Genomic DNA, 66108 nt, shown 5'->3' on the forward strand with positions numbered 1-66108 from the left:
TTTTCATTAAATCCTTGGCCTTCCGCTTTTGCGCCCAACCATCCGCTTCTGCGGATCTCACCATTCCGCTTCTGCGGCCTCATTTTCGCCTATGCGGACCCGCTGAAGCGATACCCCGTCCGCTTTTGCGGAATTACCCCGGTCCCTCATGGACCGCTTATGCGATCTCTTAGCCGCATCTGCGGAACCGCTTCTGCGGCTCCTTTTCCGCAGATGCGGAAATACCAGAAGCCAGGTGCACCAGACCTGCAACAACATCAAGATTCTGCGTTTAACCACCCGAAATCACTCCGAGGCCCCCGGGACCTCAACCATAGCACCAACACACCCCAAGACCTTATTCAAACTTGTTCCAATCATCAAAACACTATCGTTAACATCAAAATCATCGAATTACCACAGATTCAAGCCTAAGTTAAACTAAAACTTCCGAAACTTGCATTTGATCTAAAACCCGTCCTAAACACCTCCGAATGATCTGAAACTTTGCACGCATATCCAAAATCACCTAACGGAGCTACTGCAACTGTCGGAATTCCATTCCGACCCTCGGATCAAAATCTCACCTACCATCCGGAATTCACCAAAATCCAACCTTAGCCAATTCAAGCCTAATTCTACACCGGACCTCCAAATTCAATTCCGATTGCGCTCCTAAGTCACAAATCATCCCCCGAAACTAGTCGAATCATCGGAAATCCATTCCGAGCCTTCTAACTCATAAGTCAACCTTCGGTTGACTTTTCCAAACTAACCTTCTCATAAAGAGACTTATTGTCTCATTTCTAACCGAGCTCTAACCGAATTACTTCAAATTATCCAAACACATATAATGAAACATATAGGAGCATAAAATGGGGAAAACGGGGCGGTAACTCCCGTAACGACGGGTCGGGTCGTTACAACTTCTTCGAGATTAGGCGGGATACTTACTGAGTACACGTTGTTTTTGTACTCATACTACACTTCTGTGCATTTTTGTTGCACAGGCACATGTACTTCTAAGTGGCCTACTAGGCGTAGCAGCATGGATGATACTGGGACTAGGTGAGCTGCATTACTCCAGGCGGCCCGCAACTAGTATAGTCCCTTTCAGTATATTGTATTTACTTTCTGTCCATTTGTATTCCGGACGGATGTTGTATTGTATTGTTTCTTAGAAATAGCTCATGCACTTGTGACACCGGGTTCTGGGGATGTCTATGGGTTTATTCAGAAACTTCAAAAAGTTGTTAAATGTTTCATTATTTATTCAGTGAAATTTATTATGTATTGTTTAAACGTGTAAAAGAAGTGGTTTCGGAAATATTTAAAATAAGAATTTAATTAAGTATTTTGGTTGGCTTGCCTGACAGCGGTGTACGGCGCCATCACGACCCTTAGTGGATTTTGGGTCGTGACAACATGGTATCAGAGCACTAGGTTCCCGTAGGTCTCACGAGTCATGAGCAAGTCTAGTAGAGTCTCGCGGATCGGTACGGAGACGTCTGTACTTATCTTCGGGAGGCTGCAGGACTGTTAGGAGTACTTCCCTTCTTGATTCCTCATCGTGCGATTTGATTTCTTGAGGCTCCTGTTTCCTTCCTACTCAATCCTACGCGACGCGAACCGCCTATTATAAATCGAGAATTGAAAAATTATAATGGTACTACCGAGGTGGTGCGGGATGTTTCTCCCTGCATAGTTGTCTGGACTATTATCGTTGCCTTGTGGAAGGATGTTCTGTCGTTTCAGCTCAGTAGCGGTACTTCTAGGAACTCTGAGGCTAGGCACAAGTTGCCATGATACTATGAACAATTGTTTTGCAGTATTGATATGATGGTAGGATGTTTGCCTACGTGTGGGGGCAGTGAATGACTTGAAGGGAGGTCTACCCAGTGCATAATCTAGAGATTCGGTATTTTATCCCCGGTGAGGGAGGGGCATCAAATGTGGACTGGTGGAGTAATGAGACTTGGTATTTGCGAGCATGGTGGAGTTTTTGTCTATGATGAGGTGTTGTTGTCCTAATTGAACACACTAAGTTCGTCGGTGTTATGATCTCCTACAATTCGCCTTTGAGGCAAGATATCGTGAAATGGTATTGGAGATGCGGCTGTCAGATATCGCAGGGTGCGGTGGTTTAGGATTGAATCAGTATTTCGAATGTTGATGGTTCTAGAAAGATGACCTTCGGAAAGGTTTAAAGTTAGCAGCAATTGTGGGTTCAAGTGCCACGAAGATAGATTCTAATTAAGGCAACAGCTGAGCAGCAAAGGATAAGGAAGGACATGTGGGGAGTGTCAGGCGGTGATTAAAATTTCTAGAAGGCCAGGTATAGGAAGCAAAGGTCGAGTAGTCGACTAAAGGGGTGTGTTTCGCCAAAGTGGGAGAGTTTGGAGTGATTTGGGAAATTTTAGTGATTGGTGATTTGGGCCTACAGATTGACGTGAAGTATGGGCTATTATGCGGCAGGAGATTTGATATAACGGAAATGAGCTACTTGAAATGAAGAAGGATACAACCTAACTTTGAGTTTGAAGGATGTCGCCGCGCACTTAATTGATGTCCACGAGGGATGAATGGACTTGTGCAGCTACAAAGTGAGCTGGGACTCAGGATGGGACGTTAATGTCGTGGTGATTGTGCCCCGGGTAGCAGTGTTGGAAGACGTCGGCACATAGAGTCCACATGCGGGATATCTCCAGTGAGCAGGACGGCGGTCGCATGGTTGGCGAAGCTTTTGCAAAGGGTTCTATTGGCCATACAGCAAAGAGATCGGTCGTGTGAACGTGGTTGATGATTCAGAGTATAACAAGAGGGTTTTACAAAAAGGTTCCTAGAATTTTGGCGGTTGATTGTGCAAAGTTATGCCAACAAGAGATAAAGGATCCTGGTGAATTCCAGAATTTGTGTAATAATGGCTTCAGGCTAAGTGGGAGAGTCCCACCGCCTACGATTAAGGATTTCCTGGTTAACTACTTGCGAGGTTTTTGATTATTAACATATTGATGGGTTATTTCAGCTGCAGGAAAAGAACATAAGTGGTAAATTGAGCAAGGAATTGTTAAAGGTGTACTATGGTTGGCCTTATTAGCTCATGTGCAGACTTGGGGAAGAATTCAGGACTCATGCCTTGTGTGGATGCGAATTTCCAGGAAAGTGATTATGCCGGGTGCTTCGTCGAGGGGGGTATTCATGTGTTAGAAGATTTATGGAATTGATTATATTCGGGGCCAAGTCAGAGTGGGTGGCTCTCAGCAACGGTCCTAGTAAATTCAAAGGTTAAAAATGCGGTGCCTAAGGATTTAAGCCGCAATGTGTTTAGGAATCGGGCTTGTGAAGCAGCTTATGACAAGAGGCTCAGAATGTTCTATGATGTTTTGACTTGCAGTGTAGCATTGAGAAGAAAAGGAGGAAAAGGACTTCGGATTCATAGGGGAATTATCAAAGATGTGCCAGCCGAGATGCGAATATGCGCACAAGGAAGGTATGAAATGGTTCGTGGGATTTGGGACAGCATGGTCTCGTGATTCAAGGTCACTCGGGATGAGTGCGGATGGAGTATTCTATGTGTTGGATGGAGTTATTATTATTTCTAAGGCAATCAAGGATAAATTGGAAGAAGAAGATTGATTTACCATAGTTGAATTGGCATATTGACGGCAGTGATCAGTTCCTTCAGCGCGATCAAGTTATGCAAATGAGTTGTGGCGGTACGTGTGAGGCATGTCGGCCACCATAATTGATGTTATTCAGAGGTATTCTACTGCTATGGCCTGTTATGGCGGACTCCAGAAGGGCTGTGGTAGCTTAGAACGCTACTTAGAGATAGGCACATTCTACGGTTATGAGAATTCACCTGTGTGTTGCTATGGTTCTCCTGAAGTGAGATAAGCGAACAGTTTTATATGATGAAGTGTTAATTCATTCGTAGCTACGGATCTATGATGAAAGATCGTGTTCTATCGTATGTTGGCATGTTGGGTGCAGTGAGTGGCATGGAAATTGAAGTGAGGATCAAGGTTACAGTTCGGTGTTGACGAGGATGTCACGAGCTCGGATGAGCAGGAAAGTAGTTTTGATGTTTAAGGTAATTTGGTATTGTCTTCAGCGTCACCTGAGATCGGTGTTTTGTGAAAAAGGCCTTGCATCCTGGTATGGATTCTTGAACGTTTTCTCTGCGTTAGCGCGGCCGGTGAGTTGGATGTAGAGATCTGTTATCTACTACGGAAGGTGGTGGGAGCGTGCCCATGGAAAGGTTGTATAAGTGTGGCATGTAGTCACTTGATTGGTTGAAGAGTTAAACCAAGTAGGAAGATTGTGGGAATATCGCTAATTTGAGAATTTATGCCTGGAGGGCACTCCGTTTATTGGGTTGTGGACTGTGGATGACTACTCCGGTTATGATGGTTGTTCTTACGTGTTATGAGGCAAAGGGGAGCTATTATGGACCTTTGAAAGGTTATTAGCCTAGTTTAGTGCGATCAGAATCAGCTGGAGGTCTATGGATGGATTTAAATGTGAATATGGGCCTTATATCAGGCCAGACGTGTTCATTTCAGTAATGCGCTCCTTATGGAGGAGTAGTCAGGGTGTTATTCCGTCATCAGTTATTTCATGTAATGATACATTGCGCCGTGTGAGTTGTGAGACGGCTTGGGAAATGGCTTATGTGTTGAGATTTTCGCGTAGAGATGATGTTATATGAGCAGAATGGCTCTTGAGGTTCAGATCATATATCGCGCCTCAGTTGTGCTTGAGTTTTGTAGCCTATGGCACTATATGTCTCCCCAGGGATAGTATTATGCACTTAGCGTGCTTGTGATCGATATTCGGCATCTCGTTGTAACGAGCAATTTAGCTCGATGTGTATCTCCTTATGTGAGTTTTATGTGCGGATCGGGTTGCACGCCGCAACAGTGTGATGATAATTACAGTCCCTTATATTCTATTCTATGTGTTTTGTTTCTCCATTTTCTGGGGAAGGTTCATATTAGTCGCGTGATTTGAGTAGTCCCTTCCAGAGTTCATTTTCCTTATGTATCGCGTTCGAGTTGGTAGCCTATTGGCACGTTGTGGCATCATATGAGACTTTGGTCATGTCAGGGGTGACTTGCTGCCTGAGCAGTTCGTACAGAGTAAGATAAGGTTACTGGATCTAGGATCAGTGCAACCTGATTACATGAAGTATATTAAGGAGCAAATACCATTATTTGGTTCAGAATGAGGTGATGATTCTTGTCAGGAGAATAGGCCTGATGAATTGTTGGTTCGACAGTTGGTTATGAATTTCTATACACCTCTTCCGTCTTGGCGGTATTGTAAGAGTTAGAGCAAGACCTATGTAGGTCATGAGGTGCAATGGGAGCACCAGATTCGTGGAATTTCGATTTATTCGATCAGAGAATGCTATTGTGGTCCTGTGAGTATAGTGGTGCAAGGTGTGAATTCAGCTAAGATATGCAGTCGTGTTTTGGTGTTGCGTATAGTTATTGATACGGCGAGCGTATGTTGAAATGGGCCTGGCAGAGAATTCCGGATGATAGAATTGGGCTCTAAGGCTTATTTGCTTAAGTGAACAAGGATATCTTCAGATTGACCGAGCTAGGGTGCCCAGCTGAGTAGTGGTAGCACGGGTAGGTGCACGAGGTAGTAAGCAGTGATTCCAGACAACCCCAGTAGAGTTCCTAGCACGTTCGAGGACGAACGTATGTTTAAGTGGGAGAGGATGCAACGACCCGACCGGTCGTTTTGAGCCCTAGCACGCCGTTCAGCAGTTCGAGGCCTGAGCAGCTTCAATTCAGGCATTTTGACTTGTACGCGTGGTCGGAATTAAATTTCGGGAAGTTCGGAGTTGACTTGGAGAGGAAATTCTCATTTTAGAAGCTTTGAGTTGAGAAAATTGACTAGGACTGGAATTCAGAGTAAACGACATCGGAATCGGGATCGGAAGGTTCCAGCAGGTTTGTATGATGATTTCGGACTTGGGCGTATGCCCGGATCGGGTTTTGGATGACCCGGGAGCGTTTTGGCGCCTATTTTGGAAGTTAGCATTTTGGAAGAAATTTCAAAAGTTTGGATTGCAGTGCATTTCAGTGTAATTGATGTCCGTTTGGGATTCCGAGTCTGGGAGTAGCTCCGTATGGTGATTCTGGAGTTGGAAGCGATCGGAAGTGAATTCGGATGCCCGTGGGTTATTTTGGGGTCATTTGGCTAAAGATAGAAATTTGAAGGTTTTTGAGAAGTTTGACCGGAGGTGGACTTTTTGATATCGGGGTTGGAATCCGATTTCGAAAGTTGAAATAGGTCCGTAATGTCGAATATGACTTGTGTGCAAAATTTGAGGTCAATCAGATGTGATTTGATAGGTTTAAACATCGAAAGTAGAAGTTTGAAATTCTAAAGTTCATAAAGCTTGGATTGGAGGTCGATGGTTTTAGCTTTGTTTGATATGATTTGAGGCCTCGAGCAAGTCCGTAATGTGTTTTGGGACTGGTTGGTATGATTGGTTGGGGTCCCGGGGGCCTCGGGTGGATTCCGGGTGGTTAACGGATCGAATTGGGTTTTTGGAAAAGGCTGAAGTTGCTGGTTGCTGGTATAACCGCACCTGCGAGACTAGGGCCGCAGGTGCGGAGCCGCAGAAGCGGCCAGAAGGGTCGCAGATGCGGTTTGACTGGAAGTTAAGGGACCGCAGATCATGTAGCCGCAGAAGCGGGACCGCACCTGCGGTGATCGAGTCGCAGAAGCGGAAATGGGCGGCTAGGCTGGGACCGCAGATGCGGTCATTTTGCCGCAGATGCGGGACCGCACCTGCGGAAGGAGAAGCGAAGATGCGGAAGTGGGAGGCTTGGGGAAAGACCGCAGAAGCGGCCATTGGTCCGCACCTGCGGGACCGCAGAAGCGGTCAATAGACCGTAGGTGCGAAAGGACTGGAGGCAGTGAGCTATCTTTAGAAATCGAGTTTAGGCTCATTTCCTCCCATTTTCACTTCGCGTTGGGCGATTTTGGAGCTTTTGGAAGAGAGATTTTCTCCATCTATGTCAAGGTAAGTTATTCCCACTCATTAGACGCTAAATACATGGTTTTGCTTCGGATTTGAGCATGAAAATTGGTAGAAACTTGGGATTTGAGGGAAAACCTTGAAAATTGATATTCTTGAATTTTGACCACGATTTGGATATGAAATTGAGAGTAAATTATATATTTGAGTTCGTGAGGTTATGGGTAAACTTTAACTTCGAAAAATTTCAGAATCCGGGCACGTGGGCCCGAGGGCATTTTTGTCAACTTTTCGATCGGGGTTAGGAATTGTTATTAATTGGATTGTAATGAGTAATTGAGCATATATTAATGGATTTACATAATTATTGGTTAGGTTTGGAGTACTTAGCATCGATTCAAGTCTTCGGAAGGGCGTGGAATGCCGGTTATGGATCTTCGGAGCGAGGTGAGTCTCCTTTCTAACCTTGTAAGAGGGAATTGTCCCCATAGGTGAAATAATTGGTTATGTGCTCCTATTTGTGGGGGCTACATACGCACGAGGTGACGAGAGTCCGTGAGTAGCTACTAATATGTGTAAGTTCGGGTAGTCTAGGACCCAAAAAGCATGCTATACTTGGAATAATTGCAATCTTATTGACAGTTGAATTTCTTAAATCCTATCGAATTGGTAAATAAATTTCTAAGAGGATTAAACTTTATTCCCCGTAAAATTCTTAATTTGCTGTTGAGCATGTGTTTCTATGTGTACCTGCGTCGCATGTATGGTACGTGAGCAGGGTGATTGTTTATTTAAATTTGACCGCGTCGCATGTATGATTCGCGAGCGGGGTAATAGATGCATCTATGGTTCGGGCCGCTCGACCCTCGGCAGTGCACATTTTAAATATTGTTGGATCGGGCCGTACGACCTCGGCATGAGTTGCGCATGCTTGTATTGCTTGCTTTGATATTTGTTGATACTAATATCTGCTCTCCCGATTTGAGTTAATTGTTGATTAATGGATTATGAATCCGGAGACTTTTAATAAAGAGGAACTTTTACCTGTTTAGTAATTTACTTGAATCTACTGTTATTCTTAATAAATCCGTGAGTCATCGCGTTAATAATATTATTATTGGACCTTTAGTAAGTGTCGAAGTTGCCATCTCGTCTCTACTTCTTCGAAATTAGGCGGGATACTTACTGAGTACACGTTGTTTTTGTACTCATACTACACTTCTGTGCATTTTTGTTGCACAGGCACATGTACTTCTAAGTGGCCTACTGGGCGTAGCAGCATGGATGATACTGGGACTAGGTGAGCTGCATTACTCCAGGCGGCCCGCAGCTAGTATAGTCCCTTTCAGTATATTGTATTTACTTTCTGTCCATTTGTATTCCGGACGGATGTTGTATTGGATTGTTTCTTAGAAATAGCTCATGCACTTGTGACACCGGGTTCTAGGGATGTCTATGGGTTTATTCAGAAACTTCAAAAAGTTGTTAAATGTTTCATTATTTTTTCAGTGGAATTTATTATGTATTGTTTAAACGTATAAAAGAAGTGGTTTCGGAAATATTTAAAACAAGAATTTAATTAAGTATTTTGGTTGGCTTGCCTGACAGCGGTGTCCGGCGCCATCACGACCCTTAGTGGATTTTGGGTCGTGACAAAAAGCTTCAGCTCTAGAGCTGAAGTTCACCAGTTACAAAAACAAAAACTTCAGCTCCTAAAGCTGAAGTTCACCAGTTATAAAACAAAAACTTCAGCTTTAGAGCTGAAGTTCGACAGTTACAAAACAAAAGCTTCAGCTCTAGAGCTGAAGTTCGATAGTTTCAAAACAAAAACTTCAGCTTTAGAGCTGAAATTCGACAGTTACAAAACAAAAACTTTAGCTCTAGAGCTGAAGTTCGCCAGTTACAAAACAAAAACTTCAGCTCTAGAGCTGAAGTTCACCAGTTACAAAAACAAAAACTTCAGCTCCTAAAGCTGAAGTTCACCAGTTACAAAACAAAACATTCAGCAAAAAACATGTTGTAGTTTTTACAAAAAACAAAACACAGATTCAAATCCAAAAATAATGCTGAAGTTCACAAAAAATATAACAAACTCCTATCTAAGGTATCATTGAACTATTATATACTTCACACTTTAATAGTATCATCTATTTAACTCTCGAAATTTTTAAAAATTTCGACGTCTAATCACTGAAGAATTTATAGAATTTTCATCAACAACACAAACACATGTTCAAAAAACCTAAAAACACAATCGTAAAAGTAAAACTAATGCACTTATCAAACTAAACCCTAAGAAACTATTTTATCATAAATACATGACTATCAAAACCAAAACCAGAAATTAAATAGTAAAAATTAATACTAAAATAAAACCCACAAAGTTAATGCAATGTGTCACACCTCCTTTTTACCTTACTACACCCCGTGAACGGTATAATAAAGGGAGTTTTTTCCAATTAAAGGACAATCGAAACGGGATTCGTTTTATTTAAGATTCAGAGTCGCCACTTGGGAGATTTATGGTGTCCCAAGTCACCGGTTGAATCCCGAATCGAGGAAAGGTTTGACTCTGTTTAACAGTCGCGAACCAGAAATTCGGGTAAGGAATTCTGTTAACCCGGGAGAAGGGGTTAGGCACTCCCGAGTTCCGTGGTTCTAGCATGGTCGCTCAACTACTATATTTGGCTAAAAATCTGATTTTAATACATGTCATCCTATAGTGCAATTTAAAAATAATTTACCGCTTTTAATTGAAAATTTTTTAAGAAGTTGAACGTCGTTTAAAATATGTTTCCGGATCACGTCACATGAAATGCACCCGGATCCTCGACACAATTTATTCAACGTTTTGGGATTTGGATTTGGGTCGCATGAAATGCACACCCGTATTTAGGAAGGTAAAATTACTAAAAAAACGCGCCTAAAGCGAACGTGTTATTATCTTTGCGGGAGGCCGTGAAATTCGCTAAACGGCGCGTCCCGAATTCTAAGTATTTTAATAGAAGCGTTTAAAGAGGGCCACGTGATTTATGGGTTTCATTTGGCGTAGTGCACCTCGTTTTATTTTTAAAGGCCATCCTAGAGCAAACTATTATTTTCTATTGAATTTGTCTCTAATAGGACCTAATTAATTAGTTAAGGAATCCGGGCCTTCAAACTCAAGTCCACATCTAAACAAGAGAAAAATCCCCTTAGTTCAAATGTGCTACCTAGCTCGAGAGGCCCAAATCGATTTTATGTCAAGCTATGAATTAAGCTCTTAAATCAATTCCAAAATAATGAATTTTAATAGAGTCTGGATGAGGGTCCATCAGATCGTGGGCCTGTTCAGGGGCCCAAATTGAGACTGAACTGGACTCGAGGAGTCTGTATTCAGCTATGAAGCGGATTGCAATTATCTGGGCTTTACGTTTGAGCCCAGTGTGACCAAGGGAGCAGAGTCCAGTTATGACTTTTTCAAATCCCATGGTTCAAATTATCCCAGCAAGCAAATTCAATTCAATAGGCATTGTAAATTTCAGATTCGATTCCAGTTGGACATACAGCTTAACACTTGAATTTTCAGTTTCTTTTCCTGACTTCTATACTATAGTCATAGGGGATTATTTTTTAGAACTGAAACAGATCAATTTGCCAATTCAATACATACAGCAATTAAATGGAGTAAGACTCACTGAAACATGTAAAAACCATTAACAATCTGATTTTAAACCTTATAAGCTGACTTTGAGTCTCATTTTTTACACTTATACCTGGAATGTATATGTCTAAGAAAACGTATTCATTTGCTTTTTACCTAGGAATTTAAACAGAATATTAATCCAACACCTATACTAATATGATTTCAAACTTGAACACCGAATTAATTATGTGCAAAACTTCATCAAACGTAATTCCAGCATATGCCACAAAGGCTAAACACAGACAAAATCCAAAGTATTCCTGTCCAAACAGTCCAAAGCAGTCCAGTTTTTAATTGCAAACGAGAACCTAACAAAATCCAAAGTATTCCTGTCCAAACAGTCCAAAGCAGTCCAGTTTTTAATTACAAACGAGAACCTATTGAAGTCATGGTACTATATAGAATACGAATAGGAAAATCAAACAGAGAATCCATTTATACTTCATTTCATGTCCTCAAACTTGGAAGTTTACAGGATATGTACCTGGAATTAAGACAAAATGAAGAAGAAAATGAGATCAGCGGTAGCAGTGATCAGTCAACAGCTTATGATTTGTTGCAGATCCAGAAATAGAGTCAACAAAACCCAGGAGGTATTTTAACACCAAAGCAACCAGTAAACTAACCAAAGCAACTTGAATAAACCCGAAAGAACTCGAAATTGGACCCAGGAGCACTAGAGACTCGGCTTAACAGCTAAACTTGAAATCAATCTAATATAACAGTATTTTTCGGAGCTTTTCTATTGCTTTTGCTTTTTGTTTTTGGTTTTTTCTGAAGAAACTAAAATCTAAGAGGAAATTTCGAATTGTAGGAGCTCAGATTTGAGTATTTGAATTTGAAATTCAAATTTCAGATCCTAAGACTTGCAGAAAACTTTTTTTTTTTGGGGGAATTTTAGATGCTGAAACCTTTTGGGGAATTTTTAGGTGTTCAAAACTTGCAAAAGAAGGTGAGGGGGGTGCCTTTTATAGGCAGAAAATCAAGGGGAAGCTTCTAGATTTCATTACCCATTTTCTCCCTCTTTTTATTTTCAGCTTTTATTCAATAGCCCTTAATGTTTCGACTTGCTTCTCAAGTTATTGCCCTAAACTTCTGAAATTATAACTAAGGCCCTGTTCTAGAAGAGTCTAGGGTGTTCTAGCTTAACCTACAGCATTTCTGCCCAATTCTAAATACCCAAACTACCCCTGAACTCAATTTGAAATTACTAGTCTTATCTCAATTAACCCCATCCCTCTTACCTTGGTCAAATAACCACGGTTAAGTACTCAACAAGGACTAAAGGTTCAGCTAAATCTAAACAAATCCTAAAATTGAACTAACCATTCATACCAACTAATCAGAACATGGAAATTAAATCCAACTAAGTTCAGCAATTCAAACAAAAATCAAATAACAAAATGAAGCTACTTATATCTAAGAATATGAACGAAACCAGTCAAGTTTGACGAAAGCAATTACCAACCATGGGATTCAAATCAACACAGAACCCCAAAACAAACTAACTCAAGATTGAGAACAATAATCACTGCCAAACAAATAATACCAATGAAACATGAATTAATCAGAAGACCTTTCCTTTAAAAATCAGTGAATTTCAAATAACAAGTAAAGAGGAGAAACTCACCTAGGTTTGAACCAAGAATGGATTTCGACTCGAAACCTCAAAAGGATGTGCATCTATCAAGGAATTTGAATTCTAGGGTTCTGCCGCTTCTTCGATTTGAAATTGGAGAAGATTTGGGATGATGTGAAGGCTACTGATGATGGATTCGGAACGAGAGAAGTGAGGAGGGGCCCTGATGTTAATCCGGTAAGGTTTGGGGGTGGCGCCGCCGTGGGCGGCGGAGACGGCGTTTAGGGTTTTGGACATTCGAGGAGTTCGGGTATTTTTTTAGGGAAACTGGACATGAATATGAAAAAGGGGAGGAGGAGAGGAGCATGAGGTGTAAATTTGGGGTTATTTGGAGACCGGCCGCCGCCATGAGGCGATTTCCGGCGGCGGTCTAGGGCGGAGGGAGGCGGCGTTACGAGTCTCTGATGAGAGATGAGAGAGATGAGAGGGTAAGGGGGGTCTGAGGGGGTAGGGTAGCGTTAGGACATATTTATGCCATGGGGAAATCAGTTCCTGACCGTTCGATCAAAAGAACCTAGACGGCTCAGATTTGTTCTACCGAAACGACGTCGTTTTGGTCATTTGCTGGACCAGACTGGGTAATACAATTGGGCTGGGCATTTTGGTCCGGTTTCAGGGTGAGATTGGGCTTGATTTTGGGTAGTCTGATGCCTTTTCTTGCATTTTCAATTCAATTAATGAAAATTCTTTTGTTGGTTTTCCTTTCCTTCTTTTCCCCTCTTTTTTTTTATATATATTTTCTGATTAAATGCAAGATTAAACGTAAAAGACCCAAATTAACTCTAAAATTATACTAATTGATTTCCAAATAAACTAATTCCTAATTTAAAAGCAAACTAAGACAAATTAAAAGCAAAAATGCAAAAGAACCATTTTTGTTATTTTCTTTATTTTTAAAGTAACTTAATTACTAATTAAACCTAAAATGTGAAATTAAACCCTAAATGCAAATGCCAAGTATTTTTGTATTTTTCATTAATTAAAATGCACAAACAAAATGCAAACAATTAACATAAAAGGTCACAAAATCCACAAAATTGCAAATAATGAAAAGAAATTATTTTGTTTGAAATTATGGGAGTAATTCATATAGGGCAAAAATCACGTGCTCACACAATGTACCTGTGCGTAATGTGGGAACAATAACAACGACGACTAGCAGTTGAAAAATAAAAAACAACGACGAAAATCGTTGGATTTCAGAGAAGAACAAATCAAAAAATGCGAATAACGGGAGAGAGAGACAGAGACAGTAGAGGACTAGCGTATACTTGGAGAGAAAGTACTCTTTTAATAAAGAAGGGCAAAATAGTCTTTTTAAAAGGCTATTAACAAAAAAACGGGTACGGGTGCAAACAGAAAAACAAAGCGGCTACAGGTTGAAAAGAGGCGCCCAAATAGGGCGCCCCATGCAATTTTACCTCAATAACTATTACAATTTTTTAAAATTGCCCCAAATTTTTGTATTTTATAAAAGAGCCTACCATTTATTATTTTGTAACAATGTTGCTTCGTCTTCTCGGTCATCTAATAGTGTATCATGTAGTTCATTATAGAAATGATAATTTTGTACCAAATTTATTTATGTTCAGGACTATGGTTTGCGATAATATAATGAATATTATTGATAATGGTACTGTTGGGTATTTGTGATAATTTTTAGAACTTGTGGGTATAAGTCATGTTTCATGTTTTTCCAAAATAAATTTGGGAAATATGTTTTGAAAACTGATGTCCAAACACATTTTCATCTTTAAACCAATCTTCACCCAAATCAGATTTTTCAAAATAAATTTTGGAATCTATGGTCAAACGCTAGCTTAGTAAGAGTTGGGCGGGTTGGGCTATGACCCAAATTTTTGCCCAAGTTGACCCAAACCATCTCAACCAAGTTACTTTTGGGCGGGTCAATTGACCCTCCCATTTATTGACTCAACCCATTTTGACCTGTCCAAATTCAGCTGAACCCGCCCATTTGACACCCCTACTTTTGATATACCCCTATTTTACGGGAAACTTTTTATACACCAAACTTTATCCTAACAGAAACTATGATCGTCACAGGATCGTACTAGCCTACTAGGTTGGTGAGAAACAGTTTTTGTTCAGCTAATTAATTTTAAAAAATACTTTTGAACAACAATTAGTATTTGACTAAGTTTTTAAAAAGTGTTTCTAGGTGTATTTCTCAAATTCAAAAAAGTGCTTTTGGCGAGAAGCTACTTTAATCTGCTTATCAAAAAACTGCTACTACTCAAAAGCATTTTTTTTCCTTTTAAAAACTTTGTCAAACACCTAAACGAAGCTTTTGGCCCAAAAAAAAAAAAGCACTTCTCTAGAAAGTATATTTTGTATGCAAGCCTTACTCCTACTTGAGATGGCTGAACTATAAGTCTCCCAATTTAGAAAGGCCAAATACATATACAACCCATTCAACTTGGCCCCATTTTTCATGTTGGCACTCTATCTCAACCTTGTTCCATTTTGACCCTCGAACTCTATTTTATATGTTTCATTTTGGCCCTCCAACTCTATTTCTTATGTTCCACTTTAACACAAAAATTGAAACCAGTGCAAAAAAATATAGCGCGTGTGTATACACAAATCTGAGGTGTAATAAATATCCAATTAAATGTTGCCACATGATTTTTTTCATCCATGTCAAACGGGTCAATACTAAAATACCTGAACCCGATCATATTTGAGTAAAATTAAGTCCCTTCTTATTTACACAAGAAAATGACAACACTGAAAATAAAATCCGAAAATGGTTCACTTACTTTGTTAAATTTACACCCATAAAAGCGTCGACCTGGATTTCTTGGTATCCATGATACTTTCAGTTCAACTTGAAATCCACAAGAACAAATATTCATTCCATTATGAAAAAATAATTTTCTTTGAGACATGGATTCACTTCAACTTCAAACTTAGAAGAAATAAACCCACAAAAAAATCAGAATAAATAAACGAACAATAAAATTGTAAAAGTTCGAGATTTTCTGGATGGCCAGGTATGAAATCGGTAGATGAAAACTTTGGAACTTTGAGAATGAAGATGGGGCAACAGTGGATGAAAAATACGGTCAGATTCGGATATTTTAGTATTGACCCGTTTGACATGGATGAAAAAATCAGGTGGCAACATTTAATTGGATATTTATTACACGTCAAATAGTGTATACACACGCGCTATATTTTTTGCACTGGTTTCAACTTTTGTGTTAAAGTGAAACATAAAAAATAGAGTTGGAGGGCCAAAATAGAACAAGGTTGAGATAGAGTGCCAAAATAAAAAATGGGACCAAGTTGAATGGGTTCTATATGTACTTGGCCATTTAGAAAACTTGTTAGAAGTCACATATATTAGCTTGCTTAATTTTGTGGTTTAAATTAAAAAAAAAAAAAATCTGGCACATACAGTCCATTTTGTCCATGTGGTCATTGCGTGTTTTATTTTAACTTAAATTATTTGTTTCTACCAAATAAATGACATTTTACAATATAAATGCGTAAGTAAAACTAACATGATAATAAGCATAAAAGGCATTAATTCACTCTTGAAAAAGGAACAAATATATAAAGAAAAGGCAAAATAGAGGAAAATGCCAATCTTCTTCTTATTTGGTTTGTCCACATTCTGGGAAAAAACAAAACAAAAGGTTTATATATATATCCCTTTACTATCAGAAATTATTTAAAATCGCCCGCCGTTTGAGTATTCGCCTTTAAAACCCTCATCATCTTTTGATAGCAAGGGGCAAATATACTCAAATGGAGGGCAATTTCATAGAGTCATTGCCCGAGCCACAGAATTCAGGTATGACAAGCCCAAACAAAAGGACAAATAAGCTGCAAACAGCCACTGCCTATGAGTCGCGGATTACCCCAAAAAAGACACCCTACAAACTAAGCACTGGACTGAACATACCTTACGCAAATCAACTTCATTGCTAAATTATCAGTACTCTATACTGGACTGACAGTAGACTTCGATAAAAATTTGACTCCAGTGGAAATCGAAATGGACTCTTCACAAATATTATATATGACTGTATGTCACATATATGCATTCTTCAGCATTGAAGAGATGAGTTGCAGCAAATATATTCAACAGCCAAAGCGAATGTTTATAAATTTCTGCCAAAAGATGTTCCTCAAATTTTTCACTATTTCTTGAGTGAGATACAAATTAGGAATCTGAGCCTGTAAGGCACCACAAATTGCTCTACAAAACTTTGATTCACCTTAACCGGAGAACTTGATATCTCGTACCCAACTTCTCATCCAAAATTTTCAAGACATCAATCTGTAGCACGGCTCTTTTCTCCAGGCTATACGATAAAAGGGAAGCAGAAGCCAAGATCTCTGGTTCTAATCCCAATTCGTTCATAAGAAAATCAACTTTTCCTCTTGATTGTAGCCTCTCATAGAGTTAAACAACAAGGTACATTCCGAGCCATGATAATTTGCAAACCTCTTCTCTAAAAGCAGCTCACTGATCTAACCAAAGACATAAACTCCATAAAAGAACATGTCAAGAAATGCAACAGCATTCATCACCCTATGCACTATGTCCTGAAACAACCAACAACGACAAACCCAGTGTAATCTCATAAGTGGGGTCTGGGGAGGATAGAGTGTACACTAACCTTACCCCTACCTTGTGAGGGTAGAGAGGCAGCTTCTGACCCTCGGCTCAAGGAGCACTATGTCCCAACTGAAATGATTTTTGGCAACACTAACTATATTTTTCAAAAAACCAACTGAAAAATGAAAAGCAAAAGTATACTGGACAACAAATGATAATTTTAAAAAGGTCACAGCACCCTTATGCTAAAATGTAAACCAAAACTGTTAAGGCGCCACAGTTTTCTTATGCGATTCATACAGATAAGGTATCTGATCCTTATAGGGAAGCACAAAATACTCTATAAACTTTGACTCTGTTATCATCAGAACGCGATAAAGAGTCCACTTTCTCCTCTCAAGCTTCTTTTCATCCAAAATTTTCAAGACTTGCATCCGAGGTGCCACTCTTTTTTCAAGACTATAGGCCAAAATTGCAGGATGCGAAGCCAAATAAGCAGGTTCAAAACCAAGCTCCTTCATGTAAAGATTTAATGATTTTTGAATTCTAACCTCTGATTTAGCAATGCAATACGGTAGCTTCCTAAACATCTCGAGTATATCATCATTGGACCATCCAAAACTCTTGAAAATTCCGATCTTCTTTTCCAACGAAGACTTACTTTGACTGGCTAACACTTGAAATCCACGTAGAAAACTAGGGGAGTCGGGCAGAACTCGGAAATCCTTCTCCACTATATGCAACAAATCCTTAAACCACTTAGGCTTTAGACTAATACAAGCAGGAGATCTAAGCACAAACTTTTTTATTATGACATTAGAAAAACCAAAGTTTCTCAACAACAATACATTGGTCTCCATAATATGATGAGTACCAAAAGAGAGCAACCAAGGAGCTCTCTTCATAGCCTTAACTACATCTTCGTCGCTACCCAAAATTCTCCTAAGACAATCAATGGTAGGTCTCAAATGAGTATCTAAACTTCTCATAAAAATATTTGAATCTTTAGCAATTACATTCACTAGGTCCGACCCGGATAACCCGAGATCCATAAGGCACTGGAGTTTGGGTTTTAGGGTTTTGGAAACATCACGGTATAGCAATGTGGGTGCTCTAGAAACCAATATTTTGATGTCGGTATTGTCAAAACCAGTTTGTTTCAAGAAATTGAGGACTAAATCAGGATTTTTTAGGGTTTTCTGTGAAGTTATCTTAGAAGAAGTAAAAGTTGCTTCTTTTTTGGAAAATCCTAGAGAATCAATGAGGTATTTAACCAAAAAATTGGATGCGATACGGGTTGACTTTGTTGAGTAGAGATATTGAGAGCTGCCATTGCAGCGAATTCTGGATAAAGCTTGAGCTGCTTTGCCAGTGATGAGCCTTAAACACATTTTATTTTCAGCACTACCAAAAATTCTTCTATAAAATAGTATAATCTGAATTTGGGTATAAGGGTTTTGTTAACGGAAAAATAAATAGAAAGGATAATCTTGATTTGGGTATAGTCTAAACCAGCTTATTTTTGTAAGAAGATAAGGTGAATTCAAGTGAGTTACCTTGGCGGGCCTATTGACATTGCTTCGCCATTGAAAGGAGATGGCTACTCTCACTAAACCAGGACAAATATGTAATGGGAAAACGGTCAAAAGTACTCGTAAGCATTATTTATACACTTTTTCGTAAAAACAGCACGGGCTAGTCTATTTTCGGACTGATCATTCAAAAATAGCCAACATTTACAAAGTCATTGAAAAATAGCCACTATTTTGCTGCAACACAAAAAATTCCAGCATAAATATTGGAGATCAGTATACCTGTGTATGAACTTCCAGCATATTATGATAGAACTCCAACAAGCGAAAAGTTCCAGTATAATATACTGGAGCGGTGCTCCAATCTCCAGTATATTATGCTGGACCGATATATTATACTGGAACTCCAGTATATTATACTGGAGTTCCAGTATACTTATGTTGGACTCCAGTATATTATACTAGAGTTTTTTCCGGATTTTGAACAGTGTTTTCGTTCAGATTATCTTTACACGAAAAATGGCTAAATTTCGATTATTTTTGAAACTGTGGCTATTTTTAAATGACTACTTGTAAATCTGGCTATTTTTGAATTTTTCCCTCTTCTTCCTTATACTTTCGACCCATTAATATTTTGACGTTTTAAATTGGTGCAAAAATACTCCTCCACCATGGCAATATCATCCTACATAATCTGATATTTCAATGAGATGGACATTACGTGGCATGCCACCTCACCAATCAAATTCATTTTAGCCCCTTCCATCATTTCTAATTCTACCACCACCCTCGTCACCTAATCTTTTTCGGGTTTTATTGTGATATTCTAAATTGTAAATCACATAAATTGCAAGAAAATTATTCACCCTCCATTTTACCACGTTTAATAGAAATATTTTCTTTTACTTTAATCACCGCAACTAATCTCTTCTTTAACTGAAGCACCGAAAATTATCTTTATCATCATTTTTTTCAACTCCAATAGTGGCCCAAAATCGACAAAGAAGTGATTTTGAAGTGCTAGAAATCTCGTTATTTGAATTAATGAATTTGCACTTTGATAAGTGTTTTACTATCGTATTTATATTCCAATTTTTTATTTTTTTTTTATAGCGCATCCAATTCCAAAGCAATGGCAGCAACAATGCTAAAATATTTAGCCCTTTTTCTGGAAATAAAGAGAATTTAAAAAAAGAAAATACTACTCTCTCCGTTTCAATTTATGTGAACCTGTTTGAATAGACACGGAGTTTAAGAAAAATGAAGACTTTTGGAATTTGTGGTTCTAAACAAGTCAAAAAGGAGCCCAAAGTATTTGTGTGTTATAAAAGCTTCTCATTAAAAATAAACTAGTATTAGTATCCGCGCGGACACTAATCATATCAAATATTTAAGTTATTTGGATTGTATGTAAATAATCTTAAAATTTACACTTTCTCAGTAAATATAGATAATCAATGGATATTAACTACATGAAAAAAATTAACTATTTCTTCTATTTTTCTTTTTTGATACCATTCTTGCCGGTGTCTGTCACGACCCGAATTTTCCACCCTCGGGAGTCGTGATGGCGCCTACTAATGTGAGCTAGGCAAGCCAATCCATTAACTACTTATCTCATTATCCAATTATTTCTTTTTAGCAATTATAAAGCGATAACGTGATAACAGCGGAAATTCAAATTTAAGCGGAAGACAACGATAAAATGTATGAAGACTATATCTATTACAAGTACTTAAGCCTTAACCACCCAAAACCTGGTGTCAGTGTCACAGACGGTCTAAGATTTACTACATACAAGGTCTGAAGAAAATTTCAATACAGTGTTTCTGAATATAAAGAAAATGAAACAGGAAATAAGGATAGAGGAGACGCCAGGGCCTGCGGACGCCTGCAGGTCTACCTTGGATCTCCGCGTGGACTGAAGGTAGCCTCCAACTGCGGTCCGAAGTCAACAGCACTGGGATCTGCACAAAAGAGTGCAGAGTGTAGTATCAGCACAACCGACCCCATGTGCTGGTAAGTGTCTAGCCTAACCTCGGCGAGGTAGTGACGAGGCTAGACCAGACTACCATATAAACCTGTGCAGTAATAAAATGTATAGCGGAAAGTAAAGCGGGATAAACAGTTAAAGGTGGGAAGGGGGAACATGCTTCGAGGAATAACAGGTAAAACAGAATATCTAGAGAATTATAGAGAACCAATATCCAACTACTATCAAGGATAAGGAAAACAAAGGCAGATTTCACTTTTAATTCACATTTCGTTGTAGACGTGCAACCCGATCCCATTTCTTATATCTTGTGGTAGGCGTACCACCCGCTCCCATTTTATTAAATCTCGTGGTAGGCGTACCACCCGCTCCTATTTCATTATATCTCGTGGTAGGCGTACCACCCGCTCCCATTTCATTAAATCTCGTGGTAGGCGTACCACCCGCTCCCATTTCATTATATCTCGTGGTAGGCGTACCACCCGCTCCCATTTACAAAACAACAACAACCACAAAGAATCCCGGCGAGGAAACAAGAGCAACATAATAACTTCCCGGCAAGGGTACATTAATATCTCAACAACATCCCCGCAAGGGAACTATGATATCTCAACAATATCCCGGCAAGGGAACAATAATATCTCAATAATATCCCGGCAAGGGAACAATAATATCAACCAAACATCCCGGCAAGGGAACAATGATGATAATAACATGTGAGGCACAATAAACCACAACGGAGTCATAACAATTCATAACACAAGACTCATGGGCATGCTTGACACCGACGTATAGATACTTTTCACCATGCCTATACATCGTACTCTACAATTAACATGTAGCAAATAGAGACAACTCCTAATCCCTCAAGCTAAGGTTAGACCAAACACTTACCTCGATGCCTCGAACACAATTCACGATTCAAATATAGCTTTACCCCTTGATTCCACCACCAATTCGCTCGTATATAGTCACAAGTTACTTAATTACATCAATAAATGCTAAATGAATCAATTTGGATGCATGAAAATGAATTTTCCAAAGTTTTGCCCAAAAGTCAAAAATCGCCCCCGGGCCCACATGGTCAAAACCCGAGGTTCGAACCAAAACCCGATTACCCATTCCCCCGCGAACTTAAATATATAATTTGTTTTGAAATCGGACCTCAAATCTAGGTCCAAATCCCCAATTTTTGAAAAATCTAGGTTCTACCCAAAACACCCAATTTCCCCATGAAAACCATTGATTTGAAGTTGAAATCATGTTAAAAGATGTTAAGAATTGAAGGAAGTTAGTTAAAATCGACTTACAATTGATTTGGAGAAGAAGAAATCCTTGAAAAATCGCCTAAGTGTGTTTATGTTTTGAGAGAATATGAAATGGGTTAAAAATTCGGCTAAGTATAAAAGTTGCATGTCTCAGATGTGAGAATTGCGAACAGGGGTTTGGGAATTGCGAAGCTTGGGAATTGCGAACATGGGTTTGGGAATTGCGAAGTCTGGGAATTGCGAACATGGGTTTGGGAATTGCGAAGCCTGGGAATTGCGAAGGGAGGTTGGGAAATGCGAAGCCTGTAGGCCTGCAATTCCTTAAGTCCAAAATTTCACCCCGTGGCCTATCCAAAACTCACCCGAGCCCTCGGGGCTCCAAACCAAATATACACACAACCTCAAAAATATCCTAGAGACTTATTCGTGTACTCAAATCACCAAAATAACATCATGAACATCGAATTAAACCTCAAGATCAACGAAATTTCTCAAAACTTCTTTAAACATCAAATTTGCATTTAAGGTCCGAATCACGTCAAATGAATTCCGTTTCTTACCAAACTTCACAGAATTATCTTAAATCATATATAAGACCTGTACCGGGCGCCGGAACCAAAATATGGGCCCGATACCAACATGTTCTAATCAAAATTCATTTCCAAACCTTATAAACAATTTCAGAAAATAATTTCTTTCAAAAATTCATTTCTCGGGCTTGGGACCTCGGAATTCGATTCCGGGCATACGCCCAAGTCCCATATTTTCCTACGGACCCTCCGGGACCGTCAAATCACGGGTCCAGGTCCGTTTACCCAAAACGTTGACCGAAGTCAAATTAATTCATTTTATGGTCAAAACTTATCATTTTTCATAGATTTTCACATTTAGGCTTTCCGGCTACGCGCCCGGAATGCGCACGCAAATCGAGGTGATGCTAAGAGAGGTTTTTAAGCCTCGGAACGTAGAATTTTATTTTAAAACAAGTGATGGCCTTTTGGGTCATCACACGAACTACGCTAGTTGGCTTTATCTAACCGCGCATTATGACCGCCACGTCAAGGCTTTGTTATTTCTAAACCTGCCTTTAAATCCGTTGTATTGAATTATCACATACATTACGAGTGACGTTGTTCAACAACCACCTAAATATGTATCCTTTCTCAAGCAACACATAATAAATAGGCACAGTCAATCGATGGCCATTCAATCAACTGAAATAAATACGTAGCTGAACAAATAGATAAATTCAAAGGATAAATTATATTAAAACCTAACAAGAATTCATCCTACAAAAGCTTCTATCAAAACCCTAGATAACAAATTAGCTATTCATAATAGTATGTAAAACTACAATACTAAAAGTCATAACCAATAATGAAAATAGGAAGAAGGAAGTAAAAAACTCGTAGAAGAATTCTCCGCCTTACTCCTAGTGTGTTCTTGCCTACTTAGGTTGAATCTCCGGTCTCCTTGGCCTCCTTAGGTCTAAATTATGTCAAAAGTATGTCCAACCTCTTAAAATACCGTGTTTCTATGTATATATACCAAGTAGGGTCGGGACCAAATAATTATACCTTCTCCTACGCGAAAAAGGACAATTTTTTAGGTCTGGACGCTCGCGGTCGCGGTATTTTCCCAGTGCACTGCCTCTGTCCGCGTCCAGGTCCGCGGTCGCGGTTTCGACCGCGTTTTTCACACTGTTTCGTCTGGAATGTGGAAAAACGTAAAACATGAAAGTTGTAGCTCTTTGAGTTAGCTTTCTAACCATATATTGTAGAGCCCAAATGAAGTTCTGAGCGAAAAGTTATGTTCATTTTACTAGACAGTGCGCAATATGCCTATTCGAGTCTTCGTTTGTTCTTAACTGTCAAATTTGACCCCCGAACACGATCCCGACTTAATTCCTTGGGCTTTTACTCAGATTTCAAAGCTCCAAATCACTAGAATTCATTTCATAACATCTATATAGCTCGGAATCACTCCTACAAGGCATAAAACACACAGTTAGTGCAAAACACTAGCGAGTAAAGCTCAAACTTAATTAAAGTGCAGTAAATTAGAGTGTAATAAGCGACTAAAATACGCAATTATAGCCTACCATCAGTAGACATGTGTTGGATTATTTGAATTTGTTATAACTCTTCCGCACTTTTCATCTGTTCATCTTTAATTACTTTTTATATCTGTTTGCGTTGATTGCTAATGAGTTGAAACCTTAATAGTTGACTTGCCTAGCTTTCACGAGTAGGCGTCATCACGACTCCCGAGGGTAGGAAATCTGGATCGTTACAGGAAGGTCATGAAACGGTTGGAAACAGTCGTGTTTGTATATTTCGTTTTCAATGTCTTATCCTTTAATGTATTAGGCACTTGTTTAAATTTTAAATAAACAGTAAAGTTGAAGAAAGAAAAAATGAGATAATAGATAAATACAGTTTCTGGACTATGGGAGGTGCTATGTGAGCACTATTTGTCCCTATTTTATATATCTATATAGATGTTTGGGTTGAAAGCAATTTCCTTAAAAGTCAATAAAATAACTTTCTTGATAAGAGAAGAAAAAACAATTCACAAGTGACATTCAATGCTAATTGTCTCCTATCCGCCACTAAGACCCCACAGTCTCACCCACCCCAACTTCGGCCCTACATAATCCCCCACCTTTCGGCCATCTCCGCTCGTATACTATTTGATGACTAGATTATATGTAAATACTTTTAAAATATACTTACCAAACATCAAGAGATAAATAAATAAACCTCTTATTTTTCAAAAAATTATTTTTTAGAAGAAAGTTTTCGTGCAAGATATTTTTCCTTTGTACCAAACACACTCCTAGGCCAATCTTGGAAAAATGACACAGTATAACCGCTCTCAAAATAATATCCGATAAAATGCATATTTTTTTGTATATATTTTGTATATATATACATTCTGTATGTTATATACAAAAATTATTCAAATTTTATACACTTTTTCGGCTACGAATATAAATAATTTCCAGGCTAAAAGTAAAAATACCCCAAATATTGTATATTATAGGAACAAAATGGCTCACTCCAAGTATGTAACTGAAATTTGAAGTTGAAATTTGAGGAATTTTCAGAAACCACTATTGTTTAGTGGCTAATAACTTCCTATAGCTACCATATACATAATTACTTCCTATACCTACTATTTAGTTGTTACGGTAGTGTATTCGCTGTATTCGCGCTACTGTATTGAATACAGTAGCAAAAATCACCTAAAAACAGGGATGTCCAGATGTACGCGACTATATTCGCGCCATGTATTCATGAATACAGTAACGACAATTCCTTTAAAAATAGGTCTGTCCAGCTGTCTAATAACGGAAATAGGATCAATTAGTGTGATACACTCTTAATATAACTCAATAAAATCAATTCTAACACGCCTCGTTTTCAACCCAATTAATTAGAATGATTTTTCAGACGCTAAACACAAAACACAGAGCGTTGTATATTTAGCTTGGACATAACACAATCTGCAGAGCTCAAGAGATTTAGTCAATGTTTTCGTGATATAGTTCGAGGTTTTGATTTGACCGTCATTGATAGGAATTTTTTCTGCACGGCATTGATACATGTGTTTATAGAATATTTAGTAATTCGATTTACTAGATGGTAAGCTTAACAATGCTAATTCGTCATTCTGGGAAGTGGAACAATGAAAATTGTTCTATCGATTACTCGATTGAGGGGATATTGATAGAGGAGTATGCTTCGTACAATGATTTAGTTGCTTCGTTGTATACAAAATACATCACATACAATACAGTGAATACATGAATACAGAACTCATACATGAATACATCAAAATACATTGCTTTAATTATTTTTAATGTAGGTTGATTATGAGTTCAAATACATATAAATACATGTATATATGAAATACATTATTTTAATGGTATACAAAATAAAGTATATACAAAACAGTGAATACGTGAATATCGAACTCAGACATGAATACATCAAAATACATTGATTATGATAGAACTGTTGGTGTATTTGATATTGTTATTTTATGAACTCAAATACATATAAATACATCTAAATACAAAAAGTAAAAATCACCGTACAAACTAAAATCAATGTATGCGGACTCAAATACATATAAATACATCTAAGTTTTGTATAGAAACTTGAGGAACATCAGGAACTGTTGATTTTTTCTCATCTTGACCTTGTTTTATAGGGTCATTACATATTTTTGTTCACCTTTTGGCTTCCATGGTAGCTGGTAAACCTGCAAATACAGGTTCCTCTTGAGCGATTCGCAAAATCGAAAGGCGGCTCATCAAAATTGAGTGCTTAGTGGGTATACCTCATGTAATCCTCTTCGGAGTTATTGAATCAGCCTTTGAAGACGAAATTTGAAGTTTTCTACTGAAAACCTAACAATGGTGAAAATTAAAAATAAAAGAGTGAAGAGAAAAAGAAGCGTGAACCGGCCAAAAACTTAATACTTACCACGATTTTTTGTAGCAAAAACGTTGAATTTGAGAGAGAATTGTGCTGTGTGAGAGAATCGCGCTTTAACATTAGCACAATCTTGTTGAGAGAGAGAGAAGGAAGAAGTATTTTGCTGAGATTTTGAGAGAGAATACTGAAAGAAAGAGAGAGAAAAACGGGAGTAGAGTATTTAACGCCTTAATGGTAGTATATACCACAAATATCTATTTTGCTATAAAAAAATAAAAGGTAACTATGAAAAATTATATTTTAAAATAATTTTGGTTTATAATAAATAAGGTGTATACCTCTGCCATAAAAGGTACCAGCTATAACCCACATATCTCGGTCGCTAGGCTATCTCTCGGGGACTTGTCAAAGAATAGTTTGTTTGAATATCATAGAATAATCACCAAATAATATATTAAAGTTTTTCCTTGTAATAACATAATATTGGCGTTTGTAATTTAAAGTTAATTTTAGGTATTATTGTTGAACTTTAATCACTACGTTAATAGATTATTAAATTATTTTTCACACATTAAAGTAACTAAATTTTACCCTTTTGTAACATTAAGGTAACAAAATTATTTTTGCACTACTTTTTGTTACATCAAATTTACTAAATTTTACTCTTAAAATCATAAAATTATCTTTATCACATTAAATTGAACTATATATGAACTGTTTAGGAGACAGGGGCACAAGATGACAAGCTAGACTGTTATGTTAGGACGAAGGACACATCGCACAACAAGCATGAGAGGAAATAACTCAAAAAGATAATGCTCTCATGTCTCTCTCTCTCTCTTTTAATTATTTTTAATTAAAGTATCAGAAAATCAAAAAGTTGTTGGTTTAAGGAATCAATAATAATCTTAAATAAAAATTTCAAAAAATTAAAACTTACTCATTTTATGTTAGTGCCTTGTTACATCACCTCTAAAAAGTAAATTATACTCAACCAGCTATACCTTTTCAGAGTTTCAGCTACAATTAGGAAAGAACTGTGTATGATCTAATTTTTCTTCTCTAAAATCAATGATGTATCAATTGCACAAATCATTCAAGTAGACCACTATATCACAATTCACAAACACGAAATTCAGCTAAAATTATTAAAAATAAATAAATTAATACAACCCTCACAAATGTACATAACTTTTAGTTATGACTGCCAACTTTGGCTTCGTGATCACGTATTGTCACAGAAGGAGTGATATCCTTACAGCTTCACTGACAACTAATACTCCCCATTTGAGCACAAATGAAAGAGGTAGACTTGCATGGTTAAAAAAACCATCTATTTGGTTGATATATCAGAAGATGGAGGCGCCTTGCTAGTGGCAGCAGATGAAGAACTTGTTGATGCTTCAGCATCAACAAGTTTCCGGAGTCTATCTTGAAGGACTCGAACTCGATTCTCTGTTTTACGGAGCTTTCGCCATCTATAGGCAAACCAAAGACCAAATCCCCCATATACAACTATATATGAACCCCAAACATAGGGGTAAGTTTCTGCATTCTCTTTGATCTTCTGGTACTGTTGTTGTATCTTGTCTGCCCAATTAGTATATGAGTAACTCTCCAACTGCTTGTCTGTTGCAGCTGGTTGTTGACTACCTTCACTTTTCTCCTGAGAAGTCATCGCTATCCAATGATTTACCACTTGAATCTATCAAAAACCACCACGTAGATGTTTGTTGCTTGGCTGCAGAAAAAAAGAGCATAATTTGGTTACTTTTTATTTTTGTTGATGAAGTGCACAACTTGGTTACTTGGAGCAAAAACATTATCAACTACTACAAGTACCCGAAGATTATTTGGTCTTAATTCTTAACCGTCCCTAGGAGGCACACACTGCTCTCCAATATACAGAAAAAAGAAGATTACTTCGGCATTTCACATTTGCAATTTGTATTGAGTTACTCCATAGTACTTAGTACATGCTATGATGCAAACAATTTATGGCCAAATGATCGATCTAAACTCAAAGAGACATCTTAACACCATATCCAAGATATGCTTCATCATATCTAGAAGGTTTGACCAGGATAATACTAATCTCATGCCTTCTCTATTTCAAAACATCTGTGATATTGTATACTACATTAAAAATTTCTACATAATTTCAGAGAAAAACAAATAGAACGACCATGCCTCCGTGCACACAAGACTTGACATCAAAATGCCAAATCACGATAGAATGTCAATATGTTGCATTTTCAAAAAGTGCTTGGAAAGCCAAGGACAGAACTTCATAGTAAAAAATAACAACTGATTTGGTCACTAATTGAGTAATGGAAAAATAAATACAGGGCTCAAGTTCATGGATCTTGTAAACCAAGATATCAAGCCCAGGCCAGCTAGCATAAAAGATCCAAAAGTTAAAAGTGGTTACATATTACCAACTTCAGAAAAGAATCATGTAAGCTCTTTACACGTAATGCTTCCTTGGAGAAGCTAAAGAACTAGAAGAGCAATATTGCCCTGAAGACGTCCATTGACTCATTGAGACCAAAAGAAATCCATGTAATAGACTTTCAATAATCAATGTCTGAGCCAAACTTCTCAGCCCACTCTTACTAAGTTTGATGTCTACACATTGGACGCAGGAACTGCATACAACAAGGGGAGTCCTTGCTGGAGAAAGAGCAAGAGCTTTCCAGTTGCAGGTATGATCACAAACCTAAGAACAATAGAGGAATCTAAGAAAATTAATATTATTCATCATTTAGTTCTTTTTTTGGGGGTGGGGGGATGATTGGGTAAGGGGAAGGGGACGCGGAAGGACCTGGTGAAGATCAACTTTACACCTTTAGGATACAACTGCTTTAATTGAGATTTACCACTCAAACTATGCAATTGGTTTTTTCCGTATGTATAATTGCTCTCTACATACTTTGGCCACATGACCATCTTAGATGACAACTTGGAAATTTATTAGCTTTCTTCTAATCATGTGACCTATCACAATTACATCATAAGCAGATACCGGAGAGATTCAATTGTTTTTATGCTTGATGTTGCTTTCTTGGCAGTTCAGTCCGTCTTATACAATGACATTGTAATTAATCAGGGAATATCCTTTCCTTTTGCAGGTTGAAGTTTTTCATTTAAAACAAAGATTGCAGTCACTGGAAAATCGATCTGCAACACCACGGAAACCATTCCACGTTTAGAATATATCATGATATTTTGTATATTAGTTCTGATAGGATTATGTACATATATTTTAGACTTCAAGTATTAATTATCAATATTGGCTCGTTCTTGGAAGAACTAAACACTGACTTTCCAGACTGCCTTATGCCTACGACATAGTTCACCCGATGAACTACAGATTTTGTTAGACTATCTTCAAATCACAATGTTGTATATTGACTGCAAATCCTGTAGTATTGCATATCAAGTCCTTGAACAAATATGTCAAAAAGACTCTGTTGTAAGTAAAGGACTAGCGATCTTACTAATTGGGAGATGACTAAAACTTTAAACCAATAATTAAAAGCTTATTGTCTCGAAATTGTTAGCCATTTCATGGTCTTGCAGACCAACGGAAGTAAATCAACAATTAGTTATACAAGTCCAGGATGTTGCCATGTGGTTGAGTCATCCATTCACAATATCATCACTATTTTGTGGTCTGGACACTCCATTGTGTTGAAAAAGCAATCTTTGTAAAAAATACCGAAATAAACTCTAAAACTTCATGCTTTCTAACTACTAAACGATAAATCCAATATGATGTGAAACTCTGAAAAATGCGTACCTTTAGCTGGAGTTAATTCTCTGCGAACAAACCTTGATCTTCGTGAAGAATTCTTCTAGAACTATAGAGGTCACTGAAGGGAGAAATAGCGTAAAGTTGGGCGGGGCGGGGTGGGGGTGGGGTGGGGTGGAGGAAAGGGGAGCCGTCGTAGGGTTTATGGAAGGGAGATGTTGTGCAAATACCAGAGCTCCTTGGAAGCGAATGAGAATAGAGAACTTTCTTCTACTTTGCCTTCTTTACATTTCGCCCTCTAAAGTATTGGATAGGTAAACTTTGGTGCGATTAGTTTTGTCTTACTTTTTTTTTCTTGGGAAAATTGCTTTTTTGATAAAATAATTTGGAGAAAACTCCTATTGGTTACTTATTTCAAGAATAATGTTTTGGCTTCATTTGCTCGAATCAAGCTTTGTCTTTGTAAATGGATTGCTGGTTTATGAAAAAAAATTCTTAAATGAGATGGGTTAGTTCAGAGAAAGATTTTGTTCTTACATTTTTATTTATTTATTTTTGAATATTTTAGATTAATACATGTGATATTATATGAACAAATAAAGATTAATATATTACGTGGGTGATAAACGAAGTCATGATAAATTTTTTATGTTTTGAATGAGAAAAATCCATACAACTAATTCTCTTTATTGAATTTAGAATTAAAAATAATTGATTGATTCTTATTTGTTAGTTGCTACCAGAATATATCCCATAGTCCGCCCTTCCTTGAATTACAAATAATAAAAACAAAAAAGTTCAAGAGGAAGAATGAAAAATGAGTAAGTCATTAACGATATTTGGATCCACTCAAGCAATAACGTCTTTGTTTTCAAATAAAAAAATTGGAGAAGTAAATCTATAGGGTAATTAGGAAAAAGATTCAATTAGCTGTGTGGTTGGAAGAATATAAGTGTCTTGGCAAATTGGATAAAATGATTTAAGCGCTTAATAAAATAGTAGATTCTTATGACATGTGAATAATGTTTGACTATGACATAACTTAAAAAAATACTGTGAATATAAATTAATATTTTAATACTTGTAGTCAAAGGTTAGGGTAAATTTATTTTACCACTACTTAGTGAAGTCTATTGGTTTGACACCCTTCCTATTTGGGCTGTCAATCAGATTTTCTTGCATATCTTGTTTGTCGAAAATAAAAGGGAAAAGTCTGTGGGGAGGAAAAAGTATGAAGGGACGGAAAGTGCAAATAAATAAGTTAAAGGAGCTACTTGAAATGGCCATTTATGTAATTCCGCTTGCGACGAATACAGGGAATTCAAAAAAGCGAACGGCTTCAACTCAGCTACTCTTCACAGTTGTACACTCTCAATCCTCATCAGCAATAATGGACGTTTCGATGAGCACTCTATTGGATCACGGCTTGTTCTCTTCTGCTCAAATGCTTGTATTTCACTAACTAACCCCTTAGGGTTTTTGAGATTTCACCTTTTCTCATTCTGAATTATTGTAATTTACTGCATAGGTCATCCTGATCTTTGGTTTCTTTTCTGATTGAAATTTAGGGATGTTTTCTTGTTTCGTCCTCTTCTGTAAGTCTTGAAACAAGTCCTCACCTCAAGGCTGAAAATTTGGTTTGTTTACTTTCTCCTTTTTATTAAATAAATTCGAATTTATTTTGTTTATTTACGAATTGATTTATCGATTGTTTGTAATTTTTTATGCAGGTGCTTCTCGGCGATGCTTTGTTTCGAGACAAAGAGTACAAGAGAGCTATTGTAAGATAATTTGGTTATTTTGGACTTTAGATTGATACTACATGTACTGCAATTTAATTATTGATAAAGGGTACATTTTCATTTGTATGGTACTAAGATTGATCATATAGTGTTAGTTGTTAAACTATTTGGTTCACTATTTTGCCAGCACGTGTACAAACAAGCATTGCACTGCCACAGAATAATTCCTAAGCAAAATGCAACACCCATTAGAAGTGCACTGTCAGCATCAACCAGGTCATCATCGCCAAATTCTTTCAACATTTCAACAATTAATGAGAATGAGGTATCTTGGTGTATAACTAATTCTTGGAAATGTTAAACTCATAGAAACACTACTGAGGGTCTTTTGTTGGCTTTCCTGTTTCGTATCATAATAGGTGAAGTTCAAGATTGCATCATCACATGGTGCACTCAATGAAAATAGAGCAGCTCTTCTCGAGGTCAGTCATCTTTATGACTCTTCATTATCTGGAGTGGACATAGTTTTAAAATGTTTGGTGGACACCTATTTGTGATGAAAAAGGAATTATGTCTTTTTTTTTTCTCCTTAATTTCTTTCACTGATACTACACAATTTGTAATACAGTCTCTCAGCATAACTGAATATTGACATTTACGTCCACCTATGTGTTTATACATCTAGTTTGGAGAAAATTAGTTGCAAGCATTGAGTCTTTGTTCCCCGTTATGTCACAGATGGAAGGAATCCCAAGCAAAGCAAGAAATTTGCAGATGAATCTCATGATGGGAAAACTTTACCGAAGTTCTAGACATACTCGTGCAGCCATTACATGCTATAAAGAGTGTTTAAGGTCTGTCGTGTTTTGATTTTTTAAGACAATATTATTTGCTTATGACAGTGTATACACATCTTCTTACTTATTTTTACTTCTCTAGATGTTTTTCTTAGTTTCTCCATCTTCTACCTTTTTAGTCTTTGACATTACAAGAAGAGAAAAGAAAACAATAAACTTTATTTGTTGCTCTTTCTCTTTGTAGGTAATTTTGCTTTTAGCCTTCTTTTTCCTTCTTTCTTCTGTCCTTGTTCAGTACCCAATATGAAGTGTCACAGTCATTGGTTGCATTAGCAATACACCTCAGTCTTATCCATCCTACTGTTGTTGCTTTCTGTTATTCACAGGCATTGCCCTTACATCATTGAGGCTATCATAGCTTTGGCGGAGTTGGGTGTGGCAGCTAAGGATATTATTTCATTGTTTCCACAGGTTTGTTTTACCAGATATTACCGTCCTTTCTGTAAAAGAGATGTTTGGAAAAAACTTTGCTTACAGTAAACCGCGTGATTGTTAAAGGTTTGATGGTAACAAAAGTATTTTCAATAAGAATGCCTAGCAATGCATTTCATTTATTGTTAATTTGTTAATGCCTATAGTTGCTCATCTGAAAATTTTACCTCTTATATCAAAATCCAAATGTGTAATTGGATCTTATTCATCCTTTTTGTCCCTCCTATATATTTATCTTCAAATTACGAAGATCCAAGTGTTGGGTTTGCCCATGCCATTGACAAGGCTTGAAGTTCTGGTATCGTGTGGTTAAATTAGTGAAGGGAGAAGAATGTCTCTTCTTCAGTTCTTTGATCATAACTTTCATCTAATGTAGTTGTCATAACATCAAGGCTATCTACTCCTAAGTTGAAGAGCCATTGCAGCCAGAGTCATCTACACATCTGAGTTATGCTATTGCATATCATGCCCCTGCTGCAGCATATTGTGAAACAATTACTTTTTTGCTTTAGTTGAAGTTGAATAGGGGATAATTGGCTGATTATATAGGAACACCGTATATACTACTTTGGAAGAAGGCAGTTCTCTTAGTTGTTTAATGAAAAGAACATTTGATCACCTGAGTGTTAAAATATTTTTAGACACGCCTAAGTATCAACCATTAAAATAACTTTGGTGCTGCGTAAAAAAAATGTATATGAGGAGCATAGAATGGAAGAATTATCATATTACTACGACAGGAATATACTTACTTTCATTTTGTCTTGCTTTGGATGGATTGAAGAATTGGACTTGGAGAGTATTACCCCTCTGCTTTTACTTCACCTCCTCTCTTGTTTACTGTCCAAGGAGGAGGAAGATGACTTGTAGCGCTCCATTTATGTTTCCACACCTCCAATCCCTGTGGGGTGCTCTTGCAAGAGTTAGGGACCCAGGGAGCTAATGATAAATGGTAATATGAAACCGTGTAATTCTTTTATTATCTTGCTAGAAACTGTCATTCCATGAGTGTAATCAATTAACGTGGACTTTTGGATAGAACTCATGACATGTTTTGGAGCAATCATAACACAATATTTTGCTTACTCTTGATATTGCAGACCCCAACTCGAGGTGCAAGGTCTACTTTTGATCATTTTGATTCAAGTCGTTGGTTACAGGTGAGTGAACAATGATGTGATTTAACTTTATTTCACTAAATAGACTGAGCTGTCTCTGTTTATCCGATTATATATATTTTTATTTTCTGCTGCATTTCGTGTATTACCACAACTTGTTATTGGGTTGTGGAGTTTCGTGATAGAAATTCTTTGTGTCAATTTTTTCCCCATACCAATCCGATTGCTAGTTCCTTTCCTGTTGTGCTAATGTGCGTGGAGGGATGCTGGAATCATTTCTCTTTTTTGTTTTCCAAAATACAAAATGGAAGCCAAATCGGACCAAATTGCTTTCTAGTCTAAACCCCACTGAGAATGAGGGAAGTAATGACAACCTTAGGTTTTCATATCTCGTGTTTGCTATGTGGGGTAGGAGCCCATTGCTACTGCAACAGCTCTATATAGGAGAATGACATGGGTAACCACAAATGTGCTATATCGGAAGATAGTTTGATTCATTGATAAGGATGCCATCATAATGTGACTTTGATAACCTAAGGAGACTTGCTCATGAGTTGGTAGATCAGGTGTGCCAGACTTGCCATGGTGACAACACATGGAAACTATAAACGATAGGTTTGCTACGTGGTTGAGGAAAATGAGCTTATTGAGTCAAATATGAAATTAAGCATGTACAATGGAAAAGTTGCCAATCAATGTGCATCAGAGTTTATAAAAGGAACCAAGAATGTGCCCAAGATGTCTGTTCCTTCCATATCTCTACTTATTGGAAAGATGTAGATGAAACACTATACAAAATTTAGATAGAGACAAAAGACCTTTACTTCTTCCACAAAATTTCCTTTTTCTGATAAAGAAGAAATCTTCTAGGGTCAGTTGGCTCAAGGTTCGAAACTCGATAGATAATGGGCTTGTCCCTCCACCCTTCTCCACCTAAATATCAAGCTTTTATCTGCGGCAGTATTTGAACTCGTGGCGTGTGGCCTAATCCATGCATCGTTGTGATCTTACTATTAGACCAAAGCCCTTCACGTTATGTTCTTACCATTAGACCAAAGCCCTGAAGCTCTTCAACAAAAATACCCTTATCACACATTTATAAAAAAGTTTACAACTTTTTCGATAGGCGTCTAAAAAAAATTACAATTTCAATTCCGAAATGGTCTACACACAAAAATTATAATAGCTGATAAGGTGGCTCGTTTACACCAAGTGATGCATGGAAATTTTGACAATAAAATTAAAGAATTAAGCGACTTCAATTTGAAAGTTTAAGGAAAATAACCACAAGGCCTTATGATAAGGGATAGTCAGGGAAAGGAGTGAAATGGGGAAAGTGGTAAAATCTAAGATTCTTTATTTGATTGGATTTGGTTTCCCAACTTGTGCCATTTTAATTACCAACCTTTTGGTTCAAACACCTTGTGGTTTTGCAATTATCTTTTAGTATTTAAACTTGTCAACTATAAGTGCCAATTCGCATGCACCTAAATTGGTATAATTATTTAAGATCTCGTCGGATGGTTATCTGCCAATATTCACTTTATTCCAGTCTTTTAAGCATATAATTTTCATCTATAATATCTTTCTAATGTTCATATTATTCTTTTCTTCCTGTGCAGCGTTATGTTGAAGCCCAATGTTGCATTGCTTCAAATGATTATAAAGGTGACAATCTTTTCCTAATTTTAAAAATGTGCCGGTTTGACTATTTTAGCTTATAGTTGCAGTATTACGTTGACCTTTGATACAATACTTCTGAATACTGAAGACGCCACAATAAATTTTCAAACCATCACTCTATCCACTTTTCTATTAAAGGTACAAGATGAAGCCCCAAATCATTGTGCGACCAGCGGAGCAATTTTCCTCTACTCTTCAATACTTCTAAAATGTTCTGCTGTAAGAGAAACAGTATGATATTCATAGCATGTTGAAGAAAATTCAAAATCCTGAAACAGTTACAAATGAGAAAATTTCTGTTCTTATTTTAATAGGGAGAGAATGTTAAGGTTAGGTGTTAATTTGTAAAACCAAATGTATATAATTGAGTGTCGCTAGATTCATTCAAATTAGTTGGATTGTTGCATCGCTTTCATACTTAAATTTCAAAATAAAATCTGACAAGATACTGAATGTGATCATATAGAAATTATATTGTGGAAAACCTGAAGCTATACTATAATGGGGAATTGTTATAGTGAAATAACTGACCAAACAATTTATTGGTTTTGTCAGCTTGCAGCCCTTCTTGGTCTTTGTTACTTTAATGTTATACGTCCTTGTATCTCGTTGACTCTATCTACTTGTTTATACATGTTTATGTTCTAACTGTATTAACTCTAACTAATAATTATTAATATTGCTTTATACCTTGTATGACACGTACCATCTACTTTTGACCAAACTTAGCAAATGTTCTCGGTGTTTTTAAGCATTTTAACATTTGCCCTCTAAAGAAAGTTATTCCTAAATCTTGATTGATTTTGCTATTAAAATAAATAAAAATGTTAGAAGCTAATCTTATTAATTAAAATATTAAGAATTAATAAGACATAAGGTATCAAATTTGTGGGAGTAATCTAAAAATTGCTGATGGCAGCTAACTGAATTTATGATTTTCAAATTAATAAGATACATTCTATGCTAAGAAAAGAAATTGATCAAACTAAAGACTAAACGCTAAAATTGTAGATGACCTGATCATTAATTGTTCAGTATTTAAAAATTATCCTTCCCCTTCTCGTTTGTTACTAAAGTTGGTTTGATTTTTAAGAAAACTATAGGGAAAACTGATATTTTTGAGATATATGAAGATAAAATTTATAGCGGTTATAAAAAATGTAAGAGCAGGAGTCTTGCTAATCTTCACACCTGGATAGTCTAACTTCAGGGGATCCCCTCCTGCTCAGTGACTCACTGTAAATGATTAGCAAATGAAAACAGCTTCATTGGGTCCTCTGTCCCCTAAATTTTGTATATCTGCTGTTACTTTTCTTTTTCTAGTAGCACAAAAAGAAACACATAACACATTTACCACTTGTATACTGGGAGATTTCCCACAACAATAATACTTTGTTATCTTATCAAAAAAGTCTGTTTGCCTTTGAACTGGGAAACAGGGAAAAAGTGCTATCAAAATGTCCTTTAAAAAGCCAAAAATTCGTTTCTACATGATGTTAATTTTTGTTTGATTGTTCTTATTCTGCAGGTGGTCTGGAAATTTTTGCAGAGCTTCTGCGACGATTTCCTTGTAACATACATATACTGCTTGAAGTGGCTAAGGTTAGGGAATAGTGACTATATGGAAAATCATGATTGTAAATATGCATCAAATAGTACGATGCTCCTTTTATTTATATTTTCCTTTTTACCATATGTTTGGCAGTAGGACAAATGGACAACACAATGATCATGATTAACATGTCAGAGGCTCATGATTGTATCATTTGAAATATAACAGGGTTACATGAAAGTAGTTGTTCCTTTTCTTTCTTGTGGATCAAATATTCTCTATACTGGTTATCTCCTTTCCTGGTGTCAGATTCATTTAGACAGGTGGATATAGTGAAGTATCACATACCTAGCATTATCTTTCCATGTTTTAGATTTGTCTGGTCTAATCATTTACACCTTTGCCCTGCTTTCAAGGGAATTCCTTGATGGTAATGAATGTTCTAAGTTACCCAGGAAAAATCCGGCATGAAAATTTTATATTTTTCTTCACATTCCATCTTTTGGACTGTAGAGAACTACTCTTCGTATTTGTTTCTTTTCATGGATGGTCGAATGCTCCTTTACGGAATCCTAATAAATTTCTTAGGATGAAGATAGTTTTTATCCTAAACACTTAAAGGACACAGAGTCTTACTTTTTCTCTGGCAACTTTGTTCTGAAAATAAGCAAAATGTTATCCTTATCTCTGTCTCATATTCACATTTCTGAAGGTTGAAGCCATCATTGGAAAAACTGAAGAAGCTATAACGGATTTTGAGAAGGTAAAATGGGTGCTACATCTTGATGTGATATTTTATCATTTCTGAATGTGTACGACATATAACATTGTATGGTATCTACAGGTTCGATCCATTGATCCGTATGTTATTACTTATATGGACGAGTATGCTATGCTCTTAAAGCAGAAATCTGATTATTCGAAGTTGAATAAATTAGTACATGATCTACTAAACATAGACCCGACCAGGCCTGAGGTTTTTGTGGCCTTGTCTGTCTTATGGGAAAGGAAAGACGAGAGAGGGGCTTTATCTTATGCTGAGAAGGTTAGTTTTGTTGAGTTTTAGTTTTTGAGATTGTTGTTGATGAAGCAAGCATAAACTAGTGATAATGTTGCTTTTTTGCAACCAGAGCATCCGCATTGATGAGAGGCATATACCAGGTTATATAATGAAGGTGCGCTTAGATTTGTTCTTGTGTGTAATGGAATACTTTTCAATGCCACATAGTTAGATTATTCTTTGTTTTGGCCAACATCTAGGGAAATTTATTCTTCTCGATGAATCGACCTGAAGCTGCTGTGGTTGCCTTTAGAGGAGCTCAAGAGTTGAGACCTGATCTTCGTTCTTATCAAGGTTTGTTTCAAAGGAGGGTGAAGTTTGATTGTATAGGTTGCTAGCATTCTGCTTCTTTGAATGACGCCTTTGTGTTATTCCATTCCCTTTCTTAATGAGTTTCTCTCAAATACATAGGTTTAGTACGCTCTTATTTAGCAATTTCAAAGATCAAGGAGGCACTGCATGCTGCCAGGGAGGCAATGAAGGCCATGCCACAGTCAGCAAAAGCTCTAAAATTGGTGGGTGACGTACATGCTAGTAATACTAGTGGGAGGGAAAAGGTATAATTGAGATGTCCTTCTTTCTGACCTTTTGATTTTTGAATTGAGTTCTCAGAGCTAGGTGGTTTATTTGATATTCCATATTAGCTTTTTGTAAGAGAATCATAAAGGTTTTGGTGAAATTTAAAACTAACAGAGGTAGTACATGATTCCTACTTGCATATTATTGGTTGCAAAATTTTAAAGATGTATTTATATACTGGTTCTTTCAAATTGAATTTTTTATATGATTTGACAAGATTGTTAAGGTGAGAGCTGGGAACATGCTTTTCTGATACACCTGAATTATTAAAGTATCTAGTTTACATTTCAAAAAAATATTTAAGTAACTAGTTTACGCACAGCTTGTTGCACATGGCTGTAATGGAGAACGAAAAATAAATATTTTCTTATAATTTTTGTAAAAAATCTTTGATAACAGAAATGTCAAAAAAAAAAAAAAATTTCAGCTATCTTCTAATTTACATATTTTTCAAAAATCTGCGAGGTTCATGTTTGTATAGATGATTAGGTGGCTTTGCAGATAACCATATGTTTGTGTAGGTTCTCTACTTTTGGTATACCTCTTGTATATGGGGGTTTTCCCCCACAATATTAATAAAATATTACCTTAAAAAAACATAACAATATAGGTGTATATCTTCGTAGCACTTTATTTCTTTTTCCTTTTTCTTGAAATTTTAAGTACCAACTCTTTTTACAGGCGAAGAAGTTCTATGAATCTGCACTAAGGCTGGAACCTGGTTATCTTGGAGCAGCACTAGCCTTGGCAGAACTGCATGTCATTGAAGGTCGAACTGTAGATGCTGTTACTCTCCTTGAGCGATATCTCAAGGATTGGGCTGATGACTCGTTGCATGTTAAGCTTGCCCAAGTATTTGCTGCTACAAATATGCCGCAAGATGCCTTGTCACACTACCAGGCAGCACTGAGGTAGTCCTACTTTTCCTTGAATTTTCTTGCAATCTTTTTCTGCTCGATTTTAAGGCATTAGATAATTAATCTCACACCAGCCCTTTAACTTATCTGTGCTTTAAATTCTAGAAGGGAAAAGAAATGAGAAGCAGTTTGCATGAAAGTGACATAATTCCAATTACTAAAAACAATTATTTGCTCTGCCTGTCAGGATAAATCCCCAAAATGAAGCTGCAAAGAAAGGGTTAGAGCGCCTGGAGAAGCAGCTCAAGGTTTTGTTTCCTGTTCAACGTGAAAGCATTTCCTTTATATGCTTGTCTTAACTACGAACATATGGCCCTCAGCTTTGGTCTAGGGGAAGAGTGCATCCTGTGTTGTGTGGTTAGGGCACTAACCCGAAATTTGCCGCAGACGAAAGCCTAGTATTTAAGTGGAGAAGAATTTCGAACCATGTGCCTCTGGCGCTCGGGGATTTCTCGCTTATCGAAAAGAATCTTATTAGATATATTTTCTGCTAAGCTTTGCTAGTAATTCTCCATCCACCATGGGACACCCAAATTCATTTTGGCCTTGGCATTTATTTACTTTTGTTTGCTTGATGTCATGCATATATTGAGTGTATTTACACTAGCCCTTCATTAGACAGTATTTTTGGTTCCACTGTTTTCTTAAATGAACCTATCCATCTTCCGCAGGGAGTAGATCCTGATGCTCCTGAAGAAGATGAAGAGAATGATGTCGAGGATGCTGATGCAGACCAGGAAGAGGCTGAGCTTTTATGATGAGGAACGGAAACATATTTTAAGCTCTTCTCTTGCTCTGCTGCATGTTTAGGAGAACTGGTTCAGTTGGCAAGCATCTGAATAAAAACAGCAGAAATCCACTTCACCCGGAGAAGATTCTTTGTGGCCTTTCCAAGAGCTTAATGCGAATTTCAAATAAGGTACTTGTTGCGGCTACCTCGTGTTCTACACTAAAAATTCTTCGCGAGTCAAAACTGTTCAGCTACATAGGCTCTCTTCCTTTCAGATCATATCACGGCTGCCCATATGTTGTAATCTATTGTAGTCCTTTTGTCCTATCCTCAATGTAAATTTACCCTATCAAGGAAGGTAGTACCGACAATTTTGTAGAACTCCAAAGGTTTTCAACAGATTATTTGATGTAAAACTCCGCCTACGAGAGCTTTGCAAAGCATATGTACTCCCAACATCAAATAAATGAGAAAGGTTGTAGTAGGTTAATAGCTGATGAAAAATAGTCTAATTATGATGAACCTTCTGAATACCAAAGTGGATCTGGAAACTAATTTGGGATTGGGAATTGATGGATATATCCACTTGATATAAATTACAAAAACATTATCTCTGGTCGTACATAGTGTCAAACAGGCCTCAAAATAGTGATGATGTTGTGTATAATATCATCACTATTTTGATTTGTAAAATTAATTGTCATTTACTTCCGTTGGTCTGCATACCATGAAATGGCCAACAATTTCGAGACAGTAAGCTTGTAATCATTGGTAAAGGTTTTAGCTACTTATCACTCCATTAGAACGAAACCATTTTGTCATTTCCCAATTAGGGAGATCGCTAGTCCTTTACTTAAAACAGAGTCTTGTCATATTTGTTCCAGAACTTGATATGCAATATTACAGGATTTGCAGTCAACATATAACATCGGGTGAAGTATGTCGTAGGCCATATGGCAGTCTGGAAAGTTAGTGTTTAGTTATCCAAGAACGAGCCAATAATAATAATTAATACTTGAAGTCTAAAACATATGTACATAATCCTATCAGAACTAATATACAAAATATCATGGTATATTCTAAACGTGGAATGGTTTCCGGGGTGTCGGAGATCGATTCTCCAGTGACTGCAATCTTTGTTTTAAATGAAAAACTTCAACCTGCAAAAGGAAAGGATATTCCCTGATTAATTACAATGTCATTGTATAAGACGAACTGAACTGCCAAGAAAGCAACATCAAGCATAAAAACAGTTAAATCTCTCCGGTATCTGCTTATGATGTAATTGTGATAATTCACATGATTAGAAGAAAGCTAATAAATTTCCAAGTTGTCATCTAAGATGGTCATGTGGCCAAAGTATGCAGAGAGCAATTATATATACGGATAAAACCAATTGTATAGTTTGAGTGGTAAATCTCAATTAAAGCAGATATATCCTAGAGGTGTAAAGTTGATATTCACCAATCACCAGGTCCTTCCGCATCCCTTTCCGCTTATCCAATCATCCCCCACCCCCCAAAAAAGAACTAAATGATGAATAATGTTAATTTGCTTATGATTCCTCTATCGTCTAGTCTTAAGTTTGCGATCATACCTGTAACTGGAAAGCTCTTGCTCTTTCTCCAGCAAGGACTCCCCTTGTTGTATGCAGTTCCTGCGTCCAATGAGTAGACATCAAACTTAGTAAGAGCTGGCTGAAAAGTTGGCTCAGACATGCTAGGAATGGATAAACCAATAAAACCGCTTTCGATACCTTCTGTGTATCATCCAGAACTGCCTTGAGGAAAGCCACATCATGCTCAAGCCTGACATTATCGGAGTGGACGATGTTGGATAAGCTATTAGCCTCTTCCTGAGCCAATTCAACACTAGCTAGCTTTTCTTTAAGCAACTCCACCTCCTTTACAGTGTCACCCATCTTTTTTTCCATGTCCTGTTTACTCTTCAGAGCAGAAGATAAATTTTTCTCTGTTGCTTCACGATTAGCCAAGGCAGCTGCCAGCTGTCCTTCTAGATTTTCATTCTTTCTCATTAGGGCAGAAAGTTTTGCTTCATACTGCTGACAAGCACCTGATGAAGCTGATAATCCAGATTTATAATCACTTTCTTGGAAGACAAAATCATCAGTGTCTTGAAAAAAGTTTCCACTTGCTTGTCTGTAATGATTAGGCAAATGTCCAGATTCAGTAATAGTAGACATCTCCTCTGTAACAATTTTTCCTCCACTGCTGCTTATTTTGATTCCTGTGTCAAGTTGTTTAGCTCCTTGTTCCTTCGATTTGAAGATGAATGAAACATCAGTTTGAATGAAAACACAACGTCAAATAAACTTCAGAACATCACTTGATAGAAAATACAAATCTCTCATTGTCGTATCGTATTAATTCAAAAAATTACTAGCAGCAAAATCCCCTGAATTAAAAACACCTCGCAAATGGAATTTCAATGTTCAACAGATAACATATTGCCATCAAGAGAGCTGGATATTCAGGGACTTCGGACCAAATTGACCAAAAAGTCCAAATTCTTTCCTATCTAATTCAACCACCAAGCTAGCGTTTGGCCATAGATCCCAAATTTATTTTGAAAAATCTGATTTGGGTGAAGTTTGGTTTGAAGATGAAAATGTGTTTGGACATACGTTTTCAAAACATATTTTCCAACTTTATTTTGGAAAAACATGTATATAATTCCCAAGTTTTGGGATTTTGGGATTTGGCCAAAATGTGGGCAAAATTTATGGCCAAACATTTTGAAAATAAATCCCAAATTTAATTTGGCAAAACTCATGGCCAAACGGGGCCCAAATCATCTCAATCCTAACCAGTATCCTATTTCATAGCCCTGTCCATAGAAAATCCAAATATAGAACACTTCGTTGGATAGGTCATATATACCCATCGATCTACTCAGGGCCATGAGATTGTGAAGAGTGAAATACCAGAATAGTTGCTTTAGTTTACCTGTGAAGGACTTTCATCACCTGAAGTCTTAGGTATCTTTGCACCGGCGTCTTGATCATTGGAAAATTGCTTGCGAAGTGAGACATTACCAGACACAGAACTAGGATCAACGAGTAAAGACTCTGACAACGATTTTCTGCCAGAGCCATGATTCTCAACCGCAGAGGCTAAATTCTGTCTCGCTATAGAATCCACATTAGAGGTAGAAGTACCATTAATTGGCTGAGAAGCAGGCCCAGTAGATGCCAAACGATTACCAGACAGCAAGTTCCCAGCAGCTTTACTTAAACTTGATCTGCGACCCAGTGACAATTCATTTCTTTCCATAATGAGTACCTCAACCTGTAAAAGAATGATTAGATGAGGCAAAGCAAATACTTTGTATATGAGAAATTTGATTCTACGAATATAATTATGTCAAAGCTAGCTAAAAGATTATTATAATGCAGAAGTTCTGGTTTCCATGTCACCTCATTTGATGGATCTTTCTTGAAACCACCAAAAGCCACAAGAAAATCCCTTTCCTTATGCTGCACAAGGACGAGGCTGAATCCCTGGCATTCATACAAATGTTAAAAATATACTTACACGTACCATCATGCAGCACAACCTAGAGCAAGAGCATATAATTTTGTTAAAGTACAGGTTCGACCACCAGATCGTAGGTGCACTGTTTAATATAGCACATGATGAAGTCCTTAACAACCCTTTTGCTTTAGAAAAGTTTTACATAAACAATAAAAATTGTCCTTCGGTTAAAATACTTAGTTTACATTTGAAAGCAAACCGTTTGTTTTTGCTAATAATTTAACAAAAACCAACCAACATATTCTCCTATTTTTTTTTTGGGAAACACTAACCCAAAGTCCAAACACATATTTCAAAATCATTTCCAAAACTTAGACAAAAACAGAATTGGGATTGTAGTTAGTCAGAGGCGGCTACATACTGAAGGCAGCGGGTGGAGGGGCACCCACAGCCGTCAACTCGAGGTGTATATATAGTTGAAAAGTTAAGGAAAATACAGATTTATACTTAAATCCGAACCCATTGTAAAAGAAAAGTAGTGAATGCAATGATTTTCACACATTTTGATATCCATGAGTCCAGTGGTTGCAGCTCCAGACTGCACCACTTACGTGCAGGTTCCAATCCCTCTAAAGGCCCTTCCTTCTTCTGTCTTCTCCTGCCCCACTCTTCTATCTTCTCTTGCCATAGCCTATGGACTACTCTCGAAAAACTAGGAGCTTGAGTGCTATAAAAATGGTACTTCCTTTTCTATGAATATAAGAAAACAACCTTTTTGATGAAAAAATACAAGAAAATATGTAAGTTAGCTAGTTACATATTCAATTATATTTGATACAAATTCTAATGATTGTATTTCACATATTACAAAGCATGGCAAGATCTTTTTGCTAAGGTTCGCAACATATCAAAATACTTGAGAATTTGAAAAACATTATGAGTTGATCGACGTGAAAAATCCAAACACAGCAGCAGAAGGCAAGAACATACTGTGAGTTGACTGACATAAAAGTTCATAGGCATAATGCCAAAAGGCAGAAGCATGTATTAAGATTGTGAGACAGTGAAAACTGAAATGGACCTTGTTAGTTGTGATAGAAGATGCTGGTGAAGCAACAGCAACAGACCATTCAAGTTTTAGAACATCAAATATTAGAGTCTCAGCATGTCCTGGAGGAACAAAGTATAGTTAAGTAACAAGAATGGAAACAAAGGCAAGAAGGAGAAACATAAATTGAAAAATTCAGAAAGCTTAAGTAGAAAATAGGTTCCTATTTAATGCATTTCTTTATTGAGAAGATATCCTAGAATCAAAAGGTGATGAAGCAGAAAGCTGCAGTTATTAGCTATTAAGACATACTTCTTTTCCTGCTACCACCCCCAGCAATATACCATTTAGTTCCACAGAGCACTCCACAAGAACCAGCTCTAGGTGAAGGATGGAATCCCCGTATTTTAATTCTTGACCATGCCATCTGAGGTGAACATGAAAATCTAGCATTAGAATGTTGCATACAAAAGCAATATGCATTCATTCAGGGAAAGAACAGCTGAAGATTTTATTCCACAAACCGTCTCAAAATCAAGCGTGTACAGGTCATTTAACGTCCTAGACTTTGATGATCCACCAAAAATCAGGAGTAATTTATCATCATAGAGGGCAGCCACATGGTTTGATCTTGGTGTTGGACCTGTTCCCCTGCATGCATGTGCTAGTAATCAAGAAATAGACCTGATGATGCCACCATTTTGTAGAGTTAATGGCCCAAGGAGCAGGAACATTAGTAATGATATGAATGATATATCCTTTAGCAACTCACGTGCAATGAAGCGGCAGCCATGTCAAGGATTTAAGATCAAACATATGTAGATCATTTAGCTTCCTCCTCTTTGCATCTTCACCCCCAAATAAAATCAAAACTGAGCTTGCTCTAAGAACACTATGACCACTACGCGCAACCTGTCCATTGTATTGGCCAGTTAAAAAAAAAATAGAGAAGTTGCATTGCAGGTATCCACAACAAACTGAAGTGAAATCTTTACCATTTTCCTACCATTTCCTTTTATCTTTAAGAGTAAGACAATTACCTCATGTTTAGGAGAAAGATTATAGAAGTCTACTTCACCGGACTTAGTGAGACGTGGTGCAGACTGCATAAATAACTATTACACTTTCTTTTTGATAATGGATACACTGGAGTCTGCTTTAATCGTGTTAGATATTAAACTGAGCTGAGCTATCAGTGCTATGAAGTGAATATCACAAAGTAGAAAAGAATTTGCACAATCAGATTGCACAAGAGGACATGGAACTTTACCGGAACATCTCCTTTAGCTTCCAGAAGTGACCAGCATTCAGTTTCAGTGTCAAATGCCCAGACTACAAAAGACAATTTCGAAAGAAGTATATTGTGGAAAGCACAGTTGGAATAGGTAGAAACACCGTAAAATTATAAGAAATGAACCTGAGACTTTGTCACTTGCAGGGTCAGTTTTCCCTCCAACCATAAGAATCTTTTTCCCCCATTGAACCTGGGAAATAACAGATAAAGTTTCTGATGAATAGTACTCCAACACGACATCCGTGGCATCATAAAAGGATACATCAATGAGATTAACAATAATATTCCATTATAACATCAGAACAGCAAACATCAGCCCTACCATAAAAGTGAAACATGTATTCAAGTACTGATATCAAATATCGTTGTGATCAGACATTTCAGACTATATTCATGTAGATGTTCTCCAAACACCCAATACACTCTCTCTTCCATTTTGTTTTCCCTGCTAGCTATTTAAGCTATTTCAAAAATGATTTCTTTCCTAAAATGTAAAATCAACAATTTACACACCCTCTGCATCATCCGATTATTATAATTATTCCTTTTAGAAAGTGGTATTGGGGCCAGCTTAGGCTAACCTGAACTATTCTGTCAGGCAGCCTACCACAACCCACAAACACATGTACTGGATAAACCTACTCATCAAGGTTGGAGCAGAGCAGATGGACTCACACTGCGTGTCGTAGTTGGATTCGAACCTGGGAACCCCAAGTTTGTTATTCCTATACCTCAACCACTCAAGATATCCTTTTGCAGACCACTTTCCATCTATTATCTTGACGTCTTCCTACCCAAACTCAGATATACCACCTAATCCAAACTTTCTTCTGTTAATCTCCGTGACAACCATATCAACTAAAATAGGATAGAGGAAATATCACACAGACAACATTTTAGAAAAGTGAACTTCAGTTTTTTTTACCTTTTGTCGAATTAATAGATAAATAACATTTTCACAGAGGAAGCTTTTTAAATTGCTTTAACTAGGTATTATCTAGGTCATTGTGTGTTTTCATTAGCAGGTTCTCAAAACCAACAAACTCTCGCTTGAAAGAGACATATCACCGAGACATGGTGCATCTCTATATCCATTACAGTTTCTTGACAAGTAAAATCCAAAAAGGAAGCAACAGAATAGACTAGAAGAGTTGGAGTAAAGGTTACCAAAGCATGGCCCTTGCACGCTGGGATCTTTAGAGGAAGACTAGTGGGCGAGAGGTATAGCTTTGATGAGGCTGTTGTCCAGGAAAAGCTATCAAAATTTAGCACCTGAAAAGAAAATGAATGCAAGCCACTGGTATCAAGTATGTCACCTAAGAAGCAAGTTGCACGATACTAATGATTGGGACTCGTCTCAATTACAATCTAATTATTTCCCCTTTTTCAAGGATCAACACAGCTGCTGAACTTTTTCTTGCGACTTAAATGGTCAGCGAGAAAAAAGAAGAAAAAAGAAAGGTTTCCATGATATTGAAAATCTCTCCACGAAACCAAGACAAAGAGGCTTCTTCTTACTACATTTAAGTCATATCTCTGTATATTTACGTGTTTTATTCTACACTTCTCTTCCTGGCATGTGTGTTTCCTTCAAAATCTAACTTTAAATTCAATGTATCTTCTTGTTTCCTTCAGAATCTAACTTATAAATTCAACGTTTCTTCTTTAATATTGTAATTTCTTACTTATCAACCAAAAAATGTTTGATGTTGATCTTTAGTGAAAGTTAGCCTTCGAACTCCGTAGTGAAATCGAACATTTTCTCGTTTGAATCACGAGAAAAGATCAATATTTCTGTTTAAATTTCTAGGCAGGAGTCATCAAGCTTGAGATAAGGAAACTAAAGGAACAACCATCATTTTACCTGAACATCTTCTAACAATCGGCTACCAGTTTCTCCACCGACAACCACCATCTTGTTCCCAACAACAGCTGCTGCATGCTGCTCAGTAAAAGAAAGATGTTTAAGTTCTAAAGCATCGCAATTTTAATAACATGTGATATCTATGAAAAATAGTCAGTTACATTGAAGCGAGGTGTAGGTTTTTCTCCAGCTATAGAAAGAAGCATCCAATTTTCTGAGCCACCTGAAGCACAGTTGTTAAACTCAGGTGCACCTGATGAGCATTGGCAGCTCTTTTCTTCAGAATCATTATTACTGTGTGGAACAGCTTCACCCTGTCATTCATAAAGAGCTTTAACTTCATGCTTCTCTTATGCAACAGAAAGAAAAGATATAATAGAGGTCTTACACTGGAATTGCTATAACGTTTAGGGTGCCTCATTGGACTTCTAGTTCCTTGAGGTGAGCTCAACCTAAGTAAAACAGTGACGAGCTCAGACAGATATAACTAGGATATGAACATAGGATTCTGTAACATTCTTTGCTATATTGAGGATTCATATCCTTAAGAAGTCCAGTAAGAAAAGAGATTCACGTGAGTGAGAGATGAAAAAGCCTCGAGTATCAATAGAAGGATTTTGGCAATTTAGGTACGCAAGGACTTCATATCACTGTTATAAGGTATGCAGAATGTCAAAATTGTGCCAGAGATTGCAATGGCATCTTACACATGAAAATCTGAAATGGAAGTGCAATTTGTTCAGAGAATTTATTTTAGACAACCCAAACTAGTTTGGGATTGAGGCGTATGTCAAATGAATAACACACTCAGTACCTGATCTTTTACTAATGCAATTCATAGTTTTCCAAGAAGGATCAAAGCAACATATCCTAGAAAAAGCTCATGGCCTACTTAATTAACCCATTGAAACTTAAAATAGTAGAGGTCTGCTAAACATCTCAAAACTCCCTATTTTGAGGAGAAAATCCTCAGATCTTTTGCCATTACAACTGATTCTAAACAAGAAGTCTATAGCCTAGTCCATTGTGAAAATACCTTAAACAGCAACCCGTTAAATTATTACTTAGTTCTAGAAACCAGATAAAACTAACTTTAACACGTCGATAATTTCTTAAACTAAGCGTCATACACATACTCTATGTATATTTTCACCTTATCTTGGTGTGATTAAATAGACTCTTGACTTCTAAAAAACAAAAATTCTTTTGAAATTAAAATATGCATAATCTCCGGAGTATATTACCATAAAAGCAATCCTAAACACTAAAAAGCAATCTTTCATGGAGAACTAAGCACACCAGTACACACACAAAAAAAAAAAAAAAAGAAGCACAAAAATACACACATTTTAGGTACACATATGGTTTCTAGGCATTAATAAGCATTCCATTACCTCCCGAGCTTCATTCGCCGTTTCGAGAACCCAAACATTTTGTTAAGCAACTAACACCACTTCAAATCACCCAAACCTTCAAAAAACACAAAACATAGCTACATTTTCTTAAAAAAGAAAGCTCAGTTATTGAAGCATTTAAGAAAAATATCAACATTATAACTGCATATTATACAGAAATCGAAAACTCATCTCCGAAGAAAAAAGGAAGAAAACTAGGTTTAAATATCTTTAGGATTTTTGTTCCTCTGCAAATGTATATGTACACATACCTGAATGAGTATCTATAAGTAGGTGTATAGGTACAGAAATGTGTATGTCTAGACTTCGATGAGCTGAAAGCGTATAGGTACAACTGTGGAGTAGTGCGCGTGTTAGCAATTTCTCCTCACAAATGTAGAGGTACACACTTGTATCTATAGGTCAATGTATAGATACAGAAATGGTGTACGCATACATACATACATACATTTTACTGTGAGGTTGTGAGGAGAAAATGACATGAGAAGAGCAGAAGTGGCGCATTTTAGCATTTCGTTCGTTTGTGTAATTTGTCAGTTCGTGCAATTACGTAACCCATTGCCGTTTGGATGCTAAGATGCACCGTGGGTGTTGGTGATAGAGTCAGTGAACCGTTGAGTTTTGGGTAAGAGCGAGTCGATGAGCATTTATTGCGAGAGAAAGAAGTGGGTCCTGTGGGCCCCACTTTTGTTCTTGGAACTTGTGGATAAGCAAAGATTCGAATCCTTCCCAACTTTACACTTGTGTCAGATTATTTGAGTTGGGCTGGATATGGGGTACACCAGTGGCCCAGCCCAGAATTTTAGGTTAGTTCCCATATTAGAATGGGCTTAAAAAAAAAAAGGAATTTTTACATTCCTATACCATATAGGAAACTATATTCCTCAATGTTTAAGGTTTGATATAATTACATTTAGTATACCTAATTACTAATTATATACCATTAGTGATTTTTAAGGGTATTAATTACACTTCTAATTTAATGGTACCATATATTCCTTCTAATACCACTCCCCCCACGTTTCTCTTTCCAATTCCCACACCTTCACCCACGTTTCCCTCCCACACCCATGATTTCTGTATCAAAATCCCATTATTTCTTCCATAGCCAAGGCACTGTCGGCACCTCTGCAATCTTGTCCCAATGTTTTTGTGCCCGGGGAAGATGACCACAAGCCTGGTCGATTTGATGGTTATGATTTCGGGTTCCTTCAGTAATATAAGAGGAAAGGAAAAGAGAGCAGCAATTCCACCATTGACATCCATTAAAAATCTTTGAAGCTTTGAATTCAAATTTGGATTTTCAAAAATCATTATTTGTTTGGATTAGGTGTTTTTGTAAATAATTGGGAATATGGTTTGGAGTTTATATCTCAATTTTGAGGGGTTTTGGTGAAGATTAGACTTGGTTTTGGCTGAATTTCAGATTGAAACTCGAAGAAGAAGAAGAAGAAGACATGACATACATTATATTGCAGCAATTGTAGAAAAATTGTAGACTATTGTTTATTTATTTTTGAGCTTTTGTGTTTTTGTGTTAAAAGTTTTGATGGGAGCTTGTTATTCCACTTCGTCTGTTTTGGAGCTAACTTGTGCAGAGGAGAAGATGTTTTTTAAGTTATATATATTGCTATACCTTTAAATTCAAGAAAGTATGGTTGTATTGTATTTAAAGAGGCGTGAATTTGTAAAATATATGTTGAATGTGAGGAATGAGTCAAATAAGACTCACAATGGCTTGTTTTCTACATTAATCTACAACAAAACTACATATCATTTGAAAAATTAATATGAAAATACAGAATTTCAATGTTTCTATAAATTATCTACAAAATTTCTAGAAACTGTTCATAACAGAATTTATCTTTATTTTCATGCATGTTCGTTTGGAACACTAAAGTTACTTGATATGCCAACATCTCCCGTTATAGAGGAATACAACTTATCTACAATTTTCTACAACTTTCACACATTATTTCCATCCAGTGAAATACAACTACAATAACATAAAAATTACATACAAATTTTATACCAAATTTATACAATATGTCTTTTGTATATTTTGTATCTGATTTATACATCGTAAAAACAATTTTCATACAACTAATTATATATTCTACAAATTATCTACAATTTTCGTACATTATTTCAACTAAGTTATATACAACTACAATATAATACCACTTAAATATAATTTTTATACAATGTTGTTCAACTTTCATACAATAGTTAAATGAATAAAAAAAAATAAACAACAGAATACTATTTTCTATAATTTTTCTAGAATTTCTGCAATATAATGTATGTCATGTCTTCTTCTTCTTCTTCGAGTTTCAATCCGAAATTCAGCCAGAACCAAGTCTAATCTTCACCAAAACCCCTCAAAATTGAGATATAAACTCCAAACCATATTCCCAATTATTTGCAACAACACTCAATCCAAACAAATAATGATTTTTGAAAACCCAAATTTGAATTCAAAGCTTCAAAGCTTTTTAATGGCTGTCAATGGTGGAATTGCTGCTCTCTTTTCCTTTGCTTTGTATTACTGAAATTTGGACATAATTGAGTTTGATGTAGGAGAATTGTAGAAGATTTAGTCGTTTTGATTTTTGAAATTAGAAAAAAGTTTGAAACACAGTGTATCGAAAAAGAAGAGACGCTAAATTTGAAACGAAACTGACGAAGAAGATTAATATGCGTGATTTGCGTTGTGGAAGATCTGGAAGAATATTTAATCCCCCAATCTTAGCGCGCCTAAATAAGGAAGCCTACAGCTACAATGATTCCTTATTTAATGCATTGTCTATATTTTGTAGAAATACTATTAGCATGAAGGGTAATATGCAAACTATGAACATATTTGGTAATATAGTTTCCTATATGGTATAGGAACGAAAATTTTCCTAAAAAAAATATAAGGAAAGTTACGTGATATACCCGTTTATAAAACTCACTTTCATGATATACCTAAGTTTTGAAATTACATTAAATATCCCATAAATATTACACGGTATACCTCCATATATTCTAAAACATATCACGATATTCTACTTTGGAATACAATCCAAGCCTCACTTACCATATATTCTAATTTGGAATATAATATTCTAATTAAACAGACCATAGTGTTTTAATTTGGAATATATTATTCAAACTAAAGATACCATAATATTCTAATTTAAAAAATCCAAACCTAGCTTACTCTAAAATTCTAATGAAGAATACAATATCCAAATATTCAAACTAAACATGCTACAATATTCTAATTTGGGATACAATATCCAATTTAAAAATATTCTAACAAAACATACTATAGTATTCTAATTTGGAATACAGTATCCAAACCAAATATACAATAATTAATTTGGAATACAATATTCAAACAAAACATGCTACAATATTCTAATTTGGAATACAATATCCAAATTAAATATATCACAATATTCTAATTTGGAATATACAGTATTATATTTTAGAATACAATAGGTATACATGGTAAAATAATTTTATAAAGTAGGTATACAGAGTAAAATAAATATTTTAATTGTATATGGTGTTAACTGATATTTTCAATGGGCATACCGCGTAGATCATCCACAAATATAATGGACAAACACATTTTTCCGTGGCGAAGTGCACGGTTAGCCACTATTAAAAGATGTCTTTACTCTTTATCCACGGTTTAGGATGTATTTACTTTTTATTCGCTTAATAATCTTTTACCCGCCCGGACGAAAATACCCCTGTGTTAGACATGGGTGTTGTGTAAATATTAAGGACATGATGTCCTTTAACTTCATGAATGTTGTGTAAATACTAAGGACATGGTGTCCTTAACTTCATGAATGCTGTGTAAATATTAAGGACTACTTGTCCTTAGTTTTTGAACTTGTAACTCTAAGTTTAGGACTACATGTCCTTAGTTTGTGAACTTGTAACTCTAAGTTTAGGACTACATGTCCTTAACTTTTGAACTTGGAACTCGAAGTTCAAGACTACTTGTCCTTAATTTCTATGCTTGTAACTCTAAGTTAAGGATCAAGTGTCCTTAATTTTTGAACTTCTAACTCTAAGTTTAGGACCAAGTGTCCTTAACTTATGAGCTTGTTAATGTAAGTTCAGGACTAGTTGTCCTTAATTTATGAGCTTGTAAGTCTAAGTTAAGGACTACTTGTCCTTAGTTTTTGAACTTGTAACTCTAAGTTTAGGACCAAGTGTCCTTAACTTATGAGCTTGTTAATGTAAGTTCAGGACTAGCTGTCGTTAATTTATGAACTTGTAAGTCTAAGTTAAGGACTACTTGTCCTTAATTTTTGAACTTGTAACTCTAAGTTTAGGACTACCTGTCCTTAACTTTTGAACTTGTAGCTCTAAGTTCAGGACTACATGTCCTTAACTTCTGAACTTGGAACTCCAAGTTCAGGACTACCTATCCTTAATTTCTGTGCTTGTGACTCTAAGTTAAGGACTATCTGTCCTTAATTTCCATGCTTGTAACTCTATGTTAAGGACCAAGTGTCCTTAATTTTTGAAGTTCTAACTCTAAGTTCAAGACCAAGTACCTACCACAACCATGACTCTTTATGTCTTCTGCTATGCATTTTGTGTAACCCGGTAACACCTAGAATTGCACTGACTGTATTTGCCTCGCCAAAAACATCAAGATTACAATTATCAAAATCAATATTAATAGCAAAATTGGGAATAATAATTGATAGATACTTTATATTGTTTTAGGGTATGATTACGAAAATGAGTTGAAAAAGAAAGGGCAGTATATGTTCACAGGAACAAGACTTTTTGATTTGATTGAGAGTGGGAAGAATTTGATAGTTGTCAGCACAAGTTGGACGTTATCTTCATTATTGGTATACCAGGACTTGATAGAGGGTTTGGGAAGGAAAAAAGATAGAAGAAAGGGTAACAGTCTTTTCATATTAATTTTAATAGACTAGTGGCTACTATTGCTAAGCATTAAAAATGCTGGATAAAAAGTAAATACCACTTTAAAAAGTGGCTACCCCACNAGAGAGAGAGAGAGAGAGAGAGAGAGAGAGAGAGAGAGAGAGAGAGAGAGAGAGAGAGAGAAACTGACATCCTATAACAACACATAACATAAATTGGTAATTTTTTAACCTTATATTAGGTTTGGCAAAGATAGCCCTAAACAATTGGCATTATATAGCCAAATCTTAAAAAAACTACTCTCTTTTATATTCTCTCTAAAAAGAACTACACGCTTATTTTGGCTTCCCTCCCCCTTTCTCTCCTTGTATTTCTTCTTCTATTTCATCTCTTTTGCAAAAAATCTTGCAAATTATGCAAAAAAAAAATCAGTGGGATGAAAAAGTAAGGTTGATCTCACATCAGAGAAAATCAGAAGCAAAAACTAAGAGAGAAAAAATATATTTCAACTTTGTTTTTCTTCTCTCTTTTTTTTTTTTTGGTTGGATTGAATGAGTGAATGTGATTGAAAATACCTAAACGAGGCTATATACAAAATTTGAGCAAGATTAGCAAAAACTAAGAGAGAAAAAATATATTTTAATTTTGTTTTTCTTCTCTCTTCCTTTTTTTGGTTGGATTGAATGAGTGGAGGTGATTGAAATTGGTTGAAAAATACCTAAACGAGGGTATATACAAAATTTTAGCAAGATTAGAAGTGATTTAGACTGGTTTCAGGTAAAAAATCAGACCTAAAAATCCAACTACGACATGTGTATATCACGTTGTATATCGTGTGCATTAGTATATATCACCACACAATTTTTTAAGGACGTCTATGTATATCACTTTGTATATCGTGTATAAAACACAATATTTTTTATTGACGCCCATGTATATCACATTGTATCTCGTATACATAACACAAATTTTTATGGATATACACAGATTCACATAATATACATGAGATATCACTGATGTATATAGAGATATACACGGGTTACAATAGAGAATACACATGTGGAGTCGTCTTGAACATGAGTTTCAATTTGAAATATGTTATACAAAGAAGGAAAATAAATTTTAATAATCTTTTTTGATATACACGTTATTATTATGTTATACACTGTGATATACAAATAAAGTAATTATTAATTATTGATCAAAAAAAGAAAATACATTTTTGATATAGCATGTTTAAGCAAGTTCTAAAATATAAATATAATTGTGGGAGTAAATAATATTTTGCTATACATAGAAAATTAATTTTTGATATACACAAAGAAGAAAAATAAACTTATGATATCTATTTTGGTATACACATGTCCGATGTGCTATACACTGTGATATACAAATAATATAATATTTTTATTGTGATATACAATGATATAAAGGCAGCATGAACTATATATATAATTTTATATTATTGATATACCAAGAATAATATTATTTATATACAAAGAATGAAAATAAAATTTTAATATACATGTTGATATAGACAAAGAAGAAAAAAAAATTGTGATGTACATATTATTATTGTGATATAAATTTACTGGCTATTTGATGCAAATATCTATAACTAAGGCTATTTTCTGTCAATTATATGAGTTTGTTGTTATACCATGCCAATATATATATATATCCCAAATAAGTCCTAACTTACCAACCTCTAGCCATTAATCATAGACTTATCAAAACTAGCCAAATTGTTACACCTAAGTTTCAATGATGACAGTAGTGCAAATCTAACTGTATCCATTTAGTCCAGTTAATTGCATGAAATCAAGAGGACAATACTACTGAAAAGGAAGTCCTTTTCGTAAGGACATCATAAAGGAAACAAGATCAAATGAAGCAAGAATAATGCTAAATCAAAGGACGTCAAAGCCATCAAAAAGGAAACAAAATCAAAGACAGGCGCTAAGGGAAGCCAGGACAATGCTAAATCAAAGGACGTCAAGGCTATCAATGTCACGACCCCAGTTCACCCTCCATGAACATGTCGTGATGGCACTTAGTTCCTACAACTAGGTAAGCCTATCAATGCGGAAATAACAACTTAACTAGCGAAATGGTTAAATAAAACTAAACATATTAAAATAATAACTGCATATAAGGCCGCTCGGCCTATACAACTCAAAAGAAATGCGGAAGTCTACAACTCAATCCCAAAACCCGGAAACTCACGGGAACCACAGGCTAACAGAAACATAGTACGCTGCTCTAACTCCTGAATATCTAAACAACTGAGAGAAAAGGGATAAACTAAATACTAAAGCTGGAACAGAATAGAGACTCCTGGTCTGCGGACGCGACAGATATACCTCGAAGTCTCTATGTATCTCCTCGCCTCAAGGATAGTGCGCCTGATAAGAGGTACCTGGATCTGTACATGAAAAACATGCGCAGGAAGGGCATGAGTACACCACAGCGTTACTCAGTAAGTGCCAAGCCTAACCTCGGTTGAGTAGTGACGAGGAAGGTCAGGGCCGTACTGAGGTAAAATATAGTAATAATCAACAGTATGAAAATCTGACAGAAATAATGAGTACAGCAGTGGAGATAAGACAGGTCAACGAGGCAACAACAACTACACAAAGAACAAAATAAACACAGAATGACTACAGCTCAATACCAAGGATAACAATGAGGGTCTCCCAGGATACCGTCCTGTAGCCCTTTCCTCAACTGTCCAGTGGATCTCTCGGGATACGTTCCCGTAGTCCAACTCATGTGCCAAACCGAAGGATCTCCCGGGATACCGTCCCGTAGTCCAACCATCAATATGCAGGGGGATCTATCGGGAATCTAACCCGCAGTCCCAAAGTAAGTGCAGGGGGATCTACCGGGAATCGAACCCGTAGTCCCAAAGTAAACAAACAAGGGGGGAGGGGGGGAGCTACCGGAATCCCACATTCGTAGTCCCAATATAAATGCACAATCACAACCGGAAGGTACATGGAAACGAAGTACAAAAGACAAGCAAATAGGTAGTACTGGCCTAGCATGCTTCACGCAGTACAGTCAAGGCAACTTAAGCAATTAGGCAAGCTAAATCAACTAAACATGCTTTCCTAATCTAGCACAGGTTATAATTGCAAGTGGAATAAAGTAAATATGAAAGGAACTCAATCTCACTATCTTAAGTAAAATCAGGGTTTTCAACAATTAGCTCAAGTACGCGCTCGTCACCTCGCATACAAGGCACTCAAAACAACAAATAACAAATCCTAAGGGGAAAGGTCCCCCACACAAGGTTAGACAAGCCACTTACCTCGAACCGACTCAATATCAGCTAGAAACCATGCCCTTGCCACGAGTATCCGACTCCAAATGGCCCAAATCTATTCAATTCAATTATACATGTAAATAACATCGCAAACAACTGGTTTTGCTATTTAATTCAAAGCTACGGCGTGAAATTAGGTGAAATGACCAAAATACCCTTCTGGCCAACATCTCGGAATCGAATAATTTTCATATTTTCAGAACCCTCGTACTCTCACGAGTCTAACCATATAAAAATCTCCCAAATCGGAGGTCAAATGCTCACCCAAAATTCAATGGTTTAGCCTATGAAGTTTTACCCAATTTCTTCCGATTTTGATCCAAAATTCGAATTTTAATGATGTATTTAACTACAAAGTGATGAAATATAACTAGAAGGGATTAAAGGAACATTACCCAATAGTTTTCTCTTCAAAACCCTCTGAAAATCGCCCTCACCTGAGCTCAATTTTATTTTTCTAACTTATGAAATCAAACCCTCGAATTTTCTATATCAGAACAGGCATTTCCGCTTCTGCGGACAAGGGACCGCTTCTGCGGTCCCGCTTATGCGGAAACAAGCCGCTTCTGCGGTCTACAATTAAATGGCCAGGACCGCATCTGCGTGAAATGAGCCGCAGGTGCGGAAGCGCATCTGCTAGGGACAATCCGCTTCTGCGGAAACTAACGAAACGCTGGAGCCGCTTATGCGGCTCCGCTTATGCGGCTCCGCTTATGCGGGAATAGCACCGCTTCTGCGGTTTCTGAGGGAAAGGAGCAAAGCCGCTTCTGCGGCCATTTAGCCGCCTCTGCGGCGCCGCATCTGCGGTTCCCAAGCCGCAGATGCGAAAATACCAGAAGCAGCAATGGTTCAGCTGCTGCAACACTTCAAAAATTCTTCTGTTAACCACTCGAAATCATCCCGAGACCCCCGGGACCTCAACCAAAAGCACCAATAACACCTAATACCTCATTCAAACTTGTACCAACCCTTAAACCACCTAAAACAACGTCGGAAACTCGATTAATTCAAGGATTTGAGCCTAAGAACTTCAAATTCCATCAAAATACATTTTCGATCAAAAACCCAACCAAAACACGTCCGAATGACCTGAAATTTTGCACACACATCCCAAATGACTCGACGGAGCTACTGCAACTTCCGGAATTCCATTCCGGTCCTCGGATCAAAAATTCACTATTGGACCGGAAACTTCAAAAATTCAACCTTCGACATTTCAAGCCTAAAAGAGCTACGGACTTCCAAAATACATTCCGAACACGCTCCCAACCCCGAAATCACCTAACGGAGCTAACGTGACCATCGGATTTCCATTCCGAGGTCGTCTTCACACTGTTCCGACTACGGACCACTTTTCCACACTTAAGCTCTCATTTAGGGACTAAGTGTCCCAAAACTCTCCGAAACTCAACACCGAACGTCCCAGCAAACCAAAATAGCAGAAATAAACTTAGGGGAAGCAGTAAATAGGGGATCGGGGCGTAAATTCTTAAGACGACCGGCCGGGTCATCACATCCTCCTACACTTAAACATTCGTTCGTCCTCGAACGAGCATAGAGAACATACCTGAAGTAGTGAAAAGATGAGGGTACTGGCTGCGCATATCCCGCTCGGTCTCCCATGTCGCCTCCTCGGCCGGCTGACCCCGCCACTGAACCTTCACTGAAGCAATGTTCTTCGACCTCAACTTTCTGATCCGTCTGTCCAATATTGCCACTGGCTCCTCAACATAGGATAGATCCTTGTCCAACTGGACTGAACTGAAATCTAACACGTGAGACGGATCACCGTGATACCTCCGGAGCATCGAAATATGAAATACCGGATGATCTCTGGCCAAACTGGGAGGCAAGGCAAGCTCATAGGCAACCTCCCTAACTCGCCGCAAGATCTCAAAAGGGCCAATAACCCTCGGACTCAACTTTCCTTTCTTCCCAAACCTCATGACGCATTTCATAGGCGAAACCCGAAGCAAAAACCGCTCACCAACCATATATGAAACATCACAAACCTTCCTGTCCGCGTAACTCTTCTGTCTGGACTTAGCTGTACGGAGTCTATCCTGAATCATCTTAACCTTCTCCAATGCGTCCTGAACCAACTCTGTGCCCAATAGCCTGGCCTCACCCGGCTCAAACCAATCCACCGGAGATCTACACCTCCTACCATATAAAGCCTCATACGGCGCCATCTGAATGCTGGACTGATAGATGTTGTTGTAAGCAAACTCCGCCAATGGCAAGAAATGATCCCAAGACCCTCCAAACTCAATCACACACGCACGGAGCATATCCTCAAGAATCTGAATAGTGCGCTCGGAGTGTCCGTCCGTCTGGGGGTGAAATGCTGTGCTCAACTCCACCCGAGTGCCTAACTCCTGCTGCACGGCTCTCCAGAACCGCGATGTAAACTGGGTACCTCTGTCTGAAATAATAGAAACTGGAATACTATGCAGACGGACAATTTCCCGGATATAAATCTCCGCCAACCGCTCCGATGAATAAGTGGTACACACAGGAATGAAATGAGCGGATTTGGTCAGCCGATCCACAATGACCCAAATGGCATCAAACTTCTTCAAGGTCCGTGGGAGTCCCGATACAAAGTCCATGGTGATGCGCTCCCACTTCCACTCTGGAATCTCTATCTGCTGAAGCAACCCACCCGGGCGCTGGTGCTCATACTTCACTTGCTGGCAGTTGAGGCATCTAGACACATAACCAACTATATCCTTCTTTATCCGCCTCCACCAATAGTGCTGCCTCAAGTCCTGGTACATCTTCACGGCACCCGGATGGATGGAATACCGCGAACTATGGGCCTCTGCTAGAATCAACTCTCGAAGACCATCAACATTGGACACACAAATCCGGTCCTGCATCCTAAATACCCCGTCATCTCCAATGGTCACATCTCTGGCATCTCCACGCTGAACCTTGTCTCGAAGGACAAGAAAATGAGGGTCATCATACTGCCGCTCCCTGATACGATCAAATAAGGAAGACCGGGAAACCACACAAGCTAGAACCCGACTGGGCTCTGAAAGATCCAATCTCACGAACTGGCTGGCTAAGGCTTGAACATCCATCACCATAGGCCTCTCTGAAGCTGGTAAATATGCCAAACTCCCCAAACTCTCCGCCCGGCGACTCAAGGCATCCGCCACTACATTGGCCTTGCCCGGGTGATACAGGATAGTGATGTCATAATCCTTCAGCAGCTCTAACTACCTCCTCTGACGCATATTAAGATCCTTTTGCTTGAGTAAGTGCTGCAAACTCCGATGGTCAGTATAGATCTCACAAGGCACACCATACAAATAATGACGCCAGATCTTCAAGGCATGAAGAATGGCAGCTAATTCAAGGTCGTGTACAGGGTAATTCTTTTCATGTATCTTCAACTGTCTGGATGCGTAGGCAATCACCCTACCGTCCTGCATCAACATCGCTCCAAGGCCAACTCTCGAGGCGTCACAATAGACAGTATAAGACCCCGAACCGGTAGGCAACATCAAAATTGGGGCTGTAGTCAAAGCTGTCTTGAGCTTCTGAAAGCTCGCCTCACACTCCTCTGTCCACTGAAATGGGGCACCCTTCTGGGTCAATCTAGTCATAGGGGCAGCAATCGATGAGGATGAACTAGGCCAACTCTGCACGTCCTCTATCTTCCTCGGATCCACCCGAATACCCTCCCTCGAAATCACATGGCCTAAGAATGCCACAGAACCCAGCCAAAACTCACATTTTGAGAACTTTGAATATAACTTCTTCTCCCTCAAGGTCTGAAGCACGGTCCTCAGGTGCTGCTCATGATCTTCCCGACTTCGGGAATACACCAGAATATCATCAATAAAAACAATAACGAATGAGTCAAGATATGGCCTGAACACGCTGTGCATCAGATGCATGAAAGCTGCTAGGGTATTGGTCAGCCCAAATGACATAACAAGGAACTCGTAATGACCATACCGAGTCCTGAAGGCAGTCTTTGGGATATCTGGCTCCCGAATCTTCAACTGATGGTAACCTGAGCGCAAGTCAATCTTAGAAAACATCTGGGCGCCCTGAAGCTGGTCAAACAGATCATCAATGCGAGGCAAAGGATAACGGTTCTTCACTGTAACCTTATTCAGCCGGCGATAATCAATACAAATACGAATGGAACCATCCTTCTTCTTCACAAACAAAACAGGAGCACCCCACGGTGAAACACTGGGTCGAATAAAACCCTTACCAAGCAATTCCTATAACTGATCCTTCAACTCCTTCAACTCAGGAGGAGCCATACGGAGGAATGGAAATGGGCTGGGTGCCCGGCAACAGATCAATGCCAAAATCGATGTCTCTATCGGGCGGCATGCCCGGAAGATCAGCTGGAAACACATCGGGATAATCCCGTACCACTGGAACTGAGTCAACAGAAGGGGTATGAACACTGACATCTCTCACATAAGCTAAATACGCGGCACACCCCTTCTCAACCATACGCTGAGCTTTAAGAAAAGAGATAACTCTACTGGGAGTGTGATCTAAAGTACCACTCCACTCAATACGCGGACTACCTGGCATAGCCAGCGTCACGGTCTTGGCGTGACAATCAAGAATAGCAAAACGGGGCGACAACCAGTCCATGCCCAAAATAATGTCAAAATCCACCGTACCGAGTAACAATAAGTCTGCTCTGGTCTCAAAACCACGAATAGTAACCAAACATGACCGATAAATGCGGTCTACGACAAGAGAATCTCCCACAGGAGTAGAAACATAAATGGGGGCACTCAAAGAATCCCGAGGCACACCCAAATAAGGAGCAAAGTAAGAAGACACATAAGAATAAGTAGAGCCCGGATCGAATAGAACCGATGCCTCTCTGTGACAAACCAGTATAATACCTGTAATGACGGAGTCGGAGGCAACAGCCTCAGTACGAGCAGGAATAGCATAATATCTGGCTCGGCCCCTCTCTCGAGGGCGACCTCTATCTCCCCGACCTCCGCCCCTAGCCGGTTGGGCAGGTGGGGTAGCAGCTGGAGCTGTGACCATGGCCTGAGAACTCTGAGGAGCACGCTGTGGCTGAGCAGTCTGTGAAGATGCGCCCCTACCAAGTCTGGGGCAGTCCCTAACCATGTGGCGTGTATCACCATACTCAAAACAAGCTCTGGGAGGACGCGGTGGCTGTGACTGACTAAGGCCAGGTCTGCTGAACTAACCTCTGGAAGCACCCCACGCAGGAGGCGCGCTAGAAACTGGAGGTGCATAATAAGGCTCCTGAGGTGTAGGTGGAGCTGGAGTACTGCCGGCTGCTGGAAGAGATGAATGAACAGGGCGACCCGCATAACCTCTGCCATAACGACTTGCTGATGGGGTACGAGCACCGGAGTAGTGACTCGACTCTCGAGACCTCTTGGCCTCCCTCTCCCCTCGCTCCCTGGCGAGCATACCCTCAATCCTCCTAGCAATGCTCACTACTTGCTGATAAGGAATATTCGTCTCCAACTCTCGAGCCATGCTAGATCTGATGGGTGGAATAAGACCCTCAATGAACCTGCGAACTCTCTCCCGAACTGTAGCAACCAAATCCGGTGCATGCCTGGCCAACCTGGTATAACGGATAGCATACTCCGAAACGGTCATAGCACCCTGGCGCAAATGCTCAAACTCTGCGCGCCATGCATCCTTGAGACTCTGGGGGACAAACTCTCTCATAAACATATCCGAGAACTGGGTCCAAGTCAGTGAAGCAACCTCGACTGGACTGTCTATCTCATAAGTGCGCCGCCAATCATAGGCGGCTCCCCGAAGCTGAAAAGCAGTGAAAGAAACCCCGCTGGACTCCACTATGCCCATAGTGCGAAGAATACGATGACACTACACTAGAAATCCCAAGGCATCGTCTGATGCTAATCCACTGAACACTGGGGGATCATATTTCTTGAACCTCTCAAGTCTCCGCTGCTCGTCCTCTAAAGCAGCTGACCCATCCTCGGGCTAAACTGGCACCGCAGGCGGTGCCGAAATAATCTCGAGAGCCTGCTCAACCTGCACTCGCTGCTCAAGAGTGTGGACGGCGGGAGTCTGTGCTCCTCCCCCGGCCTGGGATGTGGCTGCAGCAAGGGGAAGCAACCCTGCCTGAGCCAAGGTGGTATACATACTCATGAACTGAGCTAAAGTCTCCTAGAGCGCTGGAGTAGTAGTGGCAGTAGTAGGTGTGCCAGGTGCCTGGGCTCCGGCTGGATCTGCTGGTGGTACCTCGGCGGCAGCTCGCGCAGGTGCTCTGGCTGCACCACGACGCGTCCTCGACCTCTCCCCCGGCCCCGGCCTCTGACGGCTGCAGTAGGGGGCGCGGGTGCCTGATCATCTCGAGTGGCACGTGTCCTCACCATCTGTGAGAGAATAGAAGTCAGAAGTTTAGAATTGATGTCAAAATATCGCACGACAAGGAATTCAAATGAAACGAAGATTTTTCCTAAATAGTTACATAGCCTCTCGTAGATAAGTACAGACGTCTCCATACCGATCAATGAGACTCTAATAAACCGGCCAGTGTTCCGTGACTCCTATGAACCTAATGCTCTGATACCAACTTGTCACGACCCCAGTTCACCCTCCATGAACATGTCGTGATGGCACCTAGTTCCTACAACTAGGTAAGCCTATCAATGCGGAAATAACAACTTAACTAGCAAAATGGTTAAATAAAGCTAAACATATTAAAATAATAACTGCATATAAGGACGCTCGGTCGATACAACTCAAAAGAAATGCGGAAGTCTACAACTCAATCCCAAAACCCGGAAACTCACGGGAACCACAGGCTAATAGAAACATAGTACGCTGCTCTAACTCCTGAATATCTAAACAACCGAGAGAAAAGGGATAAACTAAATACTAAAGCTGGAACAGAATAAAGACTCCTGGTCTGCGGACGCGGCAGATGTACCTCGAAGTCTCCGTGTATCTCCTCAACCTCAGGGATAGTACGCCTGAGAGGAGGTACCTGGATCTGCACATGAAAAACATGCGCAGGAAGGGCATGAGTACACCACAGCGGTACTCAGTAAGTGCCAAGCCTAACCTCGGTTGGGTAGTGACGAGGAAGGTCAGGGCCCTACTGAGGTAAAATATAATAATAATCAACAGTATGAAAATTTGACAGAAATAATGAGTACAGTAGTGAGATAAGACAGGTCAACGAGGCAATAACAACTACACAAAGAACAAAATAAACACAGAATGACTACAGCTCAATACCAAGGATAACAATGGGGGTCTCCCAGGATACCGTCCTGTAGTCCTTTCTTCTACTGTCCAGTGGATCTCCCGGGATACCGTCCCGTAGACAACTCATGTGCCAAACCGAAGGATCTCCCGGGATACAGTCCCGTAGTCCAACCATCAATATGCAGGGGGATCTATCGGGAATCTAACCCGCAGTCCCAAAGTAAAAGTGCAGGGGGGATCTACCGGGAATCTAACCCGCAGTCCCAAAGTAAAAGTGTAGGGGGATCTACCGGGAATCGAACCCGTAGTCCCAAATTAAACAACCAAGGGGGGGATCTACCGGGAATCCCACATCCGTAGTCCCAATATAAATGCGCAATCACAGCCAGAAGATACTAAGGAATGAAGTAAACAAAAGTCAGGCAAAAGATAATACTAGCCTAACATGATTCACGTAGTTCAGTCAAGGCAACTTAAGCAATTAGGCAGGTTATATCAACTAAACATGCTTCTCTAATCTAGCACAGGTTATAATTACAGGTAGAGTAAAGCAAATATGAAAGGAACTCGATCTCAATGTCTTAAGTAAAATCAGGATTTTCAATAATCGGCTCAAGTACGCGCTCGTCACCTCACGTACAAGGCACTCAAATACAACTAACAAATCCTAAGGGGAAAGGTCCCCCCCACAAGGTTAGACAAGCCACTTACCTCGAATCGGCTCCAAAATCAACTCGAAATCACACTTTTGCCACGAGTATCCGACTCCAAATGGCCCAAATCTATTCAATTCAATTACACATTGTAAATAACATCGCAACAACTGGTTTTGCTATTTAATTCAAAGCTACGACGTGATATTAGGTAAAATGACCAAAATGCCCTTTAGGCCAACGTCTCGGAATGGAATAATTTTCACATTTTCAGAACCCTCGTACTTCTCACGAGTCTAACCATATAAAAAATCCTCCCAA

At 38.1% G+C, this 66108-nt stretch overlaps 4 protein-coding genes across 9 annotated transcripts; 1 reads left to right on the forward strand and 3 right to left on the reverse strand.

Moving 5' to 3' along the window:
• LOC109232312 (transcription termination factor MTERF5, chloroplastic-like) lies at window positions 16339–18523 on the reverse strand. Its single transcript, XM_019398039.1, has one exon. It carries the CDS (start codon window positions 18286–18288, stop codon window positions 17164–17166), a length of 1125 nt encoding a protein of 374 aa, XP_019253584.1. The 5' UTR covers window positions 18289–18523; the 3' UTR covers window positions 16339–17163.
• On the reverse strand, window positions 27180–30152 carry LOC109232313. 4 transcript variants are annotated; one of them, XM_019398040.1, is made up of 2 exons: window positions 29938–30152; window positions 27180–27876 (listed from the first exon to the last, which is right to left on the reverse strand). In XM_019398040.1, the coding sequence occupies exon 2, from the start codon at window positions 27811–27813 to the stop codon at window positions 27469–27471; it is 345 nt and encodes a 114-aa protein (XP_019253585.1). In that variant the 5' UTR covers window positions 27814–27876; window positions 29938–30152; the 3' UTR covers window positions 27180–27468. The 4 variants fall into 4 exon arrangements, with proteins under 4 accessions (XP_019253585.1, XP_019253588.1, XP_019253586.1 ...); XM_019398043.1 differs by lacking the exon at window positions 29938–30152 and adding an exon at window positions 29161–29294; XM_019398041.1 differs by lacking the exon at window positions 29938–30152 and adding an exon at window positions 28752–28834.
• Window positions 31081–41049, forward strand: LOC109232315 (anaphase-promoting complex subunit 7). The gene is made up of 18 exons (XM_019398047.1): window positions 31081–31339; window positions 31458–31526; window positions 31620–31670; window positions 31819–31956; window positions 32051–32113; window positions 32370–32485; window positions 32815–32899; window positions 34021–34080; window positions 35661–35706; window positions 37250–37323; window positions 37986–38036; window positions 38118–38318; window positions 38404–38448; window positions 38534–38627; window positions 38745–38890; window positions 39594–39823; window positions 40017–40077; window positions 40501–41049. The coding sequence occupies exons 1-18, from the start codon at window positions 31121–31123 to the stop codon at window positions 40585–40587; spliced, it is 1836 nt and encodes a 611-aa protein (XP_019253592.1). The 5' UTR covers window positions 31081–31120; the 3' UTR covers window positions 40588–41049.
• On the reverse strand, window positions 41413–50299 carry LOC109232314 (acyl-CoA-binding domain-containing protein 4). 3 transcript variants are annotated; one of them, XM_019398044.1, is made up of 17 exons: window positions 49926–50299; window positions 49654–49729; window positions 48648–48711; window positions 48421–48573; window positions 48260–48337; window positions 47563–47667; window positions 46519–46585; window positions 46372–46433; window positions 45874–46013; window positions 45626–45752; window positions 45414–45528; window positions 45135–45223; window positions 43996–44079; window positions 43526–43867; window positions 42316–42834; window positions 42157–42216; window positions 41413–41719 (listed from the first exon to the last, which is right to left on the reverse strand). In XM_019398044.1, exons 2-17 carry the CDS (start codon window positions 49689–49691, stop codon window positions 41639–41641), a joined length of 2124 nt encoding a protein of 707 aa, XP_019253589.1. In that variant the 5' UTR covers window positions 49692–49729; window positions 49926–50299; the 3' UTR covers window positions 41413–41638. The 3 variants fall into 3 exon arrangements, with proteins under 3 accessions (XP_019253589.1, XP_019253591.1, XP_019253590.1); XM_019398046.1 differs by lacking the exon at window positions 49926–50299 and adding an exon at window positions 49829–49897; XM_019398045.1 differs by lacking the exon at window positions 49926–50299 and having other exon boundaries at window positions 49654–49903.

This window comes from Nicotiana attenuata, chromosome 9 (genome assembly GCF_001879085.1).
Source record: "Nicotiana attenuata strain UT chromosome 9, NIATTr2, whole genome shotgun sequence".
Lineage (NCBI taxonomy): Eukaryota > Viridiplantae > Streptophyta > Magnoliopsida > Solanales > Solanaceae > Nicotiana > Nicotiana attenuata.

Excerpts from the sequence above, each read along its gene's own strand:
- LOC109232312 (XM_019398039.1), bottom strand. The coding sequence starts at position 18,288 with ATGTGTTTAAGGCTCATCACTGGCAAAGCAGCTCAAGCTTTATCCAGA.
- LOC109232313 (XM_019398040.1), bottom strand. The coding sequence starts at position 27,813 with ATGACTTCTCAGGAGAAAAGTGAAGGTAGTCAACAACCAGCTGCAACA.
- LOC109232315 (XM_019398047.1), top strand. The coding sequence starts at position 31,121 with ATGAAGGGACGGAAAGTGCAAATAAATAAGTTAAAGGAGCTACTTGAA. Across the intron at positions 31,957-32,050 it reads CAACAATTAATGAGAATGAG|GTGAAGTTCAAGATTGCATC; the intron begins GTATCTTGGTGT and ends GTATCATAATAG. Across the intron at positions 38,319-38,403 it reads CTTTATCTTATGCTGAGAAG|AGCATCCGCATTGATGAGAG; the intron begins GTTAGTTTTGTT and ends TTTTGCAACCAG.
- LOC109232314 (XM_019398044.1), bottom strand. The coding sequence starts at position 49,691 with ATGTTTGGGTTCTCGAAACGGCGAATGAAGCTCGGGAG. Across the intron at positions 44,080-45,134 it reads CTTCTATCACAACTAACAAG|GGATTCAGCCTCGTCCTTGT; the intron begins GTCCATTTCAGT and ends TATGAATGCCAG. Across the intron at positions 42,217-42,315 it reads TTCTGGATGATACACAGAAG|GAACTGCATACAACAAGGGG; the intron begins GTATCGAAAGCG and ends CATTGGACGCAG.